This window comes from Bombina bombina, chromosome 9 (assembly GCF_027579735.1).
Source record: "Bombina bombina isolate aBomBom1 chromosome 9, aBomBom1.pri, whole genome shotgun sequence".
Classification (NCBI taxonomy): domain Eukaryota; kingdom Metazoa; phylum Chordata; class Amphibia; order Anura; family Bombinatoridae; genus Bombina; species Bombina bombina.
In genome coordinates, this window is record NC_069507.1 from 162,310,047 (window position 1) to 162,382,135 (window position 72,089).

Below are 72,089 nucleotides of genomic sequence, written 5' to 3' on the forward strand. Positions count from 1 at the left end.
AAACGCTTGATTGTTCGATGATCACGCTTCAGAAGCTTTGCAATTTTAAGAGTGCTGCATCCCTCTGCAAGATATCTCACTATTTTTGACTTTTCTGAGCCTGTCAAGTCCTTCTTTTGACCCATTTTGCCAAAGGAAAGGAAGTTGCCTAATAATTATGCACACCTGATATAGGGTGTTGATGTCATTAGACCACGCCCCTTCTTATTACAGAGATGCACATCACCTAATATGCTTAATTGGTAGTAGGCTTTCGAGCCTATACAGCTTGGAGTAAGACAACATGCATAAAGAGGATGATGTGGTCAAAATACTCATTTGCCTAATAACTCTGCACTCCCTGTATATACACATAGATCGATAAATAAGGGAGGGCCATCTCTCTCTCTTCCCCTCCTCCTCCTACCCGAATCTGAACACAACTTTAGATAGTGAGACGTGTAAGTATATTGCAGAACCTAGAAGAAACCCTAAATGCCAGTAGGTGTTGATAGTCACTGAATCAAAGTAAGATTATGGAGTGGAGCTAAAAATTCAGTTGAGTGCTGTTAGCGTATTGTTTAATGAAATTCATCCAATTTCTACAATATTTCCTGCATAGTTGCCAACAGTCCCTGATTTCCAGGGACAGTCCCTGGATTTTGTTGTATGTCCCTGGATTTTTTTGTCCCTGGAAATGTCCCTGAAAATCTCTTTTGCACATTTGTTGTTTGCATATATATATACACATACATATATACAGATAGATAGATGATAAATAGATATAGTGTATTATTTAAATATAATTTATTCCTAATGGAATATTGTTATTATTATTGAATGGGTTCACATATTATTTGTCTTTCTAATTTTGATGCTGTGTTTTAAAAATAACCATATGTCCAGAATGTGTTCCAGAGACTGGGTAGGTGTAAGAGCTTGGTGCTGTAATCTGTATAATAAACTATGGATAAGTCTAAATTATACTATTACTTTCAAATGGGTGTGTTTTTATTGCAGAACTGAGTGAGCGGAGCAGTTGAACAGTAGGTCGTCAATACTCCAGTAACCCGCTTGCTTGCTCTGCTGCAGTGTCCCTGGAATTTTTTTTTTTTAAATGTTGGCAACTATGTTTCCTGACATTTTTTTTTTCAGAACAAATGGATCTATTAAACTGTTCTATTACTGCTTGTGTTTGTAATAAGTTAGTAAGATTATTAATAGTTGGTTCTTTTCTGCTCTTCCAGTTTTTAAGAACTAAATATCTTCCTCCTAAGATAATGATATTAATAAAACCAGTATTCTTTCGTCTACAATTTTTTTCATATAAAAAAAAGATGTATTTTCTCGAACTTGATATTGTTTTGTAGAACCTTACTTAAAGGGACACTGAACACAATTTTTTTCTATTGTGATTCAGATAGAGCATGCAATTTTAAGCAACTTTCTAATTTACTCCTATTATCAAATTATTTTCATTCTCTTGGTATCTTTATTTGAAATGCAAGAATGTAAGTTTAGATGCCGGCCCATTTTTGGTGAACACACTATGTTGTTCTTGCTAATTGGTGGGTAAATTCACCTACCAATAAACAAGTGCTTTCCATGGTTCTGAACCAAAAAAATAGCTTAGATGCTTTCTTTTTCAAATAAAGAAAGCAAGAGAACGAAGAAAAATTGATAATAGGAGTAAATTAGAAAGTTGTTTAAAATTGCATGCTCTATCTGAATCCCAAAAGAAAAAATTTGGGTTCAGTGTCCCTTTAACCAAAACTGAATACAACACCAGAATTTTAGTATTTTTGCACAGCTCCAGAACATATGTATCAGATCTGCTTCTGCGGACTTGCAACGCGGCCAGCTACTTTTGGCATTTATTTATATTGGTTTGCGTTATATAAAGACAATTGATTATTTTAAGATATATTTCTCGCCAGGCTGCAGATAAGGTGGTATTCTCTACTCTCTGAATACTTTGCTTCAATATAACCTCATCTACTTCCTCTAGATTGCCATTTTAGGGTTAAATTATGTATGTTTTGATCCCCTAAATGGGACAATTGGTTCTGATGAGCAATTCCACCTGCAATTTAAGGCTTACAACTTCACCTGTATTCCAGCTCTGAGGAAGTGCCGTAAAGGCAGGAAACGCGTCAGCTGCAGTTTCTGTGTGCCCTTTTGTTCTTTTTAACTTTTTGCCTATAAAATGGATGTTTTAACCTGTACATTCTCTCCTGACTGATGTTTCTGGAACCACTACTTTGTTGATTCTAAATATTAGTTTGTACCAAAAGTTAATAGAGTTGTTGTCAGCTTTGAAAAAGGGATAGTCCCATCTGAGTCCCTGTGTGCTTCCAAGAAAAATCAAAAGTTCTTGCTTTTGTGAGCATAGGATTTATTCGTTTTAATGTGTTCATGCCATTTTAGGATTAGCCATTTTTAGAAGTTAACGTTAGTAAACAAAACACAAGGACATGTATAGAATTTGGAAAGGTCTGTTTTAAGATCACCCCGAGAAAGGTCCAGAGATATTGTATGATCCGAGATTGTAAATTCCCCAATCTGTGCTACAGGATTAAGACCAAAAATGTTATCTGCAGCTAAAAAAAAAATAATCAATATGAGAGGTCTTATATTGTTTAGATTCACATGTAAATGCCTGACTATAAGGGTTATGTATAAGATTGTTAAAAAAACATATTCAAATCTCCTGCCACAATTAGATTAGCATCTATGAAGTCAGATAGCCTATTCTTGAGGTGTCCCCAGAAGTTCTTGTCAACATTGTTTGGGCCGTACACATTATATAATGTTAAAGGATAATTTTAAAACTTAAATCACATTTTAGAAGGATTGCAACTCCTCTTTTCCTTGAAAAACAAGGTGTGGCAATAACATCTCCTACCAAGTTCATTTTCAGTTTTTTTTTTCTCTGCATCTGTAAGGTGTGTTTCCTGTATATGATATGATATATATGTTTTAATTGACAAATAATGTGTTTCCTTTTTATTGGGTTAGTAACGCCTCTGACAGTCCATGAAATTAATTTAAAGTGAATGTAAATTTTGATGCTAAATTGCCCGGTTTTTAAAAATTCGATTAAAAACAGGGGCACTTTAATTAATCAAAATTTACATTTCACTCGTTGTGGAGAAATACTTACCTTTTAAACTTGACAGCAGCTCCAGCTTCCTCCGGTCGTCGCAAGCCATTTCTGATCTCAGAAATGATGGATAGGTCATCCTCCAATCACGGCTTCCCCCCCGGGGGGATCAGTGTCTGATTCAATGCCGTGATTGGAGGAAGCCGGATTCATCATTTTAGACCCAGGAAGAGGCTTTGCGACGGGTGGAGGAAGCTGGAGCTGCTGACAAGATTAAAAGGTAAGTTTTTTTCACAGCACAAGTAAAATGTAAATTTTTATGAATTAAAGTGCCCCTGTTTTTATTCGAATTTTTAAAAACCGGGCATGCTAGCATCAAAATTTACATTCACTTTAAGTGAACTGATTTTTAATCTTAAAAGTTAAAAAGAAGGGGAGAGGAGGGGAGAGAGAAGGAGAAAAATAAATAGAAAGCTAGCTTGCTCCCAGTAGTGTATTGTGGTTCTGAGCCTATCTACCTAAGCTTTTTAACAAAAGATACAAAGAGAACTTTAAACAGAACAGAAAGCTCTCTAGATGCAGTTTTAAAGACATGGTCGTTTTTTCCAAATATTTTGTGATTGTGTATGAATTTTGCAAACATATAGTAAAATATGAGTTCATGTCCATGTTTAGCTGTATATTTTTATCGGCCCTGTTTTTAGTTATTCTAAATTTTATTTTATTTTTAAATTCTTTTTATTGAAGAAGCACAGGTACAATTAATCACGTGCATACATTGACATGTAGAGTCACAACGACAATGCAAATAATATTATGGAATGAGCATAACATGTTGAATATCAATACAATATCAATAGTGGTACTGTTGCTATCATCAAACACAATGAGATGTAATTTACAAATTGGAGGTTAAAGCCATGTTCTAATATGAATTAATCCCTGCAAGAAGAGTTATAGTAAAATTAGTTGATCTTTATCTCATATTGCACCTGCACCTCTTATTTTTAAATATTATTAACATAAACCATAACTAACAACACAACACATAATAACAAGAAAATAAAGTAAAACATTCAATCTACACACATAAACTAAACAAAACAAAAACAAGACAAATCCCCAATAGATTCAGTAGGTATGTGAACAGCTGCCTTAATAGGAAAAAATTGGAGTTAAGTAATACCCATCTAGATATGCATGAGAAATATCAATACACAAATTAATCAGCTTTAATTGAGTTATTCTGAATTTTAACTAAGACAGGTGGCCTATCAGTAGAAGGTTGCTTTTTTTTTTTTTACTTGGTTTCTCGTAAACTCAAAGTTAACGTTGATGATTTAGATTGAAGATGCAATTTTAAATAACTTAAATAACGTTTTAATAAGCTTGCTGCTCCTGAGCCTACTCTTCAACAAAAGGATTGTAAGAGAATGAAGCAATTAAAAGTAATTTGCAAAGTTGCTTGTTCTATCTGTATATTGAAAGTTTAATTTATTTCATATAAGTGGCAAGAGTCCATGAGCTAGTGATGTATGGGATATACATTCCTACCAGGAGGGGGCAAAGTTTCCCAAACCTCAAAATTCCTATAAATACACCTCCTACCTCACTCATACCTTAGTTTTACAAACTTTGATTCCTTGTGGAGGTGGTGAAGCAAGTTGTGTTTGATTTTATTCTGTGATAGGTGCTTCTAAGCATATTGAAGCCCAGTTCTTCTCAAAGTACAGTGTTTGTCTGAGGGTTGTGAAGGGAGTATTGCCTGATGATGCCATGTTTTCACCTATGGGAAATCTATTCTAAGTCTCTCCGTAAATCGGTCGCAGAGATTCATCTCTGCCTCCATTTTCAGATCGACATTATACTCCGCTACCATTACCTCTGCTGATATGTTTTAGTACTGGTTTGGCTGTCTGCTTTATGTGGTTGGGTGTCTTCTGTTAAGTATATATCATTTTTTAAGACACTCTCAGATATGTTTGGCACTTTATCTTATAAACTTTTAAATGTATATTGTATATATTTGCCATGAGTCAGGTCTGTGTATTTCCCATTTTCAGTCTAACAGTTTCAGCATGGAAATTATGTTTAAAGGACTTTTTAGACTAACCTGGGGTTCCAGATTACTTGTAACTTGGAGTCTGTTTTTTCAAATTTTCGTGGGCTTAGGCTCGCAATGAGGCAGAATGTTACTTTTTATTGCAACATTTTTGGCGCAAATTATTTCTTGCGACTTTCTTGTTGCAAGTTTTTTTGGGTGCGAAATAGCGCCGGATATGATGCGAGTCGCATCATTTCACTTGTTTGGCGCCAAAAGTTTTTTCTGTATTTGCGCCTTTCTTGGTGCCAAAATTTGTTATATTAAGTCTCTCCTTTTGCTTTTTGCTCTCATTTGTCATTTGAGGGCTAGGTTGCTTGCTTTTTATTTTTTTACCTTAATTTTATCATAAGCATTTTTTCCCATTCCTGAAACTGTTACTTTGAGGAAATTGGATAGTTTGTTTAAATGTTATTTTTTCTTTTTTGTTACATTTTGCAAGATGTCTCAGACTGATCCATCCTCTGATGTTACTGTAGGAACCAAGCTGCATGAAAACATATCTACCAAAGCTAAGTGTGTATGTTGTAAATTAGCTGAACTTACTTCTTCAGCTCAAATATGTGGAACTTGCTATGAGAAATTATTACATGCTGATAATGTTTCTATAATACAAATGCATCTTCTGTTAAACCTTCACAGTCTAATGTACATGATATTCCTGTAGATATAAAAGATTATATTGCTACAGCCATTAAAAAGGCTATGACTACTATTCCGTCTTCGAATAAACGTAAAAGGTCTCTCCTAACTTCTCATAAATCTGATGAATTTTGTATTGATCAACAGCATACTGAAGTATCTTCTGATGATGATAATCTCTCTGGCTCAGAGGATCCTACTTTAGAGACTGAAATTGATACATCTACCTTTTCAATATTGAATATATTCGTTCTTTATTAAAGGAAGTATTGTTTACTTTGGGTATTGAGGAATCTAGTCCTCTTGATAACAAGAATAGCAAACATTTAAATTCTGTTTTTAAAACTTCTCAGATTACTCCTGAAGTTTTTCCTATTCCAGACGCTATTTCTCATGTTTTCTAAAGAATGGTCTAAACTTGGTCCTTCTTTTAACCCTTCTTCTAGGTTTAAAAAACTATATCCTTTAGCTGTGGCTAATTCGGAGTTTTGGGAAAAAGTCCCTAAGGTTGATGGGGCTATTTCTACTCTCGTCAAGCATACTACTATTTTTATGGAAGATAGTACTTCTTTTAAGGATCCTTTAGATAGGAAGATTGAATTATATCTTAGAAAGGCATATTTACATACTGGCTATATTCTTAGACCTGCCATTTCTATGGCTGATGTTGCTGCTGCTTCAACTTTTTGGTTGGACAGTTTAGCTCAACAGTTAATAGATCCTGAATTGTCTAGCATTGTTCTTTTACTTCAACATGCTAATCATTTTATCTGTTATGCTATAATTGATGTTATTAAGATTGATATTAAATCTATGTCTTTAGCTATTCTTACTAGAAGAGCTTTATGGCTTAAATCTTGGAATGCTGATATGGTGTCTAAATCTAGATTACTATCTTTATCATTTCAGGGTAGTAATTTATTTGGTTCTCAAATGGATTCTATGATCTCCACTATCACCGGGGGAAAGGGAGTTTTTCTGCCCCAAGATAAGAAATCTAAGGGTAAATTTAAAGCTCCCAATCATTTTTGTTTGTTTCATCAGAATAGAGAACAAAAGACCTCTCCTTCCCCTAGGGCGCCTGGCTCTAATTGGAGACCATCTCCAAATTGGAATAAATCCAAGCCTTATTAAAAACCAAATCCAGTCCCTAAGACTGCATGAAGGTGCGGCCCTCAAACCAGTTCAACTGGTGGGGGTCAGATTGAAATTATTTCAACACATTTAGACAGTTTCTGTTCAAAATCAGTGGATTCAGAATATTGTTTCTCAGCGGTAATGAATAGGTTTCAGAATAAGACCTCCCATGGGAAGATTTTTTCTTTCTCATGTTCCAACAAACCCTGTGAAGGCTCAGGCATTTCGGAAATGCGTTTTAGACCTAGAGCTTTCAGGGGTGATTGTTCCAGTTCCTCTGCAGAAACGGGGTTTGGGTTTTTATTCAAATCTATTAATTGTCCCAAAGAAAGAAGATTCGTTCAGACCAATTCTGGATCTGAAATTTTTAAATCGTTTTGTAAGAGTCACAACTTTCAAGATGGTGACTATAAGGACTATTTTGCCTTTCATACAGAAAGGTAATTTCATGTCCACAATCGACTTACAGGACGCTTATCTTCACATTCCGATTCATCCAGACCACTATCGGTTTCTGAGATTTTCTTTTCTAGACAAGCATTACCAATTTGTCGCTCTTCCATTTGGCCTAGCGACAGCTCCGAGAATCTTTTCAAAGGTTCTCAGTGCCCTTCTGTCTGTAATCAGACAGCAGGGTATTGCAGTGTTTCCTTATATGGACGATATCTTGGTACTAGCTCAATCTTTTCATTTAGCAGAATCTCACACAAAACAACTAGTGTGGTTTCTTCGAAGACATGGTTGGAGGATCAATTTACAAAAGAGTTTCTTGATTCCTCAGACAAGGGTCACCTTTTTAGGTTTCCAGATAGATTCAGTGTTCATGACTCTTTCTCTGACAGACAAGAGAAGAATGAAGTTAGTTTTAGCTTGTCTAAACCTTCAGTCTCTATCATTCCCTTCAGTGGCTATGTGCATGGAAGTTTTAGGTCTCATAACTGCAGCATTGGACGCGATCCCCTTTGCTCGTTTTCATATGAGACCTCTACAGCTTTGCATGTTGCACCAATGGTGCAGGGATTATACTCAGATATCACAACTGATTTACTTAAATCCCAACACTTAACTCTCTCTGACTTGGTGATTAGACCATCACCTTATTGTTCAAGGGGCCTCATTTGTTCGTCCTACCTGGACTGTGATCACAACAGATGCAAGTCTTACAGGTTGGGGAGCTTTCTGGGGGTTTCTGACAGCACAAGGGGTTTGGAAACCTCAAGAGGCGAGGTTACCAATCAATATTTTAGAACTCTGTGCTATTTTCAGAGCTCTTCAGACATGGCCTCTATTGAAGAGAGAACATTACATTTGTTTTCGAACAGACAATATCACAACAGTGGCATATGTCAATCATCAAGGAGGGACTCTCAGTCCTTCAGCAATGAAAGAAGTATCTTGGATACTTTCTTGGGCGGAATCCAGCCTTGGCCACTTCCTTTAAGGCCAGACCTTTTGTCTCAAGGGCCATTTTTCCATCAGGATCTCAATTCTCTAAATTTGAAGGCATGGAAATTGAACGCTTAGTGCTTAGTCATAGAGGTTTCTCTGACTCAGTGATTAGCACTATGATACAGGCTCATAAGTCTGTTTCAAGGAAAATTTATCATCGGGTTTGAAAAACCTATATTTCATGGTGTTCCACTCATAATTATTCTTGGCATTCTTTCAGAATTCCTAGGATTTTACAGTTTCTTTAGGATGGTTTGGATAAGGGTTTGTCTGCAAATACTTTGAAAGGACAAATTTCTGCTTTTTCTGTCTTATTTCATAGAAAGATTGCTAAACTTCCTGATATTCACTTAATTATTTTGGATTTAATTTCTCAGCGGATTTAGCTGTTGTTATTTTATCCCTCCCTCTCTAGTGACTTGTGGTTTTCCACATCTTGGGTATTATATCCCATACGCCACTAGCTCATGGACTCTTGCCACTTACATGAAAGAAAACATAATTTATGTAAGAACTTACCTGATAAATTAATTTCTTTCATAGTGGCAAGAGTCCATGAGACCCACCCTATTTTTTGTGGTTATGATTTTTTGTATAAAGCACTTGATTTTTTCCAGTACCTCTTTTTGTATGCTTTTTACTCCTTCTGTTACACCTCACTTCTTGGCTATACAATTAAACTAAGGTATGAGTAAGGTAGGAGGTATATTTATAGGCATTTTGAGGTTTGGGAAACTTTGCCCCCTCCTGGTAGGAATGTATATCCCATACGTCACTAGCTCATGGACTCTTGCCACTATGATAGAAATGAATTTATCAGGTAAGTTCTTACATAAATTATGTTTTTGACTTCACTGTCCCTTTAAAGCAGCGGCTGTCAGGATTAAAAGGTAAGTATGTGCCCTTGTTTTTAATAGGATTATTAAAAAACGGGCACCGATTCATCTAAATTGACATTCACTTTAAGAAGCAGCGGTCCGCCATCCTGTCCGCCATCTTTTAGGTTGCGGATTGAAATCATCCCAAACCGATACGATCAGGATGATTGACAGCCCTTGCTAGCAGCCGATTGGCTGCCAGTGAGCATTTTTTTATAATGTGCTGATTTTCAGACTGCTAACCAAGCCCAAAGTACGAGATGTAGACACAAGTCTACAGATTCATGCTTGTTTTTTTTTGTGTAATGGGTCTTTTCATATGCAAGGGAGGGGGGAGTGTCTGCTCTTACTGCTTTCACAGCCCCTTTTAGTGGGTAGTCGCAGTAAGGTCCTTTTGGAGATGCAAAGTCCTGCTGAGTCTTTCAAACTCCATTTGCGTGTGGACCCTACTGTTTTTCACAGAAGCGCCTCACCAAAACCAGGTTTATTGAACTTTCACTGGCCAAACGTACAGAGCATTATTCAACTGTTACAAAATCGGCAACGTTAAATACTCTTTATTGTGAGATATTTTACACTGAGGCATTTGTTTTATCTAGAACTATGCACATGTGAAAGCCTGGATCTTAACACCATAGTGCATAGATTTATTCAATAATAAATCCACTTTTTTTTATCATTATTGTTACTGGAGAGTCATTTGTTTTTCCAAAGACAAGGTATAAACTAACTGTATAACTCAGATTGGGAGCCATGATCACATCATCACTTCTAAACCATACTACAAGAGGTGGAAGTAGAAAATAAAGATTTCTAACACAGATAGGGATATATATCCCCTCTGTGAACATCACATACCTCACATGTTTGAGGTCTTACAAGGTGAGCAAGTTTTTTGCATTTCACAAATCATCACCTTTGTGTGTACAAATTACACTATTGGTTGCTTTGTCTTTTTCTTCTCTCCCTTTCTATGAGCGCTGTTCCTGCCTAAACTACTGCCAAAGATTCCCCCCAAATCCACTGGTGATAGTGGATCCATCAGTTACAGCTGCCTTGAAAAATACATCAGGAGAGACTGTTTGCAGTTTAATTTCATGCATTGATACACTGCTCAATTTGATACCCTGTTTTTTCTGTGTGTATATATATATATATATATATATATATATACATACACACATACAGTCATGGCCAAAAATATTGGCACCCCTGCATTTCTGTCAGATATTGCACCACTTCGCCCAGAAAAGTGTTGCAATTACAAATGTTTAGGCATTCTCATGTTTATTTCTTTTGTTTGTATTGGTATGACACAAAAAAGTGGAGGAAAAAAAAAAACACAAATCGGACACATTCCACGCAAAACTCCAAAAATGGACTGGACAAAATTATTGGCACCCTCAATTTAATATTTGGTAGCACACCTCTTGGAAAAAAATAACTGAAATCAATCACTTCCTGTAACCATCAATGAGTTTCTTACACCTCTCTACTGGAATTTTGGACCACTCTCTTCTTTCGCCAACTGCTCCAGGTCTCTCAGATTAGAAGGGTTCCTTTTCCCAACTGCTGTTTTGAGATCTCTCAACAGGCGCTCTATGGGATTGAGATCTGGACTCATTGCTCATTGCAGTTCAGTACTCTCCAGCGCTTTGTCTTAAACCATTTCTGGGTGCTTTTTGACGTGTGCTTTGGGTCATTGTCCTGCTGTAAGACCCATGACCTCTGACGGAGACCCAGCTTTCTGACACTGGGCCCTACATTGCACCACATAATTCTTTGGTAGTCTTCAGATTTCATAATGCCATGCACACAGTCAAGACATCCAGTGCCTAAAGCAGCAAAGCAACCCCAAAACATCAATAAACCTCCACCATGTTTGAATGTAGGGACTGTATTCTTTTCTTTAAAAGCCTCGTTTCTTTTTCTGAAAACAGTAGAATGATGGGCTTTACCAAAAAGCTGTAATTTTGTTTCGTCTGTCCACAGCACATTCTCCCAAAAGGATTTTGGCTTTCTCAGGTAAGTTTTGGCAAACTCCAATCTGGCTTTTTTATGTTTCTGTGTTAACAGTGGGTTCCTCCTGGGTCTCCTACCATAGCGTCCCTTTTCATTCAGATGGCGACATATAGTGCAAGTTGACATATATGTACCCTGTGCCTGAAGGTCAGCTTGAATTTGTCTGGAAGTTGATTGAGGTTCTTTATCCACCATTTGAACAATCCTTTGTTGCAATCTTTGATATTTTTTTCTCTTTCGTCCACGTCCAGGAAGATTAGCTATAGTGCCATGGGTTGTAAACTTCTTGAAAATTTTGCGCATAGTAGACACAGGAACATTAATGAGACAGTCTACACCAGAATTTGTATTGTTTTAAAAGAAAGATAATCCCTTTATTACACATTCCCCAGTTTTGCAAAACCAACAGTTAAATTAATATACTTTTTACCTCTGTGATTACCTTGTATCTAAGCCTTTGCAGACTGACCCCTTATTTCAGTTCATTTGACAGACTTGCATTTAGCCAATCAGTGCCTTCTCATTTGTAACTCCATGGGCGTGGCCACAATGTTATCGGTATGGCACACATGAACTAGCGCCCTCTAGCTGTGAAAAACTGCCAAATGCATTGATATAAGGGGCTTAGAAATTAGCATATGAGCCTACCTAGGTTTAGCTTTCAACAAAGAATATCAAGAGAACAAAGCAAATTTGATGATAAAAGTGAATTGGAATGTTGTTTAAAATTGCATTCCCTATCTGATTCATGAAAGATTAATTTTGACTAGACTGTCCCTTTAAGATCTCTGGAGATAGACTTGTAACCTTGAGATTGTCCATGCTTTTCCACAATTTTTGTTCTCAAATCCTTAGACAATTCTTTGCTGATCTTTCTCTTCTCTATACTCAGTGTGGCACACAGAGACACACAACAGAAAGGTGGAGTCAATTACTCACCATTTCAACTGGTTGCCGGTGTGATTTCTATATTGTCAGCATCTGTTAATTGATACAGGTGAGTTTAATTACAAATTACAGGAGCATCATAAACTTGGAATGCAATTATTTCTTACAATTTTTAGAAGGTGCAAATAATTTTGTCTAGTCCATTTTTGGAGTTTTGTGTGGAATGTGTCAGATTTGGCTTTTTTCTCTCCACTCTTTTGTATCATACCAATACAAACAAAAGAAATAAACATGAGCATGCCTAAACATTTGTAATTGCAACAGTTTTCTGGGTGAAGTGGTGCATTATCTGACAGAAATGCAGGGGTGCCAATATTTTTGGCCATGACTGTATATATCTGACAAGCACAATTCCCAATTCTTTAGTGGACAGTGGCATGCCACACAGGCAAAAAAAGTTTTTTTTTTCAGCAAAGTAAGATGCATTTTTAAAGTAATGGTAAACTTTCCACTTTTTATAATCAGATCCTGAATGTTAGTGATATTGATGGACTTTAATTGATAACATCTAATAAAGATGTGCTATAACTTACTTTTTAATCTAGCCGTGCCATTCTAATACCGCACGCTCCTGCCGCCCACTTTAAAAGTAATATTTTTTGTGAGCTAGCAGTTTGAACTGTTCTAAAATCAGTGCAGAACAGTTCAAACCGTTAGCTAGCAAAAAAAATTTTTTTTTGAAGTGGGCAGGGAGTGTGTGGTATTAGAATGGCACGGTTAGACTAAAAAGTAAATTATAGTGCTTCTTCATTAGAAGTGATCAATTGAAGTCCATCTAAAATCCAGGATCTGATTATAACAAGTAGAATGATTACCATTACTTTAATAAAAAATAAATAAAAAATGTTATTACACAATGACTTTCATGTCCTGACTATGAGTGTCATTTTGTGCCTAGATTTTTTATCTATACAAAGGGGTCAATTTATTAAATGCTGGGCGGACAAGATTTGCTGTAGCGAATGCTTGTGCAATGCCGTCCCCTGCACATTCGTGGACAATCGGCTGCTAGTAGGAGGTGTCAATCATTCCCGATCGTATCTTATGACCGCTGCTTCTTAACTTCAGTTTCCGGCAAGCGGGAAACTACGGGGGTAGAAAGCAGTATCCACTGCTTATTAAATCTACCCCAAAGACTGTCCCTCCTACCACAGTATATATTTATTAGCAATATGTTTTATGATTCATTGTTTTACCATTGATGTGACCATTCTTTTATATGGTTATGATGAACTTGTTTACTTTGCATTATATACCTCCTATTGTTATTTTAACAAAACTGCCAATATAGTTAACACTACTTTAAAAAATGTATTGCAGTCAAAATGCTATGAGTTGCCAGCTGTATATCCGAGAAGACTATGTACAGCTTAAGAAAGGGTCTCTATCCCTTTAAATCTAATGCGACATTTACACTAACGTATTAGCATTGGCGAAGTCACACACTGGCGACATTTCAAACGTGCAATAACGAATATGTTTAAAGTCAATGTCAACTTTTATGAATCAGTTCCCGGTTTTTAAATTTTTTTTATTAAAAACAGGGTCACTTTCATTCATTAAAGTTTAAATTGCACCGGATTTTACAAACACTTAACTTCTTCTCCTGAAACAACCGATCGCCGATCCTACGCCTGCAGCTCCTCTGTACTTCGTCAGCAATGACAAAATAATCGACTCTCTCCAATCACGGCTCCCCCCCCCAGGAGCGTTCATCTGGTGATGCCACGCCGTGATTGGAGGAAGCTGGTTTCGTCATTGTTGTGTTAGTACGGCAGTAAGAAGCAGGCGGATCGATCGCTGATCCGGTGTTTCAGGAGAAGGTAAGTATTTGTAAAATCAGTTGCAATGTAAACTTTCATGAATGAAAGTGCCCCTGTTTTTAATAGTTTTTTTGTTTGTTTTTTAAACGGGCACTGATTCATGAAAGTTGACATTCACTTTAAAGGCACATTGTACACTAGATTTTTCTTTGCATAAATGTTTTGCAGCTAATCCATTTATATAGCTCATCTGGTAGTGTTTTTGTAAAAATGTATAGTTTTGCTTTTTTTTTTTTAAATAACATTTAGCTGAATTTCAGACTCCTAACCAAGCCCCAAAGTTTTACATGTATACTGATGTCTACAGAATCTAGCCCAGCCCCTTTTACTGGGTGCCCCTGTCTAACCTCATCAGCACAGTGCATACAGTACATATAATACTAATATACGTTGGTGGTAATTGAAGTAAAGTTAACCCCACACGTCTACTCGCATAAACCAAACAGGCTGCCACAGCATCATCACCCCTTATGCCATTGCCTCTGTGACCCCCACCCCTTGGCTGACAGCTGGACCAATGCGCAGCTGCACCATGTGACCTACTTCCCATCTTGCGCCTGCGCAGTCAACAGTAAGAGCCGGCCTGTCAGCTCCTGGGAGGAGGAAGCCGCCATGGAGTCATACGATGTGATCGCTAACCAACCTGTGGTTATTGACAATGTGAGTAAATGTGTTAACCGTTGTCTGTTACGTGTTGCTTCATGGACCCTTGATTCCGTCTAGTGTCCGTTTACAGTTGGGCTTTGGGATGCAGGGATTAGTTTCCCTTTGTCATAGTAACCGCGCCCGTCTGTCAGGCTGGAGGGTCTATAGGGGTGGATGGTAGTAGGGACAGGCTAATTAGCTCCTTGCTTTAAAATGGTGAAGTTTCCCTGGTTGATACATTTACATTAATATTTGTTTTACAACATTCTATTTCGGAATGGAAGTGAGTGACTCAATCTAACCTGCTGCAGCGTCAGTGCACGCCTAGGGGACCAAAAAGGTGTAGCAAACGATACGTTCCTGCTATTTGATTGGCTAGACTGTGTGTCAGTCACCTAGAAGAAAAAGGGTGGGTCTGAATGATGTCATTGAACCGCACCCTTGATTTCCATTGGATTAGCAATTGATCTATAGACGCTTTAGTGGGTGTGATTGGTCAATGGGCTTGGAGGCGGGTTGTGTTATGGGTGTGGAAAGATGGAGATGACAAGGTATAAACAGGCTGGACCCGTTATGTTTGTGTAGTACAGTAACAGCATCCTGTTTGAGATACTTGTATGCATTTATATTAAACAACAGGAGCCAAAGCGTGAAAAGTTATATATTACATATTCCCAAATTCTTATATATATATATATATATATATATATATATATATATATATATATATATATATATATATATATATCAGTTCCCTTGTAAATTTCTTTTTGCATTTCCGGCCACAATATAAAACTGGGTGTCAGCTTTACCCTTCAGCTTCTATTCACCCTTTCTCAAATCCCATAGAAGATGCCTTTAGAGAGTTAAATTTCACTATGCATTTTTTGTATTTATTTCAGTCAGGTTCTTGCAATAAATACAATTATACATTTTACAATGTTAAGCAATTGCTTTTTTATATTCATGATACAAAGAATTAAATATTCATGACCATATAAAAGAATGTCTTAAAGGGACAGTCCAAGGATACTGTTAGAATGTACATTGCAATACAAAGTGTTTGTTTTTTTTAACACTGGCCTTTTTTGTGTTATCAATATAACAGATCAGCATCTTAAAGGGACAGTAAAGTTAGAATGACATTTTTATGGTTCAGATAGATCATGTAATTTGAAGCAACTTTCCAGTTTACTTCTGTTATCTTGTTACTTTGTTCTCTTGGTATACTTTGTTGAAATGCATTCCTAAGTAGGCTCAGGAGTAGTAATGCACTACTGGGATCTAGCTGCTGATTGGTGGCTGCACATTGATGCCTCTTGCCATTGGCTCACCTGTTTTCAGCTAACTCTCAGTGTGTTGCTGCTCCTTCAACAAAGCATACCAAGAGAATGAAACAAATTTAATAATAGAAATAAACGGAAAGTTCCTTCTGGTTTCATGTCCATTTAAAGGTAATATGAAACCCAAAATATTTATTTTATGATTCAGATAGAGCATACCATTTTAAGCAACTTTCTAATTTACTCCTATTATCAAATTTTCTTTGCTCTCTAGATATCATTTGTTGAAAAACAGGGACGTAAGTTAAGGAGCATGCACATGTCTGGAGCATTATGTGGCAGCAGTTTTGCAAGAATGTTATCCATATGCAAGAACAGTAGATGTTTCCTGCCATGTAGTGCTCCAGACACTTACCTAGGTATAACAAAGCAAATTTGATAATAGAGGTACATTAGAATATTTTTAAAAAATTGTATGCTCTGTTTGATTCACAAAATAAATATTTTTAGGTTTCATATGTCTTTATTTTATTTAAAAAAATGTGATTTAAAATCTTTGTAAAGTTGAAGTGAAAATAATGCAGCTGGATCAGTTGTGTACTTCCTGCTGATGCTCATTGGATGATAGGTACTTCCTGCTGATGCTCATTGGGTGATGGGTACTTCCTGCTGATGCTCATTGGATGATGGGTACTCCCTGCTGATGCTCATTGGATGATGGGTACTCCCTGCTGATGCTCATTGGATGATGGGTACTTCCTGCTGATGCTCATTGGATGATGGGTACTCCCTGCTGATGCTCATTGGATGTTGGGTACTCCCTGCTGATGCTCATTGGATGATGGGTACTCCCTGCTGATGCTCATTGGGTGATGGGTACTCCCTGCTGATGCTCATTGGGTGATGGGTACTCCCTGCTGATGCTCATTGGGTGATGGGTACTCCCTGCTGATGCTCATTGGGTGATGGGTACTCCCTGCTGATGCTCATAAGTAATATAAGCCAACGAGCATTAGTAGAAAATAATATACGCCAATGAGCATTAGTAGGAAGTGTAATACCGATACTGGTATATTAGATAAATGTGAAACGTGTATTTGCTTAGATATTGCTGTTTCATATCAACTCAAATGTTTGCTATGCTCAGGTCTTATTATGTATTAGGACAAAAGATATACAATAATATCGTTGCTGAGGTATATAATAAACTAAGAATAAAGCAACAGAGAAAAAAAAAAGATACCTCACAACAGCACTCTTAGTCCAATAAACAATTTACTTAATTGAAATAGTTTACAATATATATAAACTACCTACTGTGCACAGTGGTTACAAAACTTAACGTGAAATAGCAGGTGAGTCAAATCAAATTCCTGTCTATTGCGCACTTCAACAGAAGAAAAAGGGAAAAACACTGCACGTAATTTATATACGGTATTATAACAGCAGGTACAATACTTATCATCAGCTGTAGGCTAGTGTCTGTTAGACTGCTGTCCATATGGTTTAAATATGCTTCATATGGATGACTGATAACATATAGTACAGTGTCCCTTTAACACTAGATTGGCATGTCTAAATATCCCAAGGTGCCAATGCTAGAACATAAAGGAGAAAAAAAATATACAGCAGTAAAAAAAAAAAGATAATTTGTTAATTTTCTCCTCTTCAAGACAAAACAAGCTGTAACTTTCTTCTCGTTTACATAGTCACTCTGCAGTGAACCTCAAAATGTAATAATATAGAATATTGCTACATTTTTATATTCACAGCTATTTATTTAAAGCACTGGTTTTCAAACCTGTCCTCAGACCTCCCTAACAGGCCACATTTTGAGAATATCTGAACTGGAGCACAGGTAAAATAATCAGCTGATTACTAAGCATTGTTATTTTACCTGCTCTCATCCAAGGTAATCCTGGAAACCTGGCCTGTTGGGGAGGCCTCAGGACAGGTTGGAAAACCAGTGATTTAAAGGGAAATGAAAACCACGTTTTTTTTTTTTCTTTCACAATTTAGACAGAGCTTGCAATTTTTAAATAACTTTCCAATTTATTTCTATTATCTAATTTGTTTTGTTCTCTTTATTAAAAAATATACCTAGGTAGACTCAGAAGCTGCTGATTGGTGGCTGCAAATTACTGCTCCTTTGACAAAGGATAGCAAGAGAATTAGGCTAATTAGATATTCAAAGTAAATAGGAAAGTTGTTTAAAATTGTACATTCTATCTGAATCATGAAAGAAAAATTGTGAGTTTCATGTCCCTTTTAAAATAAAAAAATCAGTTAATTGACTTCTCAGTCAGAATACTGCAAGTAAATTGATAAAACTGTGGTGGTGTCTGCACCCATATGCTCTGTCTTAGAAGGCTTTTAATGTCTGTGGTGCACCGGGCAAGGCAAGAAGGTTTATCAGAAATAATGATTCAACAGTATACAATAATTATGGATTCTGTTTCACCTTGAATAAAGTCTAAAGAGCAGCCATTATAGCCTATTGTATTACATCACTTTCCTACGTGAATATCCACATGAAAGTCATAAGTGCAAGTTTTAGGATTATTTATGGTCTCTCAAAATACAATGGACAAATAAATCTTAGATAAAATCTTTAGAGCATAATTTTAATATTCTGATTATTGTATTTTAATTGTGTATAAGTTTCACATTTAAAATAAATAAATGTGGTTTAGGCTAAACCAAGAAACTGCCATATTTATTAATATGTGATCTTAGCATGTGCAAAAGTGTAAATGTGAGGTGAAAAAAAGGTAGACGAGTGTCGTCTGGAATACTGTTGTGAAATTCCTTCAGTGCAAAGTAGTTTTATTGATATAAAATCTACCAACTTATAAAATGAGAACCACAGAGAAGGAACATTCCTACAGTTATTTTATTGTATTCTCTTAATAACTATACATAGATTTTCTGGCTTCTATACAAGAGCCTAGACATCAGGTATTTGATGTGTTTGAAGAAAAACTTGCAGAGGTATATGTATGTATGGAGAAAAAAGAAGAGTGCGCCTCATAGTGTATTATGGATTGCTGGATTTCTTAACGCACAAATGGTAATATGCTCACAAGAAGACGTTGCACAGTACTGTGACCGGTGCTTGAACGCAAGCTATCACTTAAAGGGACAGTCTAGTCCAAAAAAAACCTTTCATGATTCAGATAGGGCATGTAATTTTAAACAATTTTCCAATTTACTTTTATCACCAATTTTTCTTTGTTCTCTTGGTATTCTTAGTTGAAAGCTTAACCTAGGAGGTTCATATGCTAATTTCTTAGACCTTGAAGGCCGCCTCTTAAGAATGCATTTTAACAGGTTTTTCACCACTAGAGGGTGTTAGTTCATGTTTTTCATATAGATAACACTGTGCTCATGCACGTGAAGTTACCTGGGAGCCATCACTGATTGGCTAAACTGCAAGTCTGTCAAAAGAACTGAAATAAAGGGGCAGTTTGCAGAGGCTTAGATACAAGATAATTACAGAGGTAAAAAATATATAAATATAACTGTGTTGGTTATGCAAAATTAGGGAATGGGTAAAAAATGGATTATCTATCTTTTAAAACAATAACAATTCTGGTTTAGATTGTCCCTTTAATACAGTGGCTAGTACACTGTCAGCTGTACCTTAGCTGAAGATTGCTGTAGATACCTTTAGCTGAAGATTGCTGTAGATGCAGGAACTGTCTCTTGTTTCACACCCGTCCAGACCGGGTTTTTACTGATTGGAAAGATGGTAAGCTACAACTTGGTTGGCATATAAAGACAACTTCCAGAATGCTATTAAAACAAACTGTTTAATATCTTTTTTGCTGCAACGCCTTTCTCAGTGGTCGTTTCCTCAGGCAAATGTAAAAAATGGAACATATATGTATATATGTATGTATGTATGTATATGTAATTCCAAAATCAAGAATTATTCAGAAATCCAGGTTAATATTTTTTTTTTAAAATAATTAAACATTACCATTTTCCCTGCCAGTAAGTCACAACCTTCTCTATTTGCCTTTTTGGTTTGTTTTGTGTTAAAAAATGCAAAGGATAGGCTATATTTATTTAAAAACCTATTGGCCTTTTGATTACAGTACTATCTTCCTGATGGTACAATGTATACACAATAATTTAAAAACTACCTTTTAGATTGCATGAATAAGCTATATTGTGAAATGTAAAGTTTACCTAAATGGCATAAGATGTTGTTGTGTTACACTTGATCCTATCCCCTCTCCATGCTGCCCCATTTCACAGATGCAAATAAACAAATATTGCGATATGCAAACTATTGCGAAATACAATCCTTTTCTGGCCCCAAGCAGTTTGGATAAAGGGGTTTGTACCTGGATATGTTTTGTTCAGAGTGATGCACTTCACTATGTTCTCTATATCTCTTGGGCAAAAGGTCTCCCTATATGCATAGACACCTACTGATTTCTGCCAAGGACACTAGTACCTTTCTTTTAATTTTAACTTCTATATTGAGTTCCTCAGAGACTGAGTATGTTGCCAGGGTAGACAATTTGTAGCAGTTTAATAAAGTCCTGTGGTGAAATGGAGATGTTTCTATACCTGCCATCCTGTGAAATCATCTTCCCTTTTTACTTGATTGCATGTCCTGTTTACCTGAATACAAAGTATGAATCAAACTTTTATAATTACTGATATATCTCTTTAAGGATTTGGGGGGGAAGAATAGACCAAATCTATGGAACCTAATCAAATTCTTAATGGAATATAAAACCAAAATTGTTTCTTTCATTATTTCAGATAGAGCATGCACTTTTAAACTGCTTTCTAATATACTTCTATTAACAAATGTTCTTTTTGGTATCTTTTGTTGAAAAGCAGGGACATATGCTTAGGAGCCGGCCCATTTCTGGAGCACATTATGGCAGCAGTTTTGCAAAAATGTTATCCATTTGCACTAGCTGGCAGCACTATTTCCTGCCATGTAGTGCGCCAGATGCCTACCTAGGTATCGCTTCAAAACAGAATATCATGGGAACAAAGCAGATTTAAAGGGACAGTCTACACCAGAATTTTTGTTTTAAAAATATAGATAATCCCTTTATTACCCATTCCCTAGTTTTGCATAACCAACACAGTTATATTAATACACTTTGTTTTACCTCTGTGATTACCTTGTATCTAAGCCTCTGGAGACTGCCTCCTTATTTCAGTTCTTTTGACAGATTTGCGTTTTAGCCAATCAGTGCTGACTCCTAGGTAAATTCACATGCGTGAGCTCAATGTTATCTAGATGACACACATGAACTAACACCCTCTAGTGAAAAACTGTCAAAATGCATTCATTTAAGAGGTGGCCTTCAAGGTCTAAGAAATTAGCATATGAGCTTACCTAGGTTTAGCTTTCAACTAAGAATACCAAGAGAACAAAGCAAGATTGGTGATACAAGTAAATTGGAAAGTTGTTTAAAATTGCATGCCCTATTTAAATCATGAAAGTTTATTTTGGACTAGACTGTCCCTTTTAATAATAGAAGTAAATTGGAAACTTTTTTTAAAACGACATGTTCTGTCTGAATCACAAAGCAAACATTTTGGGTTTCATATCTCTTTAAGAAGTCTCATTTCCATTCCCTTACCTTCCCTCTCTGTACATCTTTTATCACATAACTCTAAAGGCTGCCTGTCCTGAGGATCACCTCGCATATAGGTGGTTAACATCAGAGCATAACTAACAGGCAGAGCTCTAGAGCTTTTACTGTTTGTCTTACAGTCTTTGCTTATTTCTTGTCATGATTTAGACACAGCTTACCAGTTTAAACAGCTTTCCAATGTATTTCTATTATCAAATTTGCTTAAAGGGACCGTATACACCAATTTTCAAATAACTGCATGTAATAGACACTACTATAAAGAATAATATGCACAGATATAAAAACAGCATTAAACGTTATAAAAACTTACTTAAAAGTTCCCAGTTTAGCTCTGTTAAAAAGATAGCTGGAAAGCCCACTGTAACTAAGGAAAAAACAGACAATGCCCCCCTCTCCCTTCCTCTGCATATGAAAATACTCTTTACACAAATAGGAGCAAGGTGGAGTAGGTATACCTCGGTATTCTCCTAAAACTTTGGGGCTTGGTTAGGAGTCTGAAAATTAGAGAAATATTATTTAAAATAAGCTAAACTATACATTTTTAAAAAAAAAACCCTGTATGGGCTATATAAATGGATCTGCAAAACATTTATGCAAAGAAAAATTGAGTGTATAATGTCCCTTTGATTCTCTTTATATCCTATGTTGAACGAGCAGTAGTGCACTACTGGGAGCTAGCTGAACACATGGGTGAGTAAATGACAAGGAGCATATATGAGCAGCCATCAATCACCAGCTAGCACCCAGTAGTGCATTACTGCTCCTGAGGCATTATGTCCCTTTAATGTTGGATTGTATTATGCACCTACAAGCCTACAACTAACTTGATGTAATTACTTGATCATCTGATTATGCATGTTTTAAGTCTGTTAGGATTTATTTTATTTGTTTATTTTTTTGTGCAGGGCTCTGGAGTCATTAAGGCTGGATTTGCTGGTGATCAAATCCCAAAATACTGCTTTCCAAACTAGTACGTACCCAGATTATCTATTCATTGTAGTTAAAAACATATTAGGTCATTTGATTGAATGAACTGATGTTTGTATTCTCCTTTAGTGTCGGAAGACCTAAACATATTCGAGTCATGGCAGGTGCACTGGAAGGTGATTTATTTATTGGACCAAAAGCAGAGGTAAAATTATATGCAGAAAATACACAATTGTATTAACTGTTTATTTTAGTAAACAGTAGATTCTTGTATCCATTGTTTTAGAGAAGGTTTTGTTTTTGTTTTTAATGTATTTATTGTTTTTATGTCATCATTAAAACTTTTTTTTTTAAATTCTTGTAGGAGCATAGGGGTCTACTATCTATACGATATCCAATGGAACATGGAATTGTAAAGGACTGGAATGACATGGAGCGGATTTGGCAGTATGTTTATTCAAAAGATCAGCTGCAGACTTTCTCTGAAGAGGTAAAATGAAATGCCATATATTAATATATAAGTAGTTTTCTAGTATGTTTTTAGATGTGTGCGTTCGGTAGTTTCGTTCACTGCCGAATACGGAAGTATAAAGCTATTTTCCGTATTCAGCTCTTTTCGGAGCCTAATATCCTATTGTGCAAGTGAAAGACTTTAAAATCTGGGCAAAACCAGAACTTGGTGTGTTTACCTTGCACAAGAGGATATTCGGCAGTGAAAAGAGCTTCCTACTTCCGCACTCGGCAGTGAACAAAACTGCTGAATGCACACATCTAGTATGTTTACCATCATGTTTTTGTCCATGTTACAAATTTGATATGATTATGAGAGTAGTTGGTCACTATATATAGTTTATTTTTTTGATGGTCGATCTGGATATGATGAATATAGAAATGTTTGGTATTCTTTGTTTTGCGAAAAGAATATTTTAGTAAAATTTATAAATTTACGCAAATGTGCTGTATGACCTACTTTGTAGGAACTTTGTATTTTTTGCAAAAAAAGTTTGTTGTTTAGAGTATTACATTTATTTGCTTTTTTTCTTACTTTGGAACCCTGGAGATAACAACAATTTTATTAAAAACACAAGCTGTTTAATCTTCCAGTTAAACGTCTGCTTTAATGATGTATTTGTTTGTACTCCGTAGCATCCCGTTTTGTTGACAGAGGCTCCCCTGAATCCTAGGAAGAATCGTGAACGAGCTGCAGAAGTTTTCTTTGAGACATTTAATGTACCTGCTCTTTTTATCTCCATGCAGGCAGTGCTCAGCCTGTGAGTATCTGTGCGTTTTTATAGTTGATGCCCAATGGCGCATTATTGCATTTTTTTTTTTTTTTTTTTGTGTGTAATTGTAATCTAAGATATACGTATGCAAAAGTTTAGGCACCCCTGACAATTTCCATTATTTTCATTTATAAATAATTGGGTGTTTTGGATCAGCAATTTTCATTTTTGATCTATCAAATAGCTGAACGACACCGTAATATTTCAGTAGTGAAATAAGGTTTATTGGATTAACAGAAAATGTGCAATATGCATCAAAACAAAATTAGACGGGTGCATAAATTTGGGCACCCTTGTCATTTTGTTGATTTGAATACCTGTAACTACCTAGAACTGATTAATTGGAACACACAATTGGTTTGGTGAGCCCATTAAGCCTTGAACTTCATAGACAGGTGCATCCAATCATGAGAAAAGGTATTTAAGGTGGCCAGTGGCAAGTTGTTGTTCTCTTTGACTCTCCTCTGAAGAGTGGCAACATGGAAGCCTCAAAACAACTCTCAAATGACCTGAAAACAAAGATTGTTCAACATTATGGTTTAGGGGAAGGCTACAAAAAGCTATCGCAGAGATTTAAGCTGTCAGTGTCCACTGTGAGGAACATAGTGAGGAAATGGAAGACCACAGGCACAGTTCTTATTAAAGCCAGAAGTGGCAGGCCAAGTAAAATATCGGAGAGGCAAAGGATGGCGAGAACAGTCAAAAACAGCCCACAGACCACCTCCAAAGAACTACAGCATCATCTTGCTGCAGATGGTGTCACTGTGCATCGTTCAACAATTCAGCGCACTTTGCACAAGGAGAAGCTGTATGGGATAGTGATGCTGAAGAAGCCTTTTCTGCATACACGCCACAAACGGGGTCGCTTGAGGTATGCAAACGCACATTTGGACAAGCTAGCTTCATTTTGGAAGAAGGTGCTGGGGACTGATGAAACAAAGATTGAGTTATTTGTTCATAACAAGGGGTGTTATGTATGGCGGCAAAAGAACACAGCATTCCAAGACAAACACTTGCTACCCACAGTAAAATTTGGTGGATGTTCCATCATGCTGTGGGGCTGTATGGCCAGTGCCGGTACTGGGAATCTTGTTAAAGTTGAGGGTCACACTGATTCCACTCAATATCAGCAGATACTTGAGAATAATGTTGAGGAATTAGTCACAAAGTTGAAGTTACACCGGAGCTGGATATTTCAACAATACAACGACCCAAAACACTGCTCAAAATCTACTCTGGCATTTATGCAGAGGAACAAGTACAATGTTCTGGATTAGCCATCCCAGTCCCCAGACCTGAATATCATTGAAAATCTGTGGGGTGATTTGAAGCGGGGCTGTCCATGCTCGGCAACCATCAAACCTAACTGAACTGGAGATGTTTTGCAAAGAGGAATGGTCCAAAATACCTTCATCTAGAATCCCAGACACTCATTACAGGTTATAGGAAGCGTCTAGAGGCTGTTATTTCTGCTAAAGGAGGCTCTACTAAATATTGATGCAATATTTCTGTTGGGGTGCCCAAATTTATGCACCTGTCTAATTTTGTTTTGATGCATATTGCACATTTTCTGTTAATCCAATAAACCTCATTTCACTACTGAAATATTACGGTGTCGTTCAGCTATTTGATAGATCAAAATGAAATTGCTAATCCAAACACCCAATTATTTATAAATGAAAATCATGGAAATTGTCAGGGGTGCCTAAATTTTTTAATAGTTATTGGATTTTCCACAATTTTAATGATAAATAGAAAATTATGATCAGCAACGGTTACATTTCACAGTAAAAATAATGCATTCATAATAATGCGTACATCAGTCTTAATATGCTACTAAGTAATACAAAATCCAAACTCAACTAATGCTCTTTGTAATTAAATTTAAACCATTATTAAATATACTGCAGAAGTAGAATGTTCAGTGTTTGGTTATTTAGGTATTTAACCAAATATTTACTATCCTTCCGCCATATGTTCTTTACTTATGTGTTTTATTAATAATAATAATTATAATAATAAAGAAAGGGGGGGGTTGGTTAAATCCCCCTCTCTCTGCCTCTATTAAAATATTTTTATACATAAGAGAATATTTTTTTGTGCCAATAAGAAATGTATAATAAATCAAAACTATTATTATACCACTGATAAAGATATAAAGTAGTAATTGAGTCTAAAGTAGTTTGTGCTAATAATAAAACACTGACCTCAATATAAAACCTTTTATATTGGTCTTAAATGTTTTTAATATATTGAGTATGTGTATCGTTGTATCTAAGTAGTTAATGTGTGGAAAAAGATAGTATGTATATCAATAACTGTTTTAAAGGAACAGAGTTTTGTTGGAATATTAACCTTCCTATAATAAAATTTTCATAATTAATGTGAAATTATGAACTTAAATATTTATACCACCTTAAATATACAATTGTTCCAGTACATCCCCTTAAAAAAAACAAGCCACTCTAAAGACCTCTGCCACAAGGGGAGGGGTCTATGAACATAAAAGTGTCATGCAAAGGAGGTTTGATGTCTTTAATAAAGCACCATGAAGTGGTGTGAAACATGTCAGATAATTGGTTTAATCTGTGTGTGCTCAACAAGTTGGTCTATTTCAGTTTTTATACGGGTACCAATAATAATTCTAGTTTTAAATTACTTTTCTGTGGGATTACCGAGCCACCATTGTTTATTCTAAGCACTTGAAAATGGCAGTGCTGGTCATCCCCAAGGCAGAACATGCAGTGATCTGAGATGTCATCACAGAAAATGCAGCATGTCCAGAGAGAGAATGTGACACATGAGGGAACTATTAGCACTTTTGCTTTGTAGCACTGCTCCACAACAGCTGTTCTCTTTAAACAGTGCTTTGCTCTGGTTGCATTGTGAACGTTTTCCTTAACCCCTTAATGACCGAGGACGTGCAGGGTACGTCCTCAAAAAAAAGGCAGTTAACGCCTGAGGACGTACCCTGCACGTCCTCGGTGTGGAAAGCAGCTGGAAGCGATCCTGCTCGCTTCCAGCTGCTTTCCGGTTATTGCAGTGATGCCTCGATATGGAGGCATCCTGCAATAACCTCACATGGCCATCCGATGCAGAGAGAGCCACTCTGTGGCCCTCTCTGCACCGGACATCGATGGCCGGTATCGTTGGTGGGTGGGAGCCGAATTGGGAGGCGGGTGGGCGGCCATCGGTGTGCCGCGTGATGTCACGGGGGGGGGGTATGGGGGGCGTGACCGCCTGGGGCGCGCAGGGGCGCGCGCGCGTGCACGGTGGGTGGCGGGCGGGCGCGTGCACGGGGCGGGAGCGGGTGGGAACCGCTACACTACGGAAAAGTATTTAATAAAACCTGGCTAATCATGTTTGTGCAAAAGCACAAAAAACGATCGTGGAGGGGTGGGGGGGTTGGTTTTGTGTGTGGGGAAGCTACACTACAGAAAATTTCAAAAAATTAAAAAAACAAACCATTTTTTTTCTTCTAAACTGGGTACTGGCAGACAGCTGCCAGTACCCAAGATGGCGCCCATTAAGTTAGAGTGGGAGGGGATAGAGCTGTTTGGGGGGGGATCAGTGAGGTTGGGGGCTAAGGGGGGATAGTACACAGCAGCATATGTAAATATGCTTAAAAAAATCATTAAAAAAAATATATATAGCTTTTATTTTAGTACTGGCAGACTTTCTGCCAGTACTTAAGATGGCGGGGACAATTGTGGGGTGGGGGAGGGAAGAGAGCTGTTTGGGAGGGATCAGGGGGTCTGATGTTTTAGGTGGGAGGCTGAGCTCTACACTAAATCTAATATTAACCCTGCAAGCTCCCTACAAGCTACCTAATTAACCCCTTCACTGCTAGCCATAATACACGTGTGATGCGCAGCGGCATTTAGCGGCCTTCTAAATACCAAAAAGCAACGCCAAAGCCATATATGTCTGCTATTTCTGAACAAAGGGGATCCCAGAGAAGCATTTACAACCATTTGTGCCATAACTGCACAAGCTGTTTGTAAATGATTTCAGTGAGAAACCTAAAATTGTGAAATATTTTACGTTTTTTTTTAATTTGATCGCATTTGGCGGTGAAATGGTGGCATGAAATATACCAAAATGGGCCTAGATCAATACTTGGGGTTGTCTACTACACTACACTAAAGCTAAAATTAACCCTACAAGCTCCCTACATGCTCCCTAATTAACCCCTTCACTGCTGGGCATAATACACGTGTGGTGCGCAGTGGCATTTAGTGGCATTCTAATTACCAAAAAGCAACACCAAAGCCATATAAGTCTGCTATTTCTGAACAAAGGGGATCACAGAGAAGAATTTACAACCATTTGTGCCATAATTGCACAAACTATTTGTAAATAATTTCAGTGAGAAACCTAAAGTTTGTGAAAAAAAATTGTGAAAAAGTGAACGATTTTTTTTATTTGATCGCATTTGGCGGTGAAATGGTGGCATGAAATATACCAAAATTGGCCTAGATCAATACTTTGGGTTGTCTACTAAAAAAAAATATATACATGTCAATGGATATTCAGGGATTCCTGAAAGATATCAGTGTTCCAATGTAACTAGCGCTAATTTTGAAAAAAAAGTGGTTTGCAAATAGCAAAGTGCTACTTGTATTTATGGCCCTATAACTTACAAAAAAAGCAAAGAAGATGTAAACATTGGGTATTTCTAAACTCAGGACAAAATTTAGAAACTATTTAGCATAGGTGTTTTTTGGTGGTTGTAGATATGTAACAGATTTTGGGGGTCAAAGTTAAAAAAAGTGTTTTTTTTTTCAATTTTTCCTCATATTTTATCATTTTTTTTATAGTAAATTATAAGATATGATGAAAATAATGGTATCTTTTGAAAGTCCATTTAATGGCGAGAAAAACGGTATATAATATGTGTGGGTACAGTAAATGAGTAAGAGGAAAATTACAGCTAAACACAAACACCGCAAAAATGTAAAAATAGCCTTGGTCCCAAACGGACAGAAAATGGAAAAGTGCTGCGGTCATTAAGGGGTTAACACAGTGCAGCCAAAACAAATACGGGATAGCACTGCAAAGCAGCAGGGCATTGATTGATTTTACCTGCTGTAAATTAATATATAAAACTTAAAAACAATTCTTTATTCTCCAGTTATTCAGTATATTGCAATTGAGCTGGTGCTTTAGTATAACTGCCTTATTTAAAATGGTATTTAAAGTGATGGTAAACTCCGTTATTTGCAAATTACATATTTAGATTAGTTTATATAATAAGTATTAAACCGCATTATCAATTCATTATTTTTTGATGTATTTTAATGTAAATTTTAATACATTATCAAAACCTTGTTGCGCCGCATCTCTCCGCCTCTCTTAGATGTTTCACTGAATATTGTCTGCTTTGATCTGGTCTCCACCCTCTCTACACGTGAGAGGGTTTGCTCGCTCGATGTTAGGATTGCTCGGATTGCACGTTAATGCGCATGCGCGAATCCAATTGCATTGAAGGAAGCCTGTCTTGTGACAGGCTTGATGATTGGACAAAAGACGGCAAAAAGAATATGACGTCACGGAGGGCTGGTGATTTAACGGAACAGAGATATTATTTATTATGTCATTGTAAGTAAATGGCTATATACCGTATAAAGTGAAAATTTGTGTGCACATTTAAGAAGAATGAACAAGATTGATCATATATTCGGTCAATAGTGAGTTTACTATCCCTTTAATTTTAAAAAGACCTGCAAAAAAGGTTCTGCCTCTGGGCTGGTCATAAGCAGCCATTGTTTGGAGAGGATACTTTTTGTGTATTCCATGCAGTTAGAGGAATTTTCTAGATACTTGACCTGCTTTGATTATTAATGGTTCTTAGTTAGTATTTCTGGTATTTTATTCTTGCAGAATAATTATATCATTTGGATTAAATAAAATCTTAAATTTAAAGGGGACATTTAAATAATAAACTGTGTTATACATATGAAAAGTTACTATTAAAACATAAAATTTTTTTTTTTTTTTAATAAAAAGGTTCATACCATTTTGTTTTGATTTTGAAACCGTGATTGATTTTGTATGCAACTTACTCATTTGCCAAGAAGTTATCTGATTTAAAGGGACGGTAAGGTTAAAATGAAACTTTATCTAAAAGATACAAAGAGAGAGAGAGACAGCGCAATCCTCGATTCAAAGTAGTATTTTAATGATTAAAACATCACGCTAGTACATGTGCATTTACTAGACGTGAAGAAATGAAAGTCCCTTGCATCAAAAGGTGGTCCCGGTCTGATCCGATCAAGTCCGTATTTGTGATTACCGACAGTTCAGTATTTAAACTCCCAGCTTACGGCACACGTCAGCCTCGCCAACCTCCTACTGGTACTCATGTGGGACACAATACTCAACTCGTTTAGCCGGATGAACGCCCGGGCTTTCTCAAGAGATGTCAATCCTCAGATAGATCCCTGTTAGGGTAAAACATGGGCTGATCCAGAGCCGATTAAATAAGTCTTTTATGGTTTATTCAGAGCATACAATTTTAAATTACTTTTAAGTGAACTTCTATTATCAAACTTGCTTCATTCTCGTAGTATCTTTTGTTGAAGAATAAACCTAGGTAGGCTGATTGGAGTGTGCATGTGTCTTTTAGCACTTGTATTGCAGGTGTGTTTGCAACAATGTTTGTAGCAATGTTATACTTTGCAAATACTACATGTATATGAAGCATCAAGTGCATGTCTGTTATTTGCTATACTTGTTCACAATCCCATGACACCAGCTCTAACAATAACTGGTTTATTAATGATTTCTACAATAACAGTTTCTGACACATGCACGCTCCTGTGAGCCTACTTAGGTTTACATTTCAATAAAGATTTCAAAAGAGCAAAACATAGAAGTAAATTGTAATGTTGTTTAAAACTGCAAAGGTTATCTAAATATTAAAATTTTAATTTTGACTTTACTGACACTTTAATGAGGATAACTCTTAACAACTTTATTGTTGGGCTGTGACATATTCCACAAAACAAATTATTTTTCGGCTCAAAACCCCCGGAAACGTATACATTTCACAATTCCCTATTTTAAATGCAATAACAAAATATATATTTTAGTGACAGGAGGTAAATCCTCTGTAATTTGTTGAATTAGCTGTAATAAAGACATGCATTACTGTTGCTGTAGTTTACCGTTTGTAAGTTTTGCCTTACTCCATCCAGTGTTCTGCCACAGTACAAAAGACCGTAAACACAAATTCTACCAGTTTTTTTTCCCAAGGGGTTTATTTCTGTACTGCTTTACAATATCAAAACTCTTCAAACAGTTGGTAACATAATTACAACTTAAATACTTTTCTATGCAGTCCGACTTCTTCCAATCGTTGCATGCGCCCAACTTGTGGGGCATGCAACAATTGGATGAAGCCGGATTCGTCATCACTCGGCTAAATGAATTACGACGTGCGGGCGGAGGAACGGCGCAATGTTTACCATCTCTAGATGGTAAATATTTTACTAATAAAAGGTCTTATAAATAAAAAATAATAATCAATGAAAGTGCCCCTGTTTTGAACGCTAATTGTATATACTGTTCACTAAAATAAGAAACTTTACAATCTTTTTAATTGCTGATGTCCCCTCTTTGTAAAATAGCCTGTACCCTGCAGCTTTGTCATTTATTTATATACCCTGTAACTCAAGTGAGATAAGAAGCGCAAGTCATTCTATATCAAATGGAAGCTGTAAAGTTTTGGTCTTTTAGTGTGAGTTAGGGGTCTTGTAGTTTGTCAGTGTGAACTAATTGTATCTTTGTGTAGTACTAGACAATTGTAATGTATTTGTGGCAAAATTTAGAAATTTAATTTTGTTTTATACAGGAATCAATAATTGTGTGTCAGATATGCATGATTGTTTTGGTGTATGACAAGTCTGTGCCAACATAAGTTTTTTTCTTTCTTTTTGACTGTAGTTATGCCACAGGAAGGACGACAGGCGTTGTACTAGATTCTGGGGATGGAGTGACACATGCAGTTCCCATCTACGAAGGCTTTGCAATGCCTCATTCCATAATGAGGATCGATATTGCAGGCCGAGATGTTTCTCGATTCCTGCGCCTCTACCTCAGAAAGGAAGGGTACGATTTCCACACTTCAGCTGAATTTGAGATTGTGAAAACCATCAAGGAGGTTTGTGATGTTTTACTTTATTTGCTTTCCTTTGAAGCGGTCTAGCCTAACATGAAAAAAACGATTTCTCAGCAAATAAATCAAAGTGTATCTTTAAATTAGACTCTCCCGTGGGGAGATGGGAGGGTGGGACCCATGGGTGTCTTGTGGAGTCTAAACCAGGGCACCATTTAAAGGAGCCTTTGACTCCCTGGCACCTTGGTTTGTCGAGCCCTGAGTTAAAGGACAGGAAAATATTAAATGTTAAGCAAATGTTGGCTCCTTTTTTGTTTAGACAGATCTGACCTAGTAGTAATTTTAAATAACAATCATGCTGCAACAGGAAAGGGCCTTCCCCAAACTGTTGCCGCTAAGTTGGAAGCAGCTGCTTGTCTAAAACGTCTTTGTATCTGTAGCATTAAAGGGACAGTAAAGTAAAAATTAATTTTTCATGATTCAGATAGAGTATGTAGTTTTAAACAACCTTCCAATTTACTTCTATTATCAAATCTGCTCTGTTCTTTTTGTATAATTTTATTTGAAAAGCATACCTAGGTATGCAGAGGAGCAGCAATGCACTACTGGGAGCTAGATGGTGATTGGTCGCTGCACATATAGACCTCTTGTAATATTGGCTCACCTGATGTGTTCAGTTTGGTGCCAAGCTGGAGCCTACTCTTAAAAAATAACAAGAGAACAAAACAAAATTTGATAATAGACTTAAATTAGGAAGTATTTAAAACTGCCTGTTGTATCTGAAGAATGACATTTTAGTTTTTACTTTACTGTCCCTTTTTAAGATGGCCCTTCAGTGGATCCTAGCTCAAACCCTGAAAAACAGTCCCAGACCATTAACCCTGAAAAACAGTCCCAGACCATTATCCCTCCGCCATAGAAAAACCCATTTCATGAAGCTCCTGATACACAGTTGTTGTGCTGATATTGCTTCCTGGGGCAGTTTGGAACTCTGTAGTGAGTGATGCAACAGATAATAGGTAATCTTTGAGCTATGCGCTTCAGCACTCAGCAGCCCCACGTTATCTACTATTTCATGGGTGGGCTGTTTTTGCTCCTAGACGCTTCCACTTCATACAAATTTCACAGTTGATCACTGCAGATCTATCAGGGCAGAAATTTCACTTAGTGACTTGTGACAAAGGGGGCATCTTATGACAGTGTCACTTTTAAAGTCACTGAGCTAATCAGTATGATGCATTGTACAGACTATATATGTCTGGAGATCTCATGACTGTGCACTGGATTGTATACTCGTTAGCAATGGGTGTGGCTGAAACACCTGAACTCAGTAATTAGTAGGGGTGTCCACTATTCTAAGTATTGTGTTAGTAAATACACAATACATTTCATTGTTAGACAGGAGAACTAGCTTATTTTTTTATGCAGGAGCTGTATGGTTTATTGTAGTTTGATTTACTCTGCAAAACAGAGGTATGATTGAGCTGTTGAGTTTGACTTTTTTACTGTTCTAAAATAAATTAAATAAGACTAGTATGTACAAACCATTTCATGTACTGTTAATGCATAACTTTTTTTTTCTTATATTAACCAGCGTGCTTGTTACCTGTCCATAAATCCACAAAAAGATGAGACTTTGGAGACTGAAAAAGCTCAGTATTATTTACCTGATGGGAGCACTATTGAGGTTTGTATATAACATACTATTTAAAGGACGGATACAAGAAATTGCTGATAGATGCTCTCAAGTTTGCATGAGGATTGTGTGGTTTATTTGTGTATGTTTGGACGTATATAACACACCTTGACTAAACCCCCTTTAATAATGCACTGAAAAGTCATATTGTTATTAATTTGTCATTGGCTCCCATTTTATAAGCAGTAGGTGGACAATGTTGCTAGGCAGGGAACCTATCCACTTGAGGTTGCCTCCATCGATGCATGCATTACTGCTGCTGATTGGATCAGCGGCGGGTTCCACTTGAGACCAGCAGCGCACTGCGGGTTCTGAGCAAAACATCTACTGTGTGTTAAACCCCTTTGTGAGAGTTTGTGTCCTTTAACCCTTTGAGTGCTAGTATTTAGGCGATTAAGTTTACACAAGAAAGAGCCTTTAAGCAGAAAACAAATGTTTGTTGTACAGATGACACAACAGTTGGTGAATACTCTTGATAAAAGTAAACCATATAAATGACTCAGCAGTGTGTGTGTGTGATAAAAGGGTGTGGCGCTATTATGCTTTGTGTTTACACGCTGTACTTTTTACTAATTACTTCGCTCATCCACAGATCGGCCCAGCCCGATTCCGAGCTCCAGAACTTCTTTTCCGGCCAGATCTAATTGGAGAGGAGTGTGAGGGTATTCACGAGGTTTTAGTATTCGCCATTCAGAAGTCAGACATGGATTTGAGGCGAACTTTATTCTCCAATATTGTTCTGTCTGGTGGATCCACTCTTTTTAAAGGTCTGGTCTACATTTTTATTCATACAGTGGTACTATTGAACACTTCACTAGTCAGATGCTCATGGACCGATCAGATCTCTCTATTAATAGTTACATATTAACAATGCTTCATTTGTTCTCGCTGGTATTTAAGTAGTTTTTTCATATGTTAAAGGGACAGTAAAACACTTTGTGAGATTTTAGTATGAAATGTTTACTTATATATAGTAAAACAACTTTGCAGTGTATTATTATTATTTTGCCCCCTTTTCCAATAATTTTAAGTCTGAAAATTACAATTCTGACAACTGAAACTGCACATGGCAGGCCTAACCCTGCTATATATCTGTTGGCTTTAGCAGACATTGTCAGATTTTTGTTAACATAATAACCGAGGCCAGTCTTCTTATCGCTAGTAAAGATTTACTGTTCCAAATATGCCAAGTGGTGGGTAGTGTTTAGCTATTGAGCAACAACATTTTCAAATTCACATAGTATATTAGTTTATTGCAAGACAAACAAAAAATATCTTTATGTAAAAGTGTTTACTTTCCCCTTTTAAAGCCTAATTCTTAAAGGGACATATTAATGCAAAATTATTATTAATGTGTGAATGTCCCGCGGTTAAACACAGTTATCTTTGCACATCAGGCCTGCTGTCAAGTCGTTGCTGAGCATGATACAGCCAATTATTAACGGCTTTGTGCCTATACTGTTCTAATTGGCTAATCAGTTGTATCCTGTTCATGAGATGCAGTACATCACAGCTCTTGAGTGGTACTTTAATTATGTGTTTAACCCACTGTGAGGGTTAAATATGTAATTACCAAGGGACATTTGTGTGATAATAAAATGTTCTGACAAATTAGACCATTTTTATTATATCAATATCATGTCTTTTTAATAATTAGGCATTTCTGGGTTCCATTAAACAAAGGAACCCTGCCAATATAGCTTGATAATAAAATATTTTGTCCTCCACCATATTTATATACATAGCTTTGGTAAATGTATTTTATGTCCTTTAACCCTTTGAGTGCTAAGCACTTTCCCATCTGGGTGCTAAGCTGAATTGAGGGTTTTGTATTTTTTTTTTTTTTTTTTATTTTTTTTTTCAGATCCCCAAGACTTATACCGTTTGAAAGGTTAGGCGATTACCTTTCCAATGGTGGGTCTTGGGGGTCTGTAGCTACTTAGATGCCTGAGATATAGGCTTCTAAGCAGCATGCCCCCTTTCCCTATACGGTCCATTGTCTTTTTTTTTTTTTTATAAAGTTGCGCAGTGACGTCATCACTTTTTGCGTGGTGACATCACACACAATGACATGAAGCCCCGGCAATGCCTGCCCCCAGATCTCCCTCAAGGTGGGAGAGTGCTAGCGACGGCTCTGAGCCATTGTTAGCACCTGAGTGGGAAACTCTGCCACGGCTCAGAGCCTTTCTTTAGCACTCAAGGGGTTAAAGGGATATGAAACCCAATCAGCAAGAGCTACCCAGGTGCTGAACCAAGAATGGGCCCTGTTTCTAAGCTTACATTCCTGCTTTTTCAAATAAAGATACAAAGAGAATAAAGAAAAAATGATAATAGGAGAAAATTAGAAAGTTGCTTAAAATTGCATGCTCTATCTGAATCGTGAAAAAAGAAAAAAAATTGGGTTTCATATCCCTTTAAGTACAGAGAATTTCTAGATCAGTAAATGTTCTATAATATGTCATTAACTAAAAATTAAAAGCAGGTGATTTTTCTGTTAGCCTTGTCTTCTTGCTGAAATGCCAAATGTACTACATGCAATGTTGTGACTACTTCCTGTCGTTTCAGGTTTTGGCGACAGACTTCTGAGTGAAGTGAAGAAATTAGCACCAAAAGATGTTAAAATAAGGGTACTTTTGTGTTGTACTTTCTATTCCTTTCTATCAGTCTTATATACTCCTCACACATTAGAACATATTATATTTTTTTTTAATGAAAGGGACACCTGAAAGAGAATTATTTCAAAATATATTACAGTGCTTTAAAAATGTGTTACATGCACAGTAGAGGTTCTGCTTGGGGCCAGCAATGCTCTGCAGGTCTTCAGCGGGATTTCTACTATGTGTTTAACCCCTTACCAGGGGTTAAACACACAGTAGTGCAGGGTTGATGGTCTTAAAATTGCAAACTCTATAAAGAATTTGAGAATTTACTTTTTTGACTGTTGACTAAGTATATCTTCTGGTTTTAGATATCTGCTCCTCAAGAACGATTATATTCCACGTGGATTGGGTAAGTAGTCACACTTCTTTTTAATTGCTTAGTTTGTTGTAAATACCAAGGTGCTGTATTTATGTGCAGTTATTTAACCCCTTAATGACCGAGGACGTGCAGGGTACGTCCTCAAAAAAAAGGCAGTTAACGCCTGAGGACGTACCCTGCACGTCCTCGGTGTGGAAAGCAGCTGGAAGCGATCCTGCTCGCTTCCAGCTGCTTTCCGGTTATTGCAGTGATGCCTCGATATGGAGGCATCCTGCAATAACCTTTTACGGCCATCCGATGCAGAGAGAGCCACTCTGTGGCCCTCTCTGCACCGGACATCGATGGCCGGTTTCGTTGGTGGGTGGGAGCCGACTTGGGAGGCGGGTGGGCGGCCATCGGTGTGCCGCATGACGTCAAGGGGGGCGGGATCGTCGGGGGCGCGCATGGGCGCGCGCGCGTGCACGGAGGGTGGCGGGCGGGCGCGTGCACGGGGCGGGAGCGGGTGGGAACCGCTACACTACGGAAAATGTTTTAATAAATAAGACCTAATCTTGTTTGTGCAAAAGCACAAAAAGTGATCATGGAGGGGTGGGGGGTTGGTTTTGTGTGGGGGGAAGCTACACTACAGAAACGTTTTAATAAATGTAAAAAAAAAACATTTTTTTCTTCTAAACTGGGTACTGGCAGACAGCTGCCAGTACCCAAGATGGCGCCCATTAAGTTAGAGTGGGAGGGTTATAGAGCTTTTTAGGGGGGATCAGTGAGGTTGGGGTCTAAGGGGGGATCGTACACATCAGCATATGTAAATATGCTTCTTTTTTTTTTTTTTTTTAAAAAAGGGCCAAATACCTTTTATTTTAGTACTGGCAGAGTTTCTGCCAGTACTTAAGATGGCGGGGACAATTGTGGGGTGGGGGAGGGAAGAGAGCTGTTTGGGAGGGATCAGGGGGTCTGATGTTTCAGGTGGGAGGCTGAGCTCTACACTAAATCTAATATTAACCCTGCAAGCTCCCTACAAGCTACCTAATTAACCCCTTCACTGCTAGCCATAATACACGTGTGATGCGCAGCGGCATTTAGCGGCCTTCTAAATACCAAAAAGCAATGCCAAAGCCATATATGTCTGCTATTTCTGAACAAAGGGGATCCCAGAGAAGCATTTACAACCATTTGTGCCATAACTGCACAAGCTGTTTGTAAATTATTTCAGTGAGAAACCTAAAATTGTGAAAAATGTAACTTTTTTTTTTATTTGATCGCATTTGGCGGTGAAATGGTGGCATGAAATATACCAAAATGGGCCTAGATCAATACTTGGGGTTGTCTACTACACTAAAGCTAAAATTACCCCAAAAAGCTCCCTACATGCTCCCTAATTAACCCCTACACTGCTGGGCATAATACACGTGTGGTGCGCAGTGGCATTTAGTGGCATTCTAATTACCAAAAAGCAACACCAAAGCCATATAAGTCTGCTATTTATGAATATAGGGGATCCCAGAGAAGAATTTACAACCATTTGTGCCATATTTGCACAAGCTGTTTGTAAATAATTTCAGTGAGAAACCTAAAGTTTGTGAAAAAGTGAACGATTTTTTTTATTTGATCGCATTTGGCGGTGAAATGGTGGCATGAAATATACCAAAATGGGCCTAGATCAATACTTTGGGTTGTCTACTAAAAAAAAATATATACATGTCAATGAATATTCAGAGATTCCTAAAAGATATCAGTGTTCTAATGTAACTAGCGCTAATTTTGAAAAAAAAATGGTTTGGAAATAGCAAAGTGCTACTTGTATTTATGGCCCTATAACTTGCAAAAAAAGCAAAGAACATATAAACATTGGGTATTTCAAAACTCAGGACAAAATTTAGAAACTATTTAGCATGGGTGTTTTTTGGTGGTTGTAGATGTGTAACAGATTTTGGGGGTCAAAGTTAGAAAAAGTGTTTATTTTTTTTAATTTTTCCTCATATTTTATAATTTTTTTATAGTAAATTATAAGATATGATGAAAATAATGGTATCCTTAGAAAGTCCATTTAATGGCGAGAAAAACGGTATATAATATGTGTGGGTACAGTAAATGAGTAAGAGGAATATTACAGCTAAACACAAACACCGCAGAAATGTAAAAATAGCCTTGGTCCCAAACGGACAGAAAATGGAAAAGTGCTGTGGTCATTAAGGGGTTAAAGTGATGGTAAATTATATGTGCTGTAAACGTAATATTACATCATAATATTTTTTTAAATAACATTTTTTTTTTAATATAATTTTAAAAGTTTTACATCTCCGTAATGTTTCTTACTCCTCCCCCTTCCATTGCCTTTCTCTCTGGTAGTGACTTATAGAGTGGTCCCACCCACGCTATAAGTATTTCTCAATGCAGTCTTTAGAGAGGTCATAGCTTAGCATATGCGCAGATTGGCTTCTCCATTTTAATATGCATGCGTTTAACAGAATTATCAACTCATACTACAAGCTATCCTGCATGCATTTAGTAAATACTAGTACACCACATATAAAATAGTGAGCCTTATGGCTAACATTCTGATTGGTTGACAATGGGAAATGTCACAATCATGCGGGGGGGAGGAGGTTAGGCAGTTTGCAAGGATGTAAGTAACAGTGATTACGATGGAATGAAAATCTATAAGCAACCTTAAAAAAAAAAAAAAAAAAAAAAAATGCTACATATGTGTGAAATCAGTTATTCTATTAAACTATATTGCGAAAACCTCAGTTTACCATCACTTTAAAGCAAAAATTACTAGTTCATTAAAGCATATGCTTTTTGAGTTACCAACCTAAGCTTACTATGGGTTAAACCTCTGCTTTTGTATAGTAAATTTTTGCTTGTCCCACACTTCCTAGTGCCAAAAATCTAGGTTCGCTGCAAATGACCAAAACTGGTTATTGAAGAAAACCCAGTTAACAGAATTTTGCTTTTTCACCTTCTTATGGAGTGTGAGAGAAGCACCATTTTAAGTCAAAAGCAAGAGGTGTTTAATGTCCTTTTAAAAACATAGACAAAGTCCCGCTCAGCAGCCACAAGCATTGCAGAACACAGCCGGTGATTGATTGACCGCCTGTGTCTGCTGCTACTTATTGGCTTACTGGCCGTGTAAACTGCAAAATTCTATCAGCCTCTAGATGGAGCTAATGTTATATGATTAAATTATTTTCTATATTGAGCTAAGAAAAAAAAAAAAAGTGTGATTAAAACTTTTTTGGCATCTGCATGTTGCACTTTATCCAATGTCTTCATAATGTTTTATTAATAAATATAGATATTATTCCTATATATACTTAATAACTGGGGCATATACAAACATGACAATAAATAAATTAACATGCCATAAAGGCAACAAAATGCCTAAAACTCAGTGTTTTTTGTATTTTTTTTCCCCAGTGGTTCCATTTTGGCTTCTCTTGACACCTTCAAGAAAATGTGGGTTTCAAAGAAAGAATATGAGGAGGACGGAGCCAGAGCTATCCACCGGAAAACCTTCTAACACCCCCAAAAACATACACTCTGTTTATCTATTCACTTCAGATTAAAACTCGCTTTTCAGAGTATGAGAGTATCCTCGGGAGGTGACTGGTGGGTGGGGTGTGTATGTATGTGTCTGTATGCGCTCTCCAGCATGCCAAAAAGTGCTGTAAAGAGGGAAAAGATCAACTATTCTAAAGACCAAGAGAGAAATTCAGAGAGGAAAGCCTTTATATCCCATTCCTATTTATGTATGTTATGTTGCTGCAGGGTTCAGAAATGGTCTGTTGTGATATTTTATTCACGTTCAAGCCAAAATGCGTATATAACGGCTATCAAACAGTCCAAAACTTTTTAATGATTCTTGTTGCATTTCAAATTTGCGATAGATCAAGCTCTGTCCAGTCAATGTACCTGCACTTATATTGTAGGCCTCCAAATGAATTTATTAACTTGATCGAGAAAGAGAGAGAAACTTCTCAAAAAAATATCCGATAAAACGGCAAAACACTTTAAAACGTAAAAAGATTTTAGGAATTGTTTCTATTGCATGATTAAAATAAATGAACATTAAAAGTAGATACTTTTTTTATTTTATTATTATTTTGTTAAAAGGGCATCCTTAGCTACATAATCTGCAGGATAATACAGACTGTAATGCAATTGTTTGCCATTCTCCTGGTATTTCTTGTCATCCCTATATCTTCCGTCCCCATTTTTCCTTCTTGCCAGAGAATTGAACAAGTCAATTAAATTCCTTATTTTCTACATTTTATCCTGTGACGCACATAATTAATCAGTTATTTTGTGTATGGAATTGTCCATTGATAATGTATTGTTACATATTGTATGTGTCATCTTTTACCAGCTTTGCCTTTCTTATGTTTGGAACGAAAGGCCTTTTTGATTTCGGGTAATTGTCAGCTTTGCAGATCTATTCTAATGTTAAGCCCTCTAACCACAAAAGTTACTATAAATATATATGTATAAAATATAATTTGTCACAAACACTACTTGTATTGGCACCCAGTTTATATATAGTGTCAATCTTCTCAGACCCTACAAACAAATGTAATTAAATTCTTAGGCTTAGAATCTATTATTTGCAAATATATAAGAACTCTTGCATGAGACATCCTAAACAGCCATCAGTTATTAAATGCTGAGTAGATTGTGTGCTATAGTATTAGTAACTGATGTCTTTAGTTCAGTAGACAACTTTATATAAACCAGACGCTTTCATGTCTAACTTTGGAAAATACAAATCACATCAGTCTCCATTTAATTTCTAATTCTGGCTACCCTTTAAAAAACATTAATGATAAGCTTCATATTAGATGTGTTTTTCCAGAGTACATCATAGCTACACAAATTACAGAGGGTTAGAAGCTCGCATTTAGTTATTAATGGCTCAACACTATTTTATCCACGTAGGAAAATTAGCTGGATTAGCGTAATTTGAAAGTAGGGCAAGTTTTTCTCCCCAGAAAATATTAATAAAAAAACAGCTGTTAGTGCTAGCACTTTGCTTAGTGCCGTGCAGACTATGCATGTGCATTCGGACGATTTGTAATCGGAATGCGTAATAAGACGCCCGCTTCTTGGGAAAGCACAACAAACACACTAAGATCTGGATTTGCACAGATTTTAGTGTGTTGCGCTTTCAAAAAAGGAATCTGGTTTAGAAAAGAGCCAGATGCCGCCTTCTGCATTCGGATTACCACGAATGATCGAATGCACGTGCCTAGTGCAGACTACCTTGGGGATTATTAGGAGCTGATACAATTGTGTCTTCCTTGATAATGCATGGTTTAAATATAAACAGGTGTAAAGTGGTGTTTGGATAAACTTAAAAGGACATGGAAATCAAAATTAAACGTTCAAGATTTAAAAAAGAAATGTTGCATTTTACTATGTATTATCAGATTTACTTCAATGTCTTGGTATCATTTGTTTGAAACTAAGCTCATCATCATGAGTGCATACCTACGTAGCCTCAGGAGGGTGGATCTGTCTTGAGCACTAAATTGCAACAATGTATAACATTGTTGCAAACACTTGCCATATAGTTTGACACCTGCACACCCCTAAACCTAATTAGGTATTCTAGAAAGTAGCTGAGTTTTAAAGGGATATAAAACCACCCAAAAATTATTTTGGGATTCAGACAGATCAGACCATTTAAAAAGTTTCAAGTTTACTTCTATTATCAAATTTGCTTCATTTTAATGATATTCTGTGTTGAAGAGCTACCTAGGTAGGCATCTGGAGCACTACAAGACAGGAAATATTGCCGTCATTTCATGCTCTTGCAAATGGATAACATTCTTGCAAAACTGCTGCCATATAGTGCTCCAGAGATGGGTCGGCTCCTAAGCATACATCCCTGCTTTTCAACAAAAGATACCAAGAGAACAAAGAAAAATGGATAAATAGAAGTAAATTAGAAAGGTGTTGAAAAGTGCATGCTCTATCTGAATCATAAAAAAAACCATTTTGGGTTTCATATCACTAACAAATAATAATGAGAATAGGAATAGAAATAAAGCTATAAAGTTGTTTTTTTAATACAAATGTATGCTCGATCTGAATGATAAAAGTTTAATTTGAACTTTCATGTCCCTTTTTGTGTTTTACTTGGCTGTCTAGAGGCATTTTTGCCTAAAACCGTATATATATATATATATTTTTTTTTCCTGACTTATTTATTTAAATCTAACCACTACAATATCCCAGAGCTAAATACTGACTGGCTATTATGGAAATTGTATCATTTCTTAATAGATGTTTTACCAAATTGCTATTGTATTATCAAGCAAACAAAATAGTGACTAGTACTTGAATGTCTAATATGTGGTACCACACTGGCCTCTGGAAACAGGATTGTATTAAACTAAGGCATAAGGAATAAATTGTGCCGTATACATTGTATGTATATATCTGTTAACCCTATATGAAATGATGGTGTAATATTACATTACATATTGCAAATTCACGGCCTGTCTGCTGAAAACTGGATTAAACAAACTATCTATGTGTTCTTGTTTAGTTGCTGATTTGTAGAAACTAGTCCTGTAACAGTTTAAAGATTGTGTATTGAACTTGACAGACTTAAAGGGACATGAAACCCACATTTTTTCTTTCATGATTTAAAAAGAGCATACAATTTTAAACAACTTCCTAATTTACTTCTATTATATAATTTGTTTTATTCTCTTGATATTCTTGGCTGAAAAGCATATCTAGATAGGCTCAGTAGCTGCTGATTGGTTCCTGCACATAGAAGCCTTGCGTGATTGGCTCACCCATGCGGATTGCTTTTTCTTCAACTAAGGATATCTAAAAAATGAAGCAAAATAAACAATAGAAGTAAATTGTAATATTGTTTAAATTTTGTATTCTCTATCTGAATCATGAAAGAAAATTTTTGGGTTTAGTGTCCCTTTAAAGAGAGTATAGTATAGGTATGATTATAGCAAAGTAAGGGATATATACTAGTTTGTTTTTCTATATATTTTCTTTTTTTTAAATTTATCAAGAATAATATATGTACAATGCACAAACATCTAAACCTGTAGGGAAATATAGTAAGTGCTTCTAAGATTACAATGGGACTACAGATGCACAGAATCTTTATTTTCTAAAACTTTCGTTTATGGTAAGAATTATACATTGTGTTGGCAAAACACATGGATAAAATATCTAACTTTCTAGCAGTAGGAGCTACATTGTGACTCCGAAATTGGTTTATACTTCTCCTGAACCAGCCTGCAGAAATAGCAAAGCTCTTTGACCATTACAAATGATTTTAGATGTTCTAATACACATAAGTGCAGGGGTGGTTTCTGCAGACCGGTCATTTCAGAGAGCAGAAAGGAACATCCCATTAATATACCATTTAAACAAATTAAAATCTGAAGTTCTTCTCTTCTGCTTATTTCCCTCTCCCTCCCACACAGTGCACTTACAAACATTTGCTTAGGCTTTATATAAGGGTTTTTATGCTAGTTGCTCATTACAGCTCTAGTGAAAAAGCCTGCACTTAAAGGGACACTAAACCCAATTTTTTTTCTTTCATGATTCAGATAGAGAATACAATTTTAAGCAACTTTCTAATTTACTCCTATTATTTTTGCTTCATTCTCTTGCTATCTTTATTTGAAAAAGCAGGAATGTATAAGCTTAAGAGCCCGTCCATTTTTAGTTCAGCTCCTGGGTAGTGCTTGCTGATTGATGGCTAAATGTAGCCACCAATTGGCAAGCGCTACCCAGGTCCTGAACCAAAAATGGGCCTGCTCCTAACATTACATTTCTGCTTTTTCAAATAAAGATAGCAAGAGAATGAATACAAATTGATAATAGGAGTAAATTAGAATGTTGTCTAACATTGCATGCTCTATCTAAATCATGAAAGAACAAAATTTGGGTTTAGTATCCCTAAAAAGTATGATGCATCTTTGGGTGTAGTCTATGAAACGTACAGTTTCTACTGAAAAACTAAAGTGTGTAAGGACTTCACAGAATGTTTTTTAGTGAGTATTGCAGAGCTCAGCTTATTCTCCTTTATGAAAAACTTATGGTCCACATTTTAACTGCACCCATTTGAAAATGTCAGGTTGTTTGGTGTTGGACACTTTAACGTTTTTAGTATCTAGAAAAATTGAAAATGTCCATATATATATTTGCAAGTTTTTACTTACTATAATTTTTAGCCTGTTCAAACCATTGCTTTCCCTAGCCAATATATGGTACCAGCCTACTTTACATTTTGGCCTAAGAGTGTCTGCAGAGGAAAGCTGTGCTTTATAAATAATGTTCAAACTATTATTCAATAGCACTTAAAGGGCCACTAAACCCCACATTTTTCTTTCATGATTCAGATAGAGAATACAATTTTAAACAACATTCCAATTTACTTCTATTATCTAATTTGCAGCAATCTTTAGATATCCTTTGTTAAAGAAATAGCAATGCACATTGGTGAGCCAATCACATGAGGCATCTATTTGCAGCCACCAATCAGAAGCTACTGAGCATATCTAGATATGCTTTTCAGGAAAGAATATCAAGAGAATGAAGCAAATTAGATAATAGAAGTAATTTAGAAAGTTGTTTAAAATGGTATTCTCTATCTGAATCATGAAAGAAAAACATTGGGTTTAATGTCCCTTTAAAGGTGCATTCTATTCTTTCATATTTTTTTTCCAGAGGAGTTTATATAAAATGGAGTCTGCAATAGAAATATGTAGTAGTTTTATGCATAAACAGTTATGTTTTAAGAATCACGTGATTTGCAGTTTATTAAAGGACATGGAAAGCTGAAGGATTGTAAACATTCTTTTCTAAGGTGTTTTGTTTTTTATTATTTTATTTTTGTTAACTTCATGTGGAAAAATTATAATAATTTTGAAACATTGGCTCCCAAAGTTACTTGGGGATAGAAAGATTCCTAAACACAAAAATATTAGGGTGGAGGTTCTGAAGTATAAAGATCACTAAATTGTAGTTTTTCTTTGGTGAATGTACCATTAATTAGAACTTAAATGTGAAATATCTGTTTCCATAAGAGATAAAGATTCAGCCACTGTTTTTAAAACCCTACACAGGTAGCATTTAGTAGGAAAATCCATTATGCAAAACCTACAAACACTTCATCTAGTGTTTCAGCGTGAGAATTTCATAGCCGTGCTCCACCTTTTAAGCTGTGGTTGTTTCACCCAGTGGAAAGCAATGTCCAAGCTTATTGGGTGAAAAAAATACAACAATTTTATGAATTTGATGGAGAATGGGGCTCTGCACTGTGCTGCAAAATAAATTATTACAATTATTGTTTCTCAGTTCTAATCCTCAAGTTCCTTTTTAACACTAGACTTTTCCGAGATATTTGCTTTTCTTATTAAGCAACTAACCTATGCTGAAGTCTCACTTCTTAAATATAACTGAGCATTGAAGTTACGTAACACTGATTTAGTATAATATAGAAAAAAATTCTGAAGCCTGCTCTTATAAATGTGTCTCTTAATAGACAGTATTGTAGTAAACTGGTGGATACTATCAGCATAAACACCACATTACCATGCACATATGTTTTCTTTATTGGTATAGCCCACATGTATCCTATGAAATGGCTTTATTTAAAACAGAACCATATGGAAAATAAACATTTCATTGAGTGACTTATGGTAAATAAAACTTGACAAACTGAATTTATACTGTAAATTATTTAGAGATTTCTACCATAGTTTCTCTGTGATGATTGCTTCATTTTCCAGAACAGCAAGTTGTGTGTAGAATCAGCTAAGCTTCTTTAGTCTGTAGCATTTGTACTATCTGCCTGAGCCTGTACCTTGCACAAGTACAGCCATGTTGCCTGATGGTGCCCAAATTACATTATAAACCCTGAAATAAAATTTCTTCATATATACATAGACTATTTGTCTTTCTCTTGCTTTTTGTACTATATGATAATCATTAAAATTAGTGGTGGTTATGGCAGGAGGAAAAACTTGTGTATATCAGACCAAAATCACTGAAACCAGTTAGGTTCTATTGCAGAAACAGTCCAATAGAAAACACATTTCTACATAATCTGTCTTTTATGAAAGAGGTAGAAATTATAAAAGTATTTCTGAGCACCCCATATAAATATGCATCTGTTCTTGCTGTATTGCTAAGCTATAAACTATTAGGATAATTAATCTACAAAAGAGTCCAGGAGTTTGATAACCAATAAGTAAGTGTATGTTGTGGTTTGTATTCATATAGCATTTCATAGAGAGCGAGTGTTTACTCCCGTACTTTTGTAATGTAATAAGTCACTGAAGGATCAGTAACAAAGCTTCCCATATGAAGCATGTGTGAAGGAACAACTCGTTCATCTACAGAACCTTTCAACAAGAGCGTTGTGAAGATCCAGTTACACTAAACTGGTAAAACTCACTAGCTGTAAGAATACCAAGTAACAATTTTGAATAATTGTTCAAATGAGAATGCCCTTGAGAACCTTCCTACTTCAATATCCTTTTACTGTGCCCGAAATGTAATACTCATTTATAAAACCATATTCAAGGGGTAAAAAAATTAAACTTTTGGACAGAAACCTTTAACCCACTGGTTTTAGTAGTCTACATGACTGTATTTGATGCATTAGCCAAGGTATAACCAAAATAAGTCGTTGTTAAACCCCTTGAGATCAGATCTTGCTACAATAATGACAATGACCTATTAACAATAGTCCTAAAAAGAAGGTCCATATTCCCTGAAAAGAAAAAAACTTGTTAAAAGGGAGACTTAAACACAAGTAAATGAAATGGTTATCAAAGCTGCCTCAGAGCATATAATGGGCAGGTAATAAGTACAAAGAAGTATTGATGCTATGATCTATAATAAAACATTAATTTTAGAGAAGAGAAAACACAGAGGACATACCTGGCACTCTGGCCTAATATCTCCTAGTAGTTAGAATGCACACAAGAAACCATAGCGATTCATGTGCTGATGAAACCGCTTTTTGCTGAGAAACTCGTTGCATGATTTGGAGTAGCACTCTGATGCCCCCAGTTTTATACACTAGAATTGTTTTAAATTTGTTTTTATTAACTTATTTTTAATGATCAGTGTGTAAAAGCCAGCACATGTTTAGTGTGGTTTGAGCCTTTGGAGGTTTCCTGGGAGAACTGCAGCAACCGGGAGAGGGTGAGTTGATACACCTATTAATCTATCAGCCTGCGTCTACTAGCACTTAAGGGTGCTAGTAGACGTACTCTGCTTGCTTGGCAAATATTGCTATCTAATTTTGTCTACTGAAACACACATGAGGTGCCTCTCTTTTGCTTGCCAGATATTGAACAATTTATTAATATATTAGAAATATATCATACCCATTAGACATGTGCATTTGGATCCTTCATTAGGATCCGAATGCGGAAGTATGCAGTATTCGTCTCTTTCAGAGCCGGATTGATTCTTGTGCAAGATCACTTTGTTAAGATCTGGATTTGTACAGCTCTTAAAGGGACACTGAACCCAAATTCTTTTCTTTCGTGATTTAGATAGAGCATTCAATTTTAAGGTTTTTTTTTGGTTCAGGACTCTGGACAGCACTTTTGGTGGATGAAATTATCCACTAATCAGCAAGAACCACCCAGGTTGTTCACCAAAGATGGGCCGGCATCTAAACTTACATTCTTGCATTTCAAATAAAGATACCAAGAGAATGAAGAAAATTTGATAATGGGAGTAAATTAGAAAGTTGCTTAAAATGTCATGCTCTATCTGAATCACAAAAGAAAAAAATTTGGGTTCAGTGTCCCTTTAACATGGTGATCTTGCACCAGAATCAATCTGGCTCCAAAAAGAGCAGAATATCACATACCTAATACCCATAGATTCAAATAAAACTTTTAGTAGTGGTTAGTAGGCAGTATAAAAAAAATAGAGTTGTTAATTGCAAAATAATCCGCTTTCAAGTCCTCCTGTGGAGGTGAATCGTACCACTCCTATGTAGTGTATGGTCTGGTTGTGGCATTTTGTCCTATGCATCCTGTTGTCGGTTCCAAACAAATTCCTGCAGTCTTCTTCTGAACTCAGTAGTAAAGCAGTCCGCATAACAAGGTCAGTCCAGCCCCGGAATGCCAAACTATCCCTCTCTGAACAAGGAACATGGCAACCCCAGACGATCATTTCAGCCTTTATTGAGTTTTGTCAGTGAGGTGCAGCCATTTCCTTCTTAGCTGATGAGAGTCCATAGCTTTATAACATGTAGGATATATTTCAGCCTATCAGGAGGTGGTCAAGAACCCTCACAAAGATTTAGCCCCTCCCATCTCCTCCAGTTTGTTCTTGGCTTCTGAGGAAAGTGGTTGAAGATTTCAGAGGTGCTCTACTATCAAGAGTTTATTATCTTTTCATATGATTTGTGGGCTCAAACCTGACTTGGTACCCAGTACCCCTAGGTAACTTCACTCCAAAAAGATTTAAGAAGACTCCGTGAAACAGGGGTGAGAATTACCTGTTATGCACTTTCCATAACCCTAGTGGGTAATTTAACAGCCACTGCCATCGGGTGTCACAGGGTCCTGTCCCTAGCCTCCCCCTGAGGGGTTACAGGTATATCTGCAGTATCCAATGAGTATAGTTACTTGCGCTGGATGGGCTCTTTACTGGATCAGCAACCTGTGAGGGAGAAAGGCCTTAGCATGCTGGTAAGTCACACTGGAGGGGTGCTACAGTCCAGGTAAATGACTCAGGCAGTACACAGCCCACAAGCTATATAATAGTACTCTCCTTACAGGTACTACATGGTTGGGGTCACAGCCCTACACCTGAGGAGCTTTACCTATGTGTTTAACATCGGAATTTGGGGGAATGAGGCACAGGATAGTTGTTATCTAGCATCCTTATGACTCCTTAGCAGCTCCATTTAAAAAAAATACCTCAAAAACCTTATTTTTCTACAAATGAGTACTGTCTCTTTAATAGAAACAGTAACTGCCTTGCACAGTTATGTTAGATCTCTCACAGTGCAGTTGGGCAGGAGGACACAAGGGGCGTTAAAGTGAATGTCAAGTTAAAGAGATTACCTAAAGTGAAATGATAGCAGTTAAAAAATGAATGAGTTTCACTCATAAAATCTTTAGTATATACTTATCTTCAGGGATATTTCACTATAAACGCTATAAGGATAATAGCTGAAGCTCCGGTCGCCATTTTCAGCAATCGACTCATCTGCAAACAACTAATCGTTCAGCCCCTTTGCACCAACGTCACTGCCCGGGGGTAAACTACGATTAGTTGATTGCAGATGAGTCATCTGTCAATCAATTGCTGAAAATGGCGACCGGAGCTTCAGCTATTAACCGTATAGCGTTTATAGTGAAATATCTCTGAAGATAAGTATATACTAAAGATTTGATGAATGAAACTCTCATTCATTTTTTTAACTGCCATTGTTTCACTTTAGGTAATCGCTTTAACTTCACATTCACTTTTAAGAGAGGTGTTTTTTTCACAATTTTACATTTTAACAGTTTATTTCAAAATCCTGCACTGGTCTTGGGCCTGCATATTGTTATAGTGATAAACTTCGCCCCCTCTCCTTGGCAACCTTTTTCCCTTCTCTGCTTCAGCTGCTGTGAATTTGATCTGGTGGGTTCTAAGGCATTTTGGTGTTTTATTATGGCAAGTTTAACCCTTTCTATTCCCTGGAGGTAAGAGCTGCTAGGGGTCCTGGGTGTTTAGAGGGTTTCTGTGCTACTTAATTTTTATTCTCTTAGCTCTTTTTATGTTCTGAGTTGTGCTATGGGATAGTACTGGTGTAAATAATTGTAATCCCAGTTTATGTACTGTAATGTGCCTTTTAATTGTGTATCCCTCACCTGTCTACAGTTTTGAGTGTTGAGCAGCAAATTTAACCCCCTTTTAACCCACTAAGGGGCACTTTGACTCCATTTTATGCAGGGCTGCCAATCCTGTATTACCACAACTTGGTTTATTTGTATGCAGCAAGTTGATCCAACTGCCTTAGTTTGTATAATGAGATTATATATTCTGAAAGCCTTATCTGCTGTAAATTAACAATTTGCATATTCATTCCTCGTATAGGAATTTTTTTTATATATCTCAGCTGCTTAACTTTGCATACAAAATATATGCATATAATATTACATGTATATCCTTGCTGCTAAAGTATAATCAGTTATGACAGAGTTTCTGTAGTGTTATATGGAATACAGATTTAAAATTATGTCATTTCCTTAAAGTACATTAATGCTATATATAATTATAAAAACTGTACAACGGACTTACATTATCTATGCAGAGACTGTTTTAATCATCAGAGTTTGCATTACAAATTGTACAAGATCTCTCTGCAGTGGCTATTCTTTGAATATTCATTCCTTCAAGCATGAATATTTACAATGTTATGGTTGCATGAATTTTCACAGGGTGATGTACAAATCTCTGTTACATGCTTGTTTATAACCATATGAACAGCACAGTATCATTATGCAGTGAGCCAATAACTTGGGTTTACATATTCAAGGATTATACTTTTCTATACAGTATGATTGCAGTAGTTGAAAAACTAGTTTACAATCGCCTAACCCACTTCCTGTCCGCCAACTCCTTGCTTGACCCACTGCAAACCGGATTCCGCCCAAAACACTCAACTGAGACTGCCCTTACCAAGGTTACAAACGATCTTCTCTCTGCAAAAAATATTGGCCACTACTTTATATTCATCTTACTCGACCTCTCAGCTGCCTTCGACACAGTTAACCACCCCCTCCTCCTACAGACCCTTAGCTCTTTTGGCCTCTGTGAAACTGCTCTTTCCTGGATTCACTCCTATCTTTCTCACAGGTCTTTTTCTGTGTCATTTGCTGGCGACTCCTCCTCTCCTATGCCTCTATCTGTTGGAGTACTTCAAGGATCTGTTCTGGGTCCTCTACTCTTCTCCATCTATACTTCTTCACTGGGTAAACTTATCAACAATTATGGCTTCAAATATCACCTCTATGCTGATGACACCCAGATCTACCTCTCCACCCCTGCTCTCTCTCCCTCTGTCCTTTCCCATGTCAGCGACTGCTTATCTGGTATTTCTTCCTGGATGGCCTCTCACCACCTAAAGATTAACATGTCCAAGACTGAGCTCCTTCTTATCCCCCCCTCAAGCTTTACATCGACTTCTGACTTCTCTATCCCTGTTGACGGCATCACCATTTCCCCATCGCCCAAAGTCCGCTGCCTCGGAGTCACACTTGACTCAAATCTATCCTTCGTCCTCCATATCCAATCGCTTTCTACATCCTGCCGCAACCATCTATGAAATATTTCCAAAATTCGCCCTTTTCTGAGCGCTGACACCACAAAGCAAATAATCCACTCCCTTGTTATCTCCCGACTTGACTACTGCAATAACCTACTCGCTGGCCTTCCTCTTTCCCGCCTCTCCCCCCTTCAATCCATCCTAAATGCCTCTGCCAGGCTGATCCACCTTTCCCGTTGATCTGTATCTGCTGCACTTCTCTGCAAGTCCCTTCATTGGCTCCCCATTCACAGCAGAATTAAATTCAACATTCTCACCCTTACATACAAAGCTCTCACCAACGCTGCTCCCCTCTACCTATCCTCTCTAATACACAAGGATACTCCAGCCCGTCCACTAAGATCCAACAATGACCTGCTCCTTGCATCCGCAACTATCACTTCCTCTCATGCTAGACTGCAGGACTTCTGTCATGCAGCACCTACCCTCTGGAACACTCTCCCTCCTGCTGTCACGCTTTGCCCTAATCTGTCTTCCTTTAAATGTTCCCTGAAGACTTTTCTGTTCAGGGAAGCCTACCACCCAACTCGATAATAAATTAATTTCACTTACCTAACATTTCCCTCATCTCTGTATTAACATCTTTCTCAATCTTGCAGTCCTCGCCTCCTGTTTCTCAACCTCCTACCCTTCTAGATTCTAAGTTCCCACGGGAATAGGGCCCTCAATCCCTCCTGTATGTGTTTGGAAATTTTGTCCTGTCTCTGACAAGTCTTGTATTGTTTTATTTAAATGAATTGTATCCATGGACAGCGCTGCTAAATATGTTGGCTCTTCATAAATAAAGTATAATAATAATAATACAGATAGGTGTACTTTACATGCTCGTAAGTGAGTGTATTTATAATTGGTTGTATAACCAGTTTATATCAGTAATATATGTTTTATATGCTCTATCCTGTATAGACTCACATATATCAAAGCCCCAAGTATATCTTCACTAAGGTACTTGGTATTTTAATGTAATATATATTCAGCAGTAACTCTGCATAGTCTAACATTTCTACTTACAACTGAATTTGTAACTTTTACATGCCTGGGTATATACCTTGTTATATATTCTGTACAATCGATGTATGTACAAATGATGATGCTGTATTACATTCAGCATTAGTTCTTATTACCCCTACCCCGCATGCCTGATGTCTTGGGGTCCATTTGACTCAGATCTTTCTTTCACTCCTCACATTCAGTCCTTGGCTAAATCCTGCCGCTTCCACCTTAAAAACATCTCTAAAATTAGACATTTCCTTACACAAAACAAACTAAGATTTTAATCCACTCTCTCATCCTTTCCCGCCTCGATTACTGCAACTCTGTCCTCTCTGGTCTCCCCAGCTGCCACCTAGCTCTTTTACAATCCATTATGAATGCCTCTGCCAGGCTCATCTTCATTACACATCACTCTTCATCTGCTGCACCTATCTTCCAATCCCTTCACTGGCTTCCTCTTGCCTCCAGGATTAAACACAAAATTCTCTGACATACAAAGCCCTCAACTGCACTGCTCCCCCCTATATTTCAGACTCTCCTTCCCGTCCCCTTCACTCTGCTCATGACCTCCTACTCTCCTCTCTTGTTACCTTCTCACACTCTCGTTTACAGAACTTCTGCAGACTGGCTCTCATCTTGTGGAACTCTCTGCCTCGCTCCACAAGACTCTACCCTAGTTTTGAAAGCTTCAAGTGCTCCCTTAAGACTCTATTGTTCAGGGATGCATACAACCTACACTAACCTTTCTTTGTACCAGTTCCTCTTCTCCATTGCTATCCCCTTGAACCCCCTTACCATGTAAGCCTAAGAGCCCAGCTGTTTGTAGATCACCTTCTTAAGAACTGACTACAACAGTGCGACTCTTGGCAGGGCCCTCTACCCGTTTGATCCCTATAAATGTTTCCTTGTATTCCGCCTATGTTTATAGCGCTGCAGAATCTGTTGGCGCTCTACAAATAACCAATAATAATAATAAAATTAGAGGCTACCTGGTTGTTCCCCTGTGATTATACTCTACTTTTATACAGCTGCAGCTGAGTAAAAAAAAAAGTAGACTTAAATATGGGGATATCATTACTTACTGAAATGTAGAAACCCTTTGATTACTACACAATCAATTTATTTTTCAGATACAGAAATTTACTCAAAACAATGGTTTGCTCATACGTTCTTACATTAACAACAGTCCTTTCAGTCATTTAGAGTTAATGTAAAAAACCTATAGGTTGTATATACAAATCATTCCTTTGGTCAGTATATCTGGGTTTTATCCATATAATAGTTAAAGGGACTCCACGCCCGTGGAGTTATTTAAGAGTCAGCACTAATTGCCTGAAATGCAAGTCTGTCAAAAGATCTGAGATAAGGAGACAGTCTGCAGAAGCTTAGATACAAGGTAATCACAGAGGTAAAAAGTATATTAATATAACAGTGTTGGTTATGCAAAACTAGGAATGGTAAATAAAGGAATTATCTATCTTTTCAAACAATGACATTTTGGTGTTTACTGTAATTTTAAGCAACCCTATCTCATTCATTTATGTTTATATATATATATATATATATATATATATATATATATATATATATATATATATATATATATGTGTGTGCTTGAATGGTATTGTACTTTAACATAATCAATATTTGAATTCAAATAAGTGTATTGGGGCATGCGTATATTGTATGTACCAAATCTGCAAATATAATCATTATGCAGACACGTTTTTTATTCTATTATATAGTTTTATATTACCAATACAAATGTTTCCACCTCAGCATATTTTTTTCTATAATTTTTCTGTCACACAACAGAGATTTTTTTTCTGATAGAACAGGATACTTTTATGCACAAAGGTTACCAATACATACACTTTTTCATGTATGCTTTGTGGTCCACTTACTACTGACCTCATTAATATCATGTACTTTGACTACTAATATTGTGAATAGTATGGTCTGTTTTTGACAGAACATGTTAATTTCATTTATCTCAGATACTAAATTGTCTATGAAAATAGTTTAGTCTCCATACACATATGTCCAGCTTAGTGTTTACATACCTAGTTTCACAAATAAGGAATCTAGTTTGATTAGACCTGTGGATCCTGTTTTTCTCTTTATGGTTATCTTTTATATGTGTGTTTTAACATATTTTTATTACACAAAGTATCTGATGCAGGTTTTTCTACAGCCCTTCTGTGCTTCAAGGAAAAAGCAGAGGCTGCAAACCAGGAGTCACAGCCTCATTCTCAGGTGCAGGTATGATATACTCGTTATTTCAATTAGAATCCATGAGTCTACCAAATGTGGAAGGTAAGCCCTAATGCTCAGGCAGCTATTACAGAGTCTTACCTGATTCCTATTTTCCTTATGGCTATCTCAAAGGTACTTTGTTTCCTTGCACTAAAGCATTTATGCATCCTGTCTTTTTTGCTTTCCTATCTTTGTTTTCAGTGTTCACATCAGCACTCGCCTGGGACAGGGCACCATCTGGAGGTCTCGAGGGATGCAAGGAGTTTGGTTCCCTCTGGAGACAAGGTTACCACTCAACATTCTGGAACTCAAGCATTTCTTAGAGCTCTTCAGGCCATGGTCCATTCTCAGTCAAGTCTCATCTCCATTTCTGATCAGACATTTTATAGTGGTTGCCTAAATCAACTATCAAGGATGGACTTGCAACTTCTTTACTATGCAATAAATGTCTCTGTTATGAAGAGAGAAGGAAAGCTGCCCCTGGGAGGAAAAAGTTTTGAATTCTATTATGTAAACCTGAGACACTATGTCCACAGCCCAAGGATCTGGGACATCTCGTACCCATGCTTTATAAAACAGAGAAAGTCTGCCCCCCACTTGATCCGGTCCCGGACCGGGGGCAAACCCTTCATGCTGATTTAGATTCAGCTGCAGGTTTTTTTGATTGCTTCTCCTTGTTCCAGGACTGATTGGGTTTCCAAGAAGACTTGGACGAATCCTTCTTGGAAGAGGTAGAGGAAGGCTTTCCTTTGAAGTAAGAAAGGAACAAAAAACAGAATTTATGCTTACCTGATAAATTACTTTCTCTTGCGGTGTATCCAGTCCACGGATTCATCCTTTACTTGTGGGATAATCTCATTCCCTATAGGAAGTAGCAAAGAGAGCACACAGCAAAGCTGTCCATATAGCTCCCCCTCTAGCTCCACCCCCAGTCATTCGACCAAAGGTTAGGAAGAAAAAGGAGAAACCATAGGGTGCAGTGGTGACTGTAGTTTAAACAAAAATTTTTTTACCTGACTTAAATGCCAGGGCGGGCCGTGGACTGGATACACCGCAAGAGAAAGTAATTTATCAGGTAAGCATAAATTCTGTTTTCTCTTGCAAGGTGTATCCAGTCCACGGATTCATCCTTTACTTGTGGGTTACCAATACCAAAGCTTTAGGACACGGATGAAGGGAGGGAACAAGACAGGTACCTTAAACAGAAGGCACCACTGCTTGTAAAACCTTTCTCCCAAAAATAGCCTCCGAAGAAGCAAAAGTATCGAATTTGTAAAATTTGACAAAAGTATGCAGTGAAGACCAAGTCGCTGCCTTACAAATCTGTTCAACAGAAGCCTCATTTTTGAAAGCCCATGTGGAAGCCACTGCTCTGGTAGAATGAGCAGTAATTCTTTCAGGAGGCTGCTGGCCAGCAGTCTCATAGGCCAAACGGATGATGCTTTTCAGCCAAAAGGAAAGAGAGGTAGCAGTCGCTTTCTGACCTCTCCTCTAACCAGAATAGATAACAAACAAGGAAGATGTTTGTCTGAAATCCTTAGTTGCTTGTAAATAGAACTTTAAAGCACGAACTACATCAAGATTGTGTAATAGACGTTCCTTCTTCGAAGATGGATTAGGACACAGAGAAGGAACAACTATTTCCTGGTTAATATTCTCGTTAGAAACAACTTTAGGAAGAAAACCAGGCTTGATACGCAAAACTACGTTATCTGCGTGGAACACTAGGTAAGGTGAATCACACTGTAAGGCAGATAATTCTGAAACTCTTCGAGCAGAAGAGATAACTATCAAAAACAAAACTTTCCAAGATAACAACTTAATGTCTATGGAATGTAAAGGTTCAAACGGAACCCCTTGAAGAACTGAAAGAACTACATTCAAACTCCATGGCGGAGCCACAGGTTTATAGACAGGCTTGATTCTGACTAAAGCCTGAGCAAACGCTTGAACGTCTGGTACCTCTGCCAGACGCTTGTGTAACAGGATAGACAAAGCAGATATTTGTCCTTTTTAAGGAACTAACTTACAATCCTTTCTCCAATCCTTCTTGGAGAAAGGACAATATCCTTGGAATCCTAAACTAAATTTGGATGCTTGAACGGACCCTGTATTAGAAGATCCTGCCTCATTGGCAGTGTCCATGGTGGGACAGATGACATGTCCACTAGGTCTGCATACCAAGTCCTGCGTGGCCACGCAGGCGCTATCAGAATCACCGAAGCCTTCTCCTGCTTGATTCTGGCAACAAGATGTGGGAGGAGAGAAAACGGTGGAAAAACATAAGCCAGATTGAAGGACCAAGGCGCTGCTAGAGCATCTATCAATACCGCCTTGGGATCCCGGGACCTGGACCCGTAGATAGGAAGTTTGGTGTTCTGACGGGACGCCATCAGATCCAACTCTGGGGTGCCCCATAGCTGAGTCAGCTGGGCAAATACCTCCGGGTGGAGTTCCCACTCCCCCGGGTGAAAAGTCTGACGACTTAGAAAGTCCGCCTCCCAGTTGTCTACTCCTGGGATGTGAATTGCTGAGAGATGGCAGGAGTGATCCTCCACCCACCTGATTATTTTGGTTACTTCCGTCATCGCTAGGGAACCCTTGTTCCCCCCTGATGATTGACGTAAGCTACAGTCGTGATGTTGTCCGACTGAAATCTGATGAATTTGGCCGCCGCTAGTTGAGGCAATGCCTGAAGAGCGTTGAATATCGCCCTCAGTTCCAGAATGTTTATCGGAGAAGAGTTTCTTCCCGAGACCATAAGCCCTGAGCTTTCAGGGAGTCCCAGACCGCACCCCAGCCTAATAGACTGGCGTCGGTCGTTACAATGATCCACTCTGGCCTGCGGAAACATATTCCTTGAGACAGGTGATCCTGAGACAACCACCAGAGAAGAGAATCTCTGGTCTCCTGGTCCAACTGAATTTGAGGAGACAAATCTGCATAATCCCCATTCCACTGTTTGAGCATGCATAGTTGCAGTGGTCTGAGGTGTATCCGAGCAAAAGGGACTATGTCCATTGCCGCAACCATTAGTCCGATTGTCTCCATGCACTGAGCCACAGATGGCCGAGGAATGGAATAAAGAGCTCGGCAAGTAGTTAAGAGTTTTAGCTTTCTGACCTCCGTCAGAAATAACAGAATTTATGCTTACCTGATAAATTACTTTCTCCAACGGTGTGTCCGGTCCACGGCGTCATCCATTACTTGTGGGATATTCTCTTCCCCTACAGGAAATGGCAAGGAGAGCACACAGCAAGAGCTGTCCATATAGCCCCCCCTCTGGCTCCGCCCCCCAGTCATTCGACCGACGGTTAGGAGAAAAAGGAGAAACTATAGGGTGCCGTGGTGACTGTAGTGTATAAAGAAAGAAAGAAATTTTTCAAACCTGATTAAAAAACCAGGGCGGGCCGTGGACCGGACACACCGTTGGAGAAAGTAATTTATCAGGCATAAGCATAAATTCTGTTTTCTCCAACATTGGTGTGTCCGGTCCACGGCGTCATCCATTACTTGTGGGAACCAATACCAAAGCTTTAGGACACGGATGAAGGGAGGGCGCAAATCAGGTTACCTAAACAGAAGGCACCACGGCTTGCAAAACCTTTCTCCCAAAAACAGCCTCCGAAGAAGCATAAGTATCAAATTTGCAGAATTTGGCAAAAGTATGCAGAGAAGACCAAGTCGCTGCCTTACATATCTGATCAACAGAAGCCTCGTTCTTGAAGGCCCATGTGGAAGCCCCAGCCCTAGTAGAGTGAGCTGTGATTCGTTCAGGAGGCTGCCGTCCGGCAGTCTCATAAGCCAATCGGATAATGCTTTTCAGCCAGAAAGAAAGAGAGGTAGCAGTAGCTTTTTGTCCTCTCCTCTTACCAGAGTAAACGACAAACAAAGATGAGGTTTGTCTAAAATCCTTTGTTGCTTCTAAATAGAACTTTAAAGCACGAACTACATCTAAATTGTGAAACAAACATTCCTTCTTTGAAGCTGGATTCGGACACAGAGAAGGAACAACTATTTCCTGGTTAATATTCTTGTTGGAAACAACTTTTGGAAGAAAACCAGGCTTATTACGCAAAACGACCATATCTGAATGGAACACCAGATAGGGTGGATCACACTGCAAAGCAGATAATTCAGAAACTCTTCTAGCAGAAGAAATAGCAACCAAAAACAGAACTTTCCAAGATAGTAACTTGATATCTATGGAATGTAAAGGTTCAAACGGAACCCCTTGAAGAACTGAAAGAACTAAATTTAGACTCCAAGGAGGAGTCATGGGTCTGTAAACAGGCTTGATTCTGACCAAAGCCTGTACAAAAGCTTGTACATCTGGCACAGCTGCCAGGCGTTTGTGTAACAAAACAGATAAAGCGGAAATCTGTCCTTTTAGAGAACTCGCTGACAACCCTTTATCCAAACCCTCTTGGAGAAAGGAAAGAATCTTAGGAATTTTAATTTTACTCCAGGAGAATCCCTTGGATTCACACCAACAGATATATTATTTCCATATTTTATGGTAAATCTTTCTAGTCACAGGTTTTCTGGCTTGTACCAGAGTATCTATCACTGAATTTGAAAATCCACGCTTGGCTAAAATCAAGCGTTCAATTTCCAAGCAGTCGGCTGCAGAGAAACTAGATTTGGATGTTCGAATGGACCTTGTACTAGAAGATCCTGTCTCAAAGGTAGCTTCCATGGTGGAACCGATGACATATTCATCAGGTCTGCATACCAAGTCCTGCGTGGCCACGCAGGAGCTATCAGAATCACTGAGGCCTTCTCCTGTTTGATCCTGGCTACGAGCCTGGGAAGGAGAGGGAATGGTGGAAACACATAAGCTAGATTGAACGACCAAGGCGCCACCAATGCATCCACTAGTGTCGCCTTGGGATCCCTGGATCTGGACCCGTATCGAGGAACCTCGGAGTTTTGACGAGACGCCATCAGATCCATATCTGGAATGCCCCATAGTTGAGTTAACTGGGCAAAGACCTCCGGGTGGAGTGCCCACTCCCCCGGATGGAAAGTCTGACGACTCAAATAATCCGCCTCCCAGTTGTCTACTCCTGGGATGTGAATTGCAGATAGACGGCAGGAGTGATCCTCCGCCCATTTGATGATCTTGGATACCTCTCTCATCGCCAAGGAACTCTTTGTTCCCCCCTGATGATTGATGTACGCTACAGTCGTCATGTTGTACGACTGGAACCATATGAATTTGACCTTTGTCAGGTGAGGCCAAACCAGGAGCGCATTGAATATCGCTCTCAGTTCTAAAATGTTTATCGGAAGAAAAGACTCTTCCCGAGACCATAGACCCTGAGCTTTCAGAGAGTCCCAGACCGCGCCCCAGCCTAAGAGACTGGCGTCGGTCGTGACGATGACCCACTCTGGTCTGCGGAAACTCATTCCCTGAAACAGGTGATCCTGAGACAACCACCAGCGGAGAGAATCCCTGATTACCTGGTCTACTTGAATCTGGGGAGACAAGTCTGCATAATCCCCATTCCACTGTTTGAGCCAGCACAGTTGTAATGGTCTTAGTTGAATTCGAGCAAAAGGAACTATGTCCATCGCTGCGATCATTAATCCTATTACTTCCATGCACTGAGCTATGGAAGGCTGCAGAATAGAGTGAAGAACTCGACAAGCGCTCAGAAGTTTTGATTTTCTGACCTCTGTCAGGAAGATCTTCATTTCCATAGAATCTATTATTGTTCCCAGAAAGGGAACTCTTGTTGACGGGAACAGGGAACTCTCTTCTACGTTCACCTTCCACCCGTGAGATCTGAGAAAGGCTAGAACAATGTCTTGTATGGGCCTTTGCTTTGGAAAGAGACGGCGCTTGGGACTTGTTCAGAGCGGCAAGGAGAATGACTGGGGGGCGGAGCCAGAGGGGGGGCTATATGGACAGCTCTTGCTGTGTGCTCTCCTTGCCATTTCCTGTAGGGGAAGAGAATATCCCACAAGTAATGGATGACGCCGTGGACCGGACACACCAATGTTGGAGAAATTTTCATTTCTACCGAGTCTATCAGGGTTCCTAGGAATGGAACTCTTGTGAGGGGGGAGGGAGAACTCTTTTTTGATGTTCACCTTCCACCCGTGAGACCTCAGAAAGGCCAATACAATCTCCGTGTGAGACTTGGTTCTTTGGAAAGTTGACGCCTGAATTAAGATGTCGTCTAGGTAAGGCACCACTGCTATGCCCCGCGGTCTTAGAACTGCCAGGAGGGACCCTAGCACCTTTGTGAAAATTCTGGGAGCAGTGGCCAACCCGAAAGGAAGAGCCACAAACTGAAAATGCTTGTCCAGAAAGGCGAACCTGAGAAACTGGTGATGATCTTTGTGGATAGGAATGTGCAGATATGCATCCTTTAGATCCACGGTAGTCATATATTGACCCTCCTGGATCATTAGTAAGATTGTCCGAATGGTCTCCATCTTGAATGATGGAACGCTGAGGAATTTGTTTAGAATTTTGAGATCCAGGATTGGTCTGAAAGTTCCTTCTTTTTTGGGAACCACAAACAGGCTTGAGTAAAACCCCAGTCCTTGCTCTGCAATTGGAACTGGGTGGATCACTCCCATTGGATGTAGATCTTCTACACAGCGTAAAAACGCCTCTTTCTTTGTCTGATCTGTAGACAGACGAGAAATGTGTAACCTTCCCCTTGGAGGAGAGTCCTTGAATTCTAGAAGGTATCCCTGGGCTACAATCTCTAATGCCCAAGGATCGTGTACATCTCTTGCCCAGGCCTGAGCGAAGAGAGAGAGTCTGCCCCCTACTAGATTCGGTCCCGGATTGGGGGCTACCCCTTCATGCTGTCTTGGTGGCAGCTGCAGGCTTTTTGGCCTGTTTACCCTTATTCCAACCCTGGTAAGGTTTCCAGTTTGCCTTGGGCTGTGAAGCGTTACCCTCTTGCTTTGCAGCCGGAGAGGATGAAGCGGGGCCGTTCCTGAAATTGCGAAAGGAACAAAAATTAGCTTTGTTCTTTGTTTTAAAGGTTTTGTCCTGAGGGAGAGCATGGCCTTTTCCCCCGGTGATATCTGAAATAATCTCTTTCAATTCAGGCCCGAATAGGGTCTTCCCTTTGAAAGGAATGTTCAAAAGCTTGGATTTAGACGACACATCGGCCGACCAGGACTTTAGCCATAGCACCCTGCGCGCCAAAATGGCGAAACCTGAATTTTTCGCCGCTAAATTAGCTATTTGGAAAGCGGCGTCAGTGATAAAAGAATTAGCTAGCTTTAGAGCCTTAATTCTATCCATAATTTCCTCATATGAGGTCTCCGTCTGGAGCGAGTCTTCCAGCGCCTCAAACCAGAAAGCAGCTGCAGTAGTTGCAGGAATAATGCAGGCAATAGGTTGGAGAAGAAAACCTTGTTGAACAAAAATTTTCTTAAGTAAACCCTCTAATGTTTTATCCATAGGGTCTTTAAAAGCACAACTGTCTTCAATTGGTATGGTTGTGCGTTTAGCTAGTGTAGAAACAGCCCCCTCCACCTTAGGGACCGTCTGCCACGAGTCCCGCATGGGGTCAGATATGGGGAACATTTTCTTAAAAACAGGAGGGGGGACAAAAGGGACACCTGGCCTATCCCACTCCCTAGTAACGATATCCGCAATCCTCTTAGGGACCGGAAACGCATCCGTGTAAACAGGGACCTCTAGGTACTTGTCCATTTTACACAATTTCTCTGGGATCACCAAAGGGTCACAGTCATCCAGAGTAGCTAATACCTCCCTAAGTAAAACACGGAGGTGTTCTAGTTTTAATTTAAAAGCCAATGTATCTGAATCTGTCTGAGGAGGAACTCTTCCTGAATCAGAGACTTCTCCCTCAGACATCAAATCCCTCACTCCCACTTCAGAGCGTTGTGATAGTATATCGGATACGGCTACCAAAGCGTCAAAATGCTCATAATCTGTTCTTAAAACGGAGCTATCACGCTTTGCAGGTAACACGGGCAGTTTAGATAAGAAGGCTGTAAGAGAATTATCCATGACTGCCGCTAAGTCTTGTAATGTAAAAGGGTTAGACGCACTAGAGGTACTAGGCGTCGCTTGCGCGGGCGTAACTGGTTGTGACACTTGGGGAGAGGCAGACGGGCTACCCTCGTTACCTTCAGTCTGAGAATCATCTTGGGCCACATTCTTAAGTGCAACAATATGATCTTTAAAGTGTATAGACATATCAATACAAGTGGGACACATTCTGAGAGGGGGTTCCACCATGGCTTCTAAACACATTGAACAAGGATTTTCCTTAGTGTCAGACATGTTTAACAGACTAGTAGAGTACACAAACAGGCTTGGAAATCACTTTAATCAAATAAAAAACACAATTTGAAAAAAACGTTACTGTGCCTTTAAGAGATAAAAAGAGCACACAATTTTACAAAACAGTGAAAAATCTTTCTGAAATTTTCACAGTATGTAGCTAAAGCCTTAATAAGATTGCACCACAAGTTTCAAAATGATTAACCCCTTAATGCCCAAACCGGAGCAGCCTAAAGCCAACACCTAGTTAAATCACTACAGCACCTTGCCACAGCCTTGCAGTGGCCCTACCTGCCCTTAGGGATCAGATTTGGGGGAATATAGCTTCTTTTAGGCCCTCAAACATCAGCAGGACCCTCCATGTGAAACAGCATGAACCTCTCTGCAATTCTAAGGCCCCTCCCACTCTACTCCGGAGCTGTGAGGCCTAGTAAATCACTCCTAAGTGACTAAAAAACAGCCATGTGGTAATAACCCCAGAAAGAACCCAAAAGGGCTTTCAAAGTGTCTTGCAAAACGATTTTTCCTTAGCCAAACAATCGATTGCCCTGAATAAGTGCCAACCAGTATATTAGCCCTATTGTGTAAGCATTCAATTCCTTACTAAGTCTGTGAACATAGCTTACCCTCCCCTCATGGGGATCTTGTCAGTCCCTTCTAGCATTATCTCAGTCCCCCCAACTGAAGTTTTCTGGTACTCCTCAGTCCTGTGTGGGAACAGCAGTGGATTTTAGTTACAACATGCTAAAATCATTTTCCTCTCAGCAGAAATCTTCATCACTTTTCTGCTAGAGAGTAAATAGTACAAGCCGGTACCATTTAAAATAACAAACTTTTGATTGAAGAAAATAAAACTACAATTCTAACACCACATTCACTTTACACTCCCGAGAGAGACCCTAGTGTTTAGAGCCAGCAAAGAGAATGACTGGGGGGGTGGAGCTAGAGGGGGAGCTATATGGACAGCTTTGCTGTGTGCTCTCTTTGCTACTTCCTGTAGGGAATGAGAATATCCCACAAGTAAAGGATGAATCCGTGGACTGGATACACCTTGCAAGAGAAATGTACTTTGATGACCCTTTGGTCTATTCTTCTTGTCTTGTGGTAGAAAAGACCCTTTCCCACCAGTAATGTCAAAGATTATTTCAGTCAGACCAGGTCCAAACAAGGTATTACCCTTGTAAGGAAGCGCTAGAAGCTTGGACTTAGAAGTAACATCCGCTAACCATGATTTTAGCTACAATGCCCTGTGAGCTAGCACAGCGAAGCCTGATATTTTGGCCCCCAGTTTAATAACTTGCAGGGTAGCATCAGAAATAAAGGAGTTGGCTAGTTTGAGAGCCTTAATACTATCTTGGATCTCTTCCAAAGGAGTCTCTACTTGAAGAGAATCAGATAAAGCATCATACCAATAAGATGCCGCACTAGACACAGTGGCAATACAAACTGCAGGTTACCATTGGAGACCTTGATGAACATACATCTTCTTCAAATAAGCCTCCAGCTTTTTGTCCATGGGATCCTTAAAAGAGCAGCTATTATCTATAGGAATAGTAGTTCTCTTAGCCAGAGTAGAAATGGCCCCTTCTACTTTAGGCACCGTACGCCAAGAATCCTTAATGGAGTCAGCCACAGGAAACATCTTATTGAAAACAGAAGATGGGGAAAACGGTATCCCTGGCTTCTCCCACTCCTGCGCAATAATCTCCATTGCGCGGTCTGGAACAGGAAACACTTCCACCGAGGAAGGAACATGAAAGTACTTATTCAGTTTACTTGATTTTTTAAAAATATTTTTTATTGAGGTTATATAATACACAGGTAATATCGCTGACAAATCCAATGTTGGCCATATTATACAGGTCTCTCTGATATATTAAAATTGCAACATATAATAAAAGTAAGACCTTAATTGGTAAATTAGTATACCATCTCAGCAAGATATAACAACAGTTAGTAACATTTGTAAGTGATTAACATACAATATTAAAAGCAAACCTCTTATTTGTCTATTTTTCAGAGATGATCATATTTCCCCTTTAACTCATAAAAAAGCAGCTCACTAACCTTTACCCTCTTATAATAAGCTAGGGTCACTTGTGGGCCCTCAAAATAGTGCCTGTATCATGGGAGGGATTTAAGGGGGATATAGAGACAATAAAATGTAATTTCTATAAGATGCATTGTCTTATGCTTAACTAATAAGCCGATGGGAGTATAAGTTATGTTAGGAAATTGGTGCGCTCTGGGTGATGAAAATAATAAGGGATATTACCAACTGGCATAACTACGGGGTATCTCAAAGCTGACAATTTGGGCTCACTTATCACTTTAAGACTAAAGGCATATAGTGCTATATAATTCACGTGCAACAGACCTTGCATACCTTGTCATAGTTGTACCCGCCTCCTATTCCAGCTTTACACTGAACCGGTGCCTTAGAACAACTCCCCTCAGGGGTAGATGTCACCACTGGACGGAGACGAGAAAGTGGTATTGGATATGACCCACTCTACCACATAGAGTTGGAAAGGATTAGGGGAGATACCTTACTTTTCTTTTCTTTGTCAAAAATTAGTCACAAAAGACCATATCATTATCTTAGCTGAACAGAAGGGATATACTAAAGGTCAGGAGGACTATAATAGTACTATAATACTTGCAAAAACTATCACAACTTCTCAGATTGTGGAGAACATATGGGTATCTAGTAAGCTAGAGTTATAGGTTTAGTTGTAACATGTATGCCATTGGTGTGCAATATGGATACAAGGCACAGTGATGTCGGCTCTAAGTTTCATACCCATCAACTGTCGGAGTCCCTTTCAGTTCAAAATATATAACTACTAATAGGGTGAAGGAACTACTATCAGATTATGGTATAAGGAGTAACCAATCCAGATAGTAACATTAGAATATAGTATGTCTCTAACTATGTATGATGACCCGAGGTAAACATGTAATAGCTATCCCATTGGGCTAGGGAATGGGTACCATGGTTGGCTAGGCCAGTAATCTTAAGGTGTAGGAGGGATCATTACACTTATAGGGTCATTGACTCCTGTAGATGGTCTACTATCTTTGGGCAGTTCTAGTATTCAAGTGGGTCATAACATTAGGAACATAGGGGTGGGGAGATATATGTTGGTTATATTAAATTTAATGTTATTGGCCAGAAATTTGTCTATATAAGTTTACAATTGTATGTCAATTAGGTAGGCAATATTTAGGATTAAGGGCTGGGCTTGAAATTTATGGGAGAAGGATGACGGCATGGCTATAAAAAGCAGTATAGAGCATGAGGGGCTTATCTCCCGAGGGGGGCCAAAAGTATGATTAAATCTGATGGAAACAGTTAAGGTCCCAGGGGAGTAATCAAGCCTGTAGGAGGTAGGGTATTAGCTAAAGTGTAAGAGATAAGAGGAATTTCAGATATCACCCTTCTGGAACATGAATCTTAATTCAACAATGTGATACGTAGTGAGCATATAAACAGATAATAAACAAACAATATATAATAGTAATGGTATGAGTTACCAGTCGTATATAGTGTATCACCTATCTAACAATCATTCAAACTTAATGAAACTTACTGTATAAATCTATGCAGGCTACAGTGACATCGAAATCTTTAATGAGGTCTATATATTATCATACTATATCCCCTCCAGGATAAATGGACAGCTAATGAATTGATATCCCTGTGTAGTGTATACAAGCCATCTACAGGCCCCTGAATTGTTATCGTCAGCTATAGGGATTGTCAGGGGGATTAAGCAAGATGAGATTTATCTAAGGATGTGGTTTCCATTACTTCCCTATTAAGCTATATCTGTCTATGGGGGTGAAGATTCAGGGGTTGAATAGCTCTAAGATCCAAAACACAATGCTTAGAGATGTCTAGCTATATATCTCTGATGGAGGTGATAACAAACAACCTTGAAAGGGCAGATATATTTATAAGCGGTTACCTTGAGTTAAGCTATAGCTTAGCCTTTGGGTGGCTATGACTGTATTTATTTTATTAGGGTTACGAGTAGAGAAGTGGTATGGGATGAATCAGTAGATAGAAACAGAAGCTATCTGAGTATGGGTTAGGCAGTAGTTAGCCTCATCTATGTTAATGCCAGACCTAGGCTCAATTGTATAGACAGTAAGGAAAATATAAGTCTGCCACATGAGCATGGGCCCTGCGGCATAAAACCTAAGGTCAAACTGTCAATTGATTATACAATAAGGCTATCACATTTCTACATTCAAATGAGTTTGTACCAATGATGAATTCCTTCTGAGTGTCTCATAATTCCATACCTAGGACATTTTATCACCCCTTATTATATATGATAGCAGATTGACATCAAGCCTATAATGCATAGGATAGGAAAAGATATGACACCTATGATCGGCTAACATCTAGGGTAAATGAAAAGTCCAGCTGACCTAGTATAAAGGGAATTAAAACCATAAAGAATATAAGCTATATCACAGCTCAAACATAAATATTGGAACACATATGCTAAGTAAAAACGTAGGTCAATGGCCTTTATATTCTCTAGTAGAATAGCTGGCACAAAAACATGTGAGTGCAGGATGTCAGGAAGGCTAGGCTATAAATACAGAGGAATTTCATCCTGTCTTTCTGAAAACATATTGCCCTTTATAGTCCACAGTGTTAGCTAATGTAGTAATGTACTGCATGCACCACTATTGAACATGCATTTTACCACTATATCATGTAAGCAAGTCAGTTTGCCCTCCAAAGCAATAGTAAACCCCGCTCCCCAATATATAGGATTATAGCTATACTTAGACTCCCATCTAGTGGAAAGGATTGGAATTTATATCGTGTATCAAAATAATGTACTAATAACCCACTTAGCACATCCATTAAAACATAGAAATATTGATTTTTTTTTTATACATAATTGGGTAAATTGAACTGCCTAACCCTGGTGTAACTGGTTTTAACTTAATTATCACATGCATACACATTGGAGAAAAATATACAACAACATATCGAGTATATATCCTCCACAGGTATCTGATACCAAGAATCAAGGAACTATTGGCCTAAACTGATCCTACTACCAGACACATATGGCGGGATTGGGAAGGTGGTAAAAAACAAAATTTATGCTTACCTGATAAATTTATTTCTCTTTTGGTGTATCCAGTCCACGGATCATCCATTACTTGTGGGATATTCTCCTTCCCAACAGGAAGCTGCAAGAGGATCACCCACAGCAGAGCTGTCTATATAGCTCCTCCCCTAACTGCCACTACCAGTCATTCGACCGAAGACAAGCAAGAGAAAGGAGAAACTATAGGGTGCAGTGGTGACTGTAGTTTAAAAATAAAAAACACCTGCCTTAAAATGACAGGGCGGGCCGTGGACTGGATACACCACAAGAGAAATAAATTTATCAGGTAAGCATAAATTTTGTTTTCTCTTGTAAGGTGTATCCAGTCCACGGATCATCCATTACTTGTGGGATACCAATACCAAAGCTATAGGACACGGATGAAGGGAGGGACAAGGCAGGCGCTTAAACAGAAGGCACCACTGCCTGTAAGACCTTTCTCCCAAAAATAGCCTCCGAAGAAGCAAAAGTATCAAATTTGTAGAATTTAGAAAAAGTATGAAGCGAAGACCAAGTCGCCGCCTTACAAATCTGTTCAACAGAAGCCTCATTCTTAAAAGCCCATGTGGAAGCTACCGCTCTAGTAGAATGAGCTGTAATTCTTTCAGGAGGCTGCTGGCCAGCAGTCTCATAAGCTAAGCGGATTATACTTCTTAGCCAAAAAGAAAGAGAAGTTGCTGAAGCCTTTTGGCCTCTCCTCTGTCCAGAGTAGACAACAAACAATGCAGATGTTTGACGAAAATCTTTAGTAGCTTGTAAATAAAACTTTAAAGCACGAACCACGTCAAGATTGTGTAATAGACGTTCCTTCTTTGAAGAAGGATTAGGACACAGTGACGGAACAACAATCTCCTGATTGATATTCTTATTAGATACCACCTTGGGTAGAAAACCAGGTTTGGTACGTAACACTACCTTATCTGCATGGAAAACGAGATAAGGGGAATCACATTGTAAAGCAGATAACTCCGAAACTCTTCGAGCCGAGGAGATAGCTACTAAAAACAGAACTTTCCAAGATAAGAGCTTAATATCTATGGGATGCAAAGGTTCAAACGGAACCCCTTGAAGAACTTTAAGAACTAAATTTAAACTCCATGGCGGAGCAACAGGTTTAAACACAGGCTTGATTCTAACCAGAGCCTGACAAAACGCCTGAACACCTGGGACCTCAGCCAGACGTTTGTGCAAAAGAATAGACAGAGCAGAAATCTGTCCCTTTAAGGAACTAGCTGACAAACCCTTCTCCAATCCTTCTTGGAGAAAGGATAATATCCTAGGAATCCTGACTTTACTCCATGAGTAACCCTTGGATTCACACCAATGAAGATATTTACACCATATCTTATGATAGATTTTCCTGGTGACAGGCTTTCGCGCCTGTATTTAGGTATCAATGACCGACTCTGAGAAACCACGCTTTGATAAAATCAAGCATTCAATCTCCAAGCAGTCAGACGCAGAGAGATTAGATTTGGATGGTTGAAAGGACCCTGAAGTAGAAGGTCCTGTCTCAGCGGCAGAGTCCATGGTGGAAAGGATGACATCTCCACCAGATCTGCATACCAAGTCCTGCGTGGCCATGCAGGTGCTATCAAAATCACTGAAGCTCTCTCCTGCTTGATCTTGGCAATCAGACGAGGGAGCAGAGGAAACGGTGGAAACACATAAGCCAGGTTGAAGGACCAAGGCGCTGCTAGAGCATCTATCAGTGCTGCCTTGGGATCCCTGGACCTGGATCTGTAACAAGGAAGCTTGGCGTTCTGACGAGACGCCATGAGATCCAGTTCTGGTTTGCCCCAAAGTTGAATCAACTGTGTAAATACCTCCGGATGGAGCTCCCATTCCCCCGGATGAAAAGTCTGTCGACTTAGAAAATCTGCCTCCCAGTTCTCTAATCCTGGGATATGGATAGCTGATAGATGGCAAGAGTGAATCTATGCCCATAGAATTATCTTTGAAACCTCCAACATTGCTAGGGAACTCCTTGTTCCCCCTTGATGGTTGATGTAAGCTACAGTCGTGATGTTGTCCGACTGAAATCTGATGAACCTGACCGCAGCTAGCTGAGGCCAAGCCTGAAGAGCATTGAATATCGCTCTTAGTTCCAGAATGTTTATCGGAAAGAGTGCCTCCTCCTGAGTCCACGATCCCTGAGCCTTCAGGGAGTTCCAGACTGCACCCCAGCCCAGAAGGCTGGCATCTGTTGTTACTATTGTCCAATCTGGCCTACGGAAGGTCATACCTTTGGACAGATGGACCCGAGATAGCCACCAGAGAAGAGAATCCCTGGTCTCTTGATCCAGATTTAGTAGAGGGGACAAATCTGTGTAATCCCCATTCCACTGACTGAGCATGCAGAGTTGCAGCGGTCTGAGATGTAGGCGGGCAAACGGCACTATGTCCATTGCCGCTACCATTAAGCCGATTACTTCCATACACTGAGCCACTGAAGGGCGAGAAGTAGAATAAAGAACACGGCAGGAATTTAGAAGTTTTGACAACCTGGCCTCTGTCAGGTAAATCTTCATTTCTACAGAATATATCAGGAAGGAAACTCTTGTGAGAGGGGATAGAGAACTCTTTTCTTCATTCACTTTCCACCCATGAGACCTCAGGAATGCCAGAACAATGTCCGTATGGGACTTGGCAATTTGAAAATTCGACGCCTGTATCAGAATGTCGTCTAGGTAAGGGGCTACTGCTATACCCCGCGGCCTTAGGGCTGCCAGAAGTGACCCCAGAACCTTTGTAAAGATTCTTGGTGCCGTAGCTAACCCAAAGGGAAGAGCTACAAACTGGTAATGCCTGTCTAGGAAGGCGAACCTAAGAAACCAATGATGATCTCTCTGTATCGGAATGTGAAGATAAGCATCCTTTAAGTCCACGGTAGTCATATATTGACCCTCCTGGATCATAGGTAGGATGGTTCGAATAGTCTCCATTTTGAAGGATGGGACCCTGAGATCTTGAGATCTAAGATTGGTCTGAAGGTTCCCTCTTTCTTGGGAACCACAAACAGATTTGAATAGAAGCCTTGCCCCTGTTCCTCCTTTGGAACTGGGTGGATCACTCCCATAACTAGGAGGTCTTGAACACAATGTAAGAATGCCTCTCTCTTTATCTGGTTTGCAGATAATTGTGAGAGGTGAAATCTTCCTTTTGGGAAGAAGCTTTGAAGTCCAGAAGATACCCCTGGGACACAATTTCCAACGCCCAGGGATCCTGGACATCTCTTGCCCAAGCCTGGGCGAAGAGAGAAAGTCTGCCCCCTACTAGATCCGTTACCGGATCGGGGGCTGATCTTTCATGCTGTCTTAGAGGCAACAGCAGGCTTTTTGGCCTGCCTTCCTTTGTTCCAAGCCTGGTTAGGTCTCCAGACCGGCTTGGACTGCGCAAAATTTCCCTCTTGTTTTGTATTAGAGGAAGTTGAT

General features: G+C 38.4%; 1 protein-coding gene across 1 annotated transcript; it reads left to right on the forward strand.

Annotated features, from left to right (window-relative positions):
• Positions 1–14,644: 14,644 nt before the first annotated feature.
• On the forward strand, positions 14,645–43,185 carry ACTR1A (actin related protein 1A). Its single transcript, XM_053692468.1, has 11 exons — positions 14,645–14,742; positions 22,549–22,613; positions 22,700–22,775; positions 22,935–23,060; positions 23,717–23,841; positions 31,801–32,017; positions 33,567–33,659; positions 34,261–34,435; positions 36,234–36,295; positions 36,637–36,677; positions 40,065–43,185. The coding sequence occupies exons 1-11, from the start codon at positions 14,695–14,697 to the stop codon at positions 40,165–40,167; spliced, it is 1,131 nt and encodes a 376-aa protein (XP_053548443.1). The 5' UTR covers positions 14,645–14,694; the 3' UTR covers positions 40,168–43,185.
• Positions 43,186–72,089: the final 28,904 nt, after the last annotated feature.

Coding starts and splice junctions, on each gene's coding strand:
- ACTR1A (XM_053692468.1), top strand. CDS start 14,695: ATGGAGTCATACGATGTGATCGCTAACCAACCTGTGGTTATTGACAAT. Junction 22,776..22,934: donor TTATTGGACCAAAAGCAGAG/GTAAAATTATAT, acceptor AAATTCTTGTAG/GAGCATAGGGGTCTACTATC. Junction 34,436..36,233: donor TGGATCCACTCTTTTTAAAG/GTCTGGTCTACA, acceptor CTGTCGTTTCAG/GTTTTGGCGACAGACTTCTG.